The sequence below is a fragment of the Aquarana catesbeiana genome, linkage group LG05, assembly GCF_042186555.1.
Source record: "Aquarana catesbeiana isolate 2022-GZ linkage group LG05, ASM4218655v1, whole genome shotgun sequence".
Lineage (NCBI taxonomy): Eukaryota > Metazoa > Chordata > Amphibia > Anura > Ranidae > Aquarana > Aquarana catesbeiana.
In genome coordinates, this window is record NC_133328.1 from 431,651,276 (window position 1) to 431,723,364 (window position 72,089).

The following is a 72,089-nucleotide window of genomic DNA, read 5'->3' on the forward strand; positions in this document are numbered from 1 at the left end:
TGATGAGGACAAGGGCCTCATCCCCACAACCCTGGCCGGTAGTTGTGGGGGTCTGCGGGCGGGGGGCTTATCGGAATCTGGAAGCCCCCTTTAACAAGGTGACCCCCAGATCCCGGCCCCCCCCTGTGTGAAATGGTAAGGGGGTACATAAGTACCCCTACCATTTCACGAAAAAAGTGTCAAAAATGTTAAAAATGACAAGAGACAGTTTTTGACAATTCCTTTATTTAAATGCTTCTTCTTTCTTCTATCTTCCTTCATCTTCTGGTTCTTCTGGTTCTTCTGGCTCTTCTGGTTCTTCCTCCAGCGTTCTCGTCCAGCATCTCCTCCGCGGCGTCTTCTATCTTCTTCTCCTCGGGCCGCTCCGCACCCATGGCATGGGGGGGAGGCTCCCGCTCTTCTCTTCTTCTTTTCTTCTCTTCTTCTCTTCTTCATTTTCTTCTCTGGGCCGCTCCGCAATCCATGCTGGCATGGAGGGAGGCTCCCGCTGTGTGACGGCGCTCCTCGTCTGACAGTTCTTAAATAACGGGGGGGCGGGGCCACCCGGTGACCCCGCCCCCCTCTGACGCACGGTGACTTGACGGGACTTCCCTGTGACGTCACGGGGAATGCCACAGGGAAGTCCCGTCAAGTCACCGTGCGTCAGAGGGGGGCGGGGTCACCGGTGGCCCCGCCCCCCGTTATTTAAGAACTGTCAGACGAGGAGCGCCGTCACACAGCGGGAGCCTCCCTCCATGCCAGCATGGATTGCGGAGCGGCCCGGAGAAGAAAATGAAGAAGAGAAGAAGAGAAGAAGAGAAGAAAAGAAGAAGAGAAGAGCGGGAGCCTCCCCCCCATGCCATGGGTGCGGAGCGGCCCGAGGAGAAGAAGACAGAAGACGCCGCGGAGGAGATGCTGGACGAGAACGCCGGAGGAAGAACCAGAAGAGCCAGAAGAACCAGAAGAACCAGAAGATGAAGGAAGATAGAAGAAAGAAGAAGCATTTAAATAAAGGAATTGTCAAAAACTGTCTCTTGTCATTTTTAACATTTTTGACACTTTTTTCGTGAAATGGTAGGGGTACTTATGTACCCCCTTACCATTTCACACAGGGGGGGGCCGGGATCTGGGGGTCACCTTGTTAAAGGGGGCTTCCAGATTCCGATAAGCCCCCCGCCCGCAGACCCCCACAACCACCGGCCAGGGTTGTGGGGATGAGGCCCTTGTTCTCATCAACATGGGGACAAGGTGTTTTGGGGGGCTACCCCAAAGCACCCTCCCAATGTTGAGGGCATGTGGCCTGGTACGGTTCAGGAGGGAGGGGGGCCGCACTCTCGTCCCCCCCTCTTTTCCTGCGGCCTGCCAGGTTGCATGCTCGGATAAGGGTCTGGTATGGACTTTTGGGGGGACCCCACGCCGTTTTTTTTTTTTTTTTTTTGGCGCGGGGTTCCCCTTAAAATCCATACCAGACCTGAAGGGTCTGGTATGGAATTTAGGGGGAACCCCACGTCATTTTTTTTTTTAAATTTTGGCCGGGGTTCCCCTTAATATCCATACCAGACCTGAAGGGCCTGGTATGGAATTTAGGAGGACTCCCACGTCATTTTTTTTTTTAAATTTTGGTTCGGGGTTCCCCTTTGGGGAATTCCCATGCCATTTTTATCAATGAACTTCTATGTGTATTGTCGGCAATGCAATAGCCGCGGGTAGTTTTAAATGAGTTTTTTCCTTCAAAATGTCATTTTGCTGTCAGACTGTTCTAAACACAGGAAACATGCGCCCCTTTACAGGCATACTATAGACACCCCCCAGGTACGAAATTTAAAGGGATATTACACTTTTATTGTTTGACTTTAAGCATTATTAAAATCACTGCTCCTGAAAAAACGGCCGTTTTTAAAACTTTTTTTTTGCATTGATCCATGTCCCCTGGGGCAGGACCCAGGTCCCCAAACACTTTTTATGACAATAACTTGCATATAAGCCTTTAAAATTAGCACTTTTGATTATTCATGTTCGTGTCCCATAGACTTTAACGGTGTTCGCATGTTCGAACGAACTTTTTTCCTGTTCGCATGTTCTGGTGCGAACCGAACAGGGGGGTGTTCGGCTCATCCCTAGTCAAGATAGCACAAACCCCCCCAAATGACCCAATTTTGGAAAGAAGACACTTCAAGCTATTTGCTGAGAGGCATGTTGAGTCCATAGAATATTTTATATTTTGCCACAAGTTTAGGGAATATTTATAATTTTTTGTTTTTACACAAAGTTGTCACTAAATGATATATTGTTCAAACATGGCATGGTTATAAGTGGAATTAGACCCAAAATACATTCTGCTGCTTCTCCTGAGTATGGGGATACCACATTTGTGGGACTTTTTGGCAGTCTAACCGCGTACAGGACCCAAAAACCAATCACCGCCTTCAGGCTTTCAAAGGGTGTACATTTTTGATTTCACTCCTCACTGCCTATACAATTTCGGAGGCCATGAAATGCCCAGATAGCACAACCCCCCCAAATGACTCAATTTTGGAAAGTAGACACCCCAAGCTATTTGTTGAGTATTTTGCAGATCTTGCTTTTTGTCACAAAGTTTTGAAAATTGAAAAAAGTAAAAAAATACATTTTGCTTTTCTTTCTTCATTTTCAAACAAGAGCTGCAAAAAACTCACCATGCCTCTTAGAAAATACCTTGGGGTGTCTACTTTCCAAAATGGGGTCATTTTGGGGGGGGGGGGTTGTGCTATCTGGACATTTCAGGGCCTCCGTAACTGTGATAAGTAGTGAGGAGTAAAATCACAATTTTATGCCTTTAGAAAGCCTGAAGGCGGTGCTTGGTTTTTGGGGTCCTGTACGCGGCTAGGCTCCCAAAAAGTCTCACACATGTGGTATTCCCATACTCAGGAGAAAAAGCAGAATGCATTTTGGGGTGTAATTCCACATATAACCATGCCATGTTTAAACAATATATCATTTAGTGCCAACTTTGTGTAAAAAAAAAATGTAAAAAATTAAAATTTTCCTGAAACTTGTGGCAAAATATAAAATATTCCATGGACACAACATGCTTAGCAAATAGCTTGAAGTGTCTACTTTCCAAAATGGGGTCATTTGTGGGGTTTTGTGCTATCTTGACATTTCATGGCCTCCGAAACTATGATAAGTAGTGAGGAAGTGAAATCACCATTTTACGCCCTTAGAAAGCCTGAAGGCGGTTTTCGGGGTCCTGTACACGGCTAAGCTCCCAAAAAGTCTCACACATGTCGTATCACCGTACTTAGGAGAAGCAGCAGAATGTATTTTGGGGTGTGATTTCACATATGCCCATGGCATGTTTGAGCAATATATCATTTAGTGACAACTTTGTGCAAAAAAAAAGTTTGTAATTTCCAGCAAGATCTGTGTGATAAAATGCTTTCACAGTTTCCCAATTGCGCTGTTTATATCCAGCAAAATCTAAGTCATGAAATGTTCATAGGTTCCGGTTTCTAAGACAATAGAGATAATTGGAGCTATTCTGGTCTCCGATCAGCTCTATGGTCAGCTGGCGGAACCACCGGCTGCATTCTCGGGTTCCCTGTTGGGACAGGAGAGCCTAAGAAAACCATGGAAGATGGTGGGGGGACGTTCCCTCCCACTGGAGGGACATTCCCTCCCACTAAACTATTGGGGATGCTAAAATTGTTCTAATCAGATCAAAGATATTGATCCATTCAGACACTATACTACTAAGGGAGGTGTATGGTGTGTGCATGGGCGCTACTGGCACTGACGCTGCCTGGGGCGACACAGATCCTAACTGACACTAAAACCTAACTGATATCACCTGCTGGCCGATCAGGGGATTAAACCTTTTATGAGGTAATGTACGGCGGGTGCCCTGGCGCTATAAAAAATAACTAACTAACCAGTGTCATCCGTGACACTAATACGGTAATCAGGGGGTGATCAAGGGGTTAAACCTTTATTAGGGGGGTTTAGGGGGGTCCCTAGACCTATCTGGGCCTCCTACTAAGTACCCTAATGCTGATTAGTGTCACAAATGACACCAGTACAGTGATCAAAGAAAAATATGAACACTGCACTGGGTGACACAGTGACAGGGAGTGAAGGGGTTAACTGGGGGGGATCGGGGGTGATTAGGGGGTGAAATGTATACTGTGTCAGTGTAGTGTTGGTGCAACTCACATTTGGATGTCCTCTCTCCTCTCTCTGGAACGGAAAAGAATTCCATAGAGGGAGATGACATCACTCCCCCTGCCTGTGTGTATACTTACAGGCAGGGGAAGCATTTCATTTGTCAGAACCAATCAGTAGGTCCAGCCCAGAAATCATTGGCCTGGGCCTGGAAACTGATCGGTTCTGAAATTAATTTGATCATCGCGGCCGCCATAAGGTAACATAGTTTCGTCCACCCGTACCATTCTGCCACAGTAAAACTGCGGCGGCTGGTTGGGAACCGGATGTGGTTGTTTCTGTTCATGAGAAGTCGATCTATCAATCGACTTCTCACAAATGGGACTAATGGAAAATTTCAGCTTAATCAATAGGCTGCAGCGCTGATCAGTGACAATGGGGAGATGGGGGAATTTCCCTGCTGTCAGAATACAGTGACACAGTGGGGAGGATTCCCACATCCTCTCTGAACAAGTGGATGAGGGAATCAGTTAATTTTTAATGTATGGGCCGCTTTTTAGTGATTTTATACTATCCAATAGATGTTTATCAGTTCTGCCAGTCTTGCACCCTCCAAACATATACCCTCTTACCCTCCCTCTTGGGTTGAGGGTTGCCCTTGCTTGCCTTTGTCTTGCCTGCATACATGGAAAATGTAATTTTACTGCGCTATCCTAATAACACTCCAAGAGTGACATCAATTGAAAAAGAAACAGCTGCAACTATAATGTGAGACACACACAATAAACGAAACAAAAAAAAAGAAAAAGCTGCGCTGTGTGATTATTGTGATCTAAAATTATAGTGACTTATAAATGACTATTCTGGTGTAATGGAGATATAAAATCTCTGTGTAACCCAATATTGAAAATATAATAAACATAACACAAGTGAAGCATACACAAAAATTAAATATCACACAATGAAGGCTACAAGAGTTCTCCAAATGTCCAATCTACTCTGATGGATTGATAAAAAGACGTTCCACAAGGTATATAGTTCAAAGTGACAATCAAGTGATGGTTCCTCAACCCTTTACTCTGTAGTGACATGTAGGGATGAGCCGAACACTCCCCTGTTCGGTTCGCACCAGAACTTGCGAACAGGCAAAAAATTCATTCGAACACACGAACACCGTTAAAGTCTATGGGACACGAACATGAATAATCAAAAGTGCTAATTTTAAAGGCTTATATGCAAGTTATTGTCAAAAAAAGTGTTTGGGGACCTGGGTCCTACCCCAGAGGACAAGGATCAATGCAAAAAAAAGTTTTAAAAACGGCCGTTTTTTTGGGAGCAGTGATTTTAATAATCCTTAAAGTGAAACAATAAAAGTGTAATATCCCTTTAAATTTTGTACTTGGGGGGTGTCTATAGTATGCCTGTAAAGGGGCGCATGTTTCCTGTGTTTAGAACAGTCTGACAGCAAAATGACATTTCAAAGTAAAAAAAAGTCACTTAAAACTACTCGCGGCTATTAATGAATTGCCGGTCCGACAATACACATAAAAGTTCATTGATAAAAACGGCATGGGAATTCCCCACAGGGGAACCCCGAACCAAAATTAAAAAAAAAATGACGTGGGGGTCCTCCTAAATTCCATACCAGGCCCTTCAGGTCTGGTATGGATATTAAGGGGAACCCCAGCCAAAATTTAAAAAAAAAAAATGGTGTGGGGTCCCCCTAAAAATCCATACCAGACCCTTATCCGAGCACGCAACCTGGCAGGCTGCCGGAAAAGAGGGGGGACGAGAGAGCGGCTCTTGTCATTTTTAACATTTTTAAAAATTTTTTTAGTGAAATGGTAGGGGTACTTTTGTACCCCCTTACCATTTCACACAGGGGGGAGGGCCGGGATCTGGGGGTCCCCTTGTTAAAGGGGGCTTACAGATTCCGATAAGCCCCCCACCCGCAGACCCCCACAACCACCGGCCAAGGGTTGTTGGGATGAGGCCCTTGTCCCCATGGGGGACTACTCCCAATGTTGAGGGCATGTGGCCTGGTACGGTTCAGGAGGGGGGGCGCTCTCTCGCCCCCCCCTCTTTTCCTGCGGCCTGCCAGTTTGTGTGCTCGGATAAGGGTCTGGTATGGATTTTTGGGGGGACCCCATGCGTTTTTTTTTTTTAATTTTGGCGCGGGGTTCCCCTTAAAATCCATACCAGATCTGAAGGGCCTGGTATGGAATTTAGGGGGACCCCCATGTCATTTTTTTTTTAAATTTTGGTTCAGGGTTCCCCTGTGGGGAATTCCCATGCCGTTTTTATCAATGAACTTTTATGTGTATTGCCGGACGGCAATTCATTAATAGCCACGAGTAGTTTAAATTACTTTTTTTCCTTTGAAATGTTATTTTGCTGTCAGACTGTTCTAAACACGGGAAACATGCACCCTTTTACAGGCATACTATAGACACCCCCCAGGTACGAAATTTAAAGGGATATTACACTTTTATTATTTGACTTTAAGCATTATTAAAATCACTGCTCCCGAAAAAAACAGCCGTTTTTAAAACTTTTTTTTGCTTTGATCCATGTCCCCTGGGGCAGGACCCAGGTCCCCAAACACTTTTTATGACAATACCATGAATATAAGCCTTTAAAATTAGCACTTTTGATTTCTCCCATAGACTTTTAAAGGGTGTTCCATGGCATTCGAATTTGCCGCGAACACCCCAAATTGTTCGCTGTTCGGCGAACTTCCAAACAGCCAATGTTCGAGTCGAACATGAGTTTGACTCGAACTCAAAGCTCATCCCTAGTGACATGTAATCATGACACCCAAGAAGATGTGATAGGGTACGACAGGAAAGACTACGCCGTTTCATCACAGATGACGTCTTCCAGCGTCTTCTAGTGCCCCTGGAAGATGTCATCTGTGAAGAAACGGCGTAGGGAGGAGCGGCGTGCTGACATCACCACATACCGCGCTTGTCCCAGAAGCAACGAGCAGCAATTGAGAGCCGGCCGGCTCGATTTTTATCTGAAACGCTTTATATCCACAGTTATATTGTAAGTGTAATACTGCTTATTTTATTAATAAATGTTTTTAAAAGAATCACACTGTGGAAGCTTTTATATCCTTACATGGGGAGTGCGTGAATGCCAGTTGCACTGAGAATATCCTGAGCAGCATGTCTGGGAACATCTAGCTATCCAAGCACAGAGACCCAGGGCTGGGGATAAAGCCACAGGCACTTGTGATCTCCTTAAACAAGAGATCTAACAAGCTGGTTAGTGGCAGTATTATTACTGGTGGAGGATCTTTCCTGTCATACCCTATCCCATCTTCTTGGGTGTTGTGATTACATGTCACTACAGAGTAGAGGGTTGAGGAACCATCACTTAAATTGTCACTTTGAACTATATACCTTGTGGAATGTCTTTTTATCAATCCATCGGAGTAGATTGGACATTTGGAGAACTCTTGTAGCCTTCATTGTGTAATATTTAATTTTTGTGTATACTTCACTTGTGTTATGTTTATTATATATTCAATATTGGGTTACACAGAGATTTTATATCTCCATTACACCAGAATAGTCATTTATAAGTCACTATAATTTTAGATCACAATAAGCACACAGCGCAGGTTTTTCTTTTTTTTGCCTGCATACAGTCCATAAAATTAGCTTTTCTGCAAAGAAAAGGGTATCACTTTGCCTAAGCAAAATCTTCAGAAGAACTTATAAATAAAATCAGCAACTGTTTGAGACAATAAACACTTTATCCAGGACTATACAATGTACAACATAGTGTACAGAATGCAGATGCCAGGAGTAAATAACACACAGAGCATATAGAGTACAGTAGTCAGCATGACAAGGGGACGGGTGATCAGTATTGGAGATTGTTCTGAATGATGCACTATGTTCCATGATAGGAATTCATAGCACAGCTGTTCTTGTTTTTATAGTACAGTGCCTTGCAAAAGTATTCACCCCCTTAGCATTTTTCATGTTTTGTTGCCTCACAACCTGGAATTAACATGGATTGTTTGAGGATTTGCATCATTTAATTTACAGAACATGCCCACAACTTGCAAGATGTTTTTTTTTTTTTCTTATTGTGAAGCAAACAACAAATAGGACAAAATAACAGAAAAAGTCAATGTGCATAACTATTCACCCCTAAAGTTAATACTTTGTAGAGCCACCTTTTGCGGCTATCACAGCTCCAAGTCGCTTTGGATAAGTCTCTATGAGCTTGCCACATCTTACCACTGGGATTTTTGCCCATTCCTCCTTGCAAAACTGCTCCAGCTCCTTCAAGTTGGATGGTTTGCGCTTGTGAACAGCAATCTTTAAGTCTGACCACAGATTTTCTATTTGATTGAGGTCTGGGCTTTGACTAGACCATTCCAACGCCTTTACATGTTTCCCCTTAAACCACTCAAGTGTTGCTTTAGCAGTGTGTTTGGGGTCATTGTCCTGCTGGAAGGTAAACCTCCGTCCTAGCCTTAAATCACACACAGAGTGGTACAGGTTTTGCTCAAGAATATCCCTGTATTTAGCACCATCCATCTTTCCCTCAACCCTAACCAGTTTCCCAGTCCCGACTGCTGAAAAACATCCCCACAGCATGATGCTGCCACCACCATGTTTCACTGTGGGCATGGTGTTCTTTGGGTGATGTGATGTGTTGGGTTTGCACCAGACATAGCATTTTCCTTGATGGCCAAAAAGTTCAATTTTAGTCTCATCAGACCAGAGCATTTTCCTCCATACATTTTGGGAGTCTCCCACATGCCTTTTCGCAAACTCAAAACTTGCAATTTTGTTTTTTGCTGAAAGTAATGGCTTTCTTCTGGCCACTCTGCCATAAAGCCAAACTCTATGGAGTGTACGGCTTATTGTTGTCCTATGTACAGATACTCCAGTCTCTGCTGTGGAACTCTGCAGCTCCTCCAGGGTTACCTTAGGTCTCTGTGCCTCCTCTCTGATTAATGCCCTCCTTGCCCGGTCATTGAGTTTTGGTGTGCGGTCGTCTCTTGGCAGGTTTGCTGTTCTGCCATGTTCTTTCCATTTGGTTATGATAGATTTGATGGTGCTCCTAGGGATCGTCAAAGATTTGGATATTTTTTTATAACCTAACCCTGAGTTGTACTTCTCAACAACATTATCCCTTACATGTTTGGAGAGTTCCTTGGTCTTCATGGCAGTGTTTGGTTAGTGGTGCCTCTTGCTTAGGTGTTGTAGCCTCTGGGGCCTTTCAAAAAGGTTTGTATATGTAATGGCAGATCATGTGACACTTAGATTGCACACAGATGGACATCATTTAACTAATTATGTGACTTCTGATGGTAATTGGTTGCTCCAGAGCTTTTTATGGGCTTCATAACAAATACATATGCACATGCCAATTATAATTTTTTTATTTCTGAAAAATAGTTTTATGTATTAATTTTTCTACTTTTACTTCACCAACTTAGACTATTGTGTTCTGATCCATCACATATAATTCAGATTAAAAAAACATTGAACTAAAGGCTGTAATGTAACAAAAAAGGTAAAAAGCCAAGGGGGGGTGAATATTTTTACAAGGCACTGTATGTAAATATTAGATAAGGCTTCTGTCTAGCTGTGTTGAATGGCAGTTGTACAAGGAGCAGACACTGAAGGAACAGGTTGACAATGGTTTTTGCACTAAAGCCCCAGCACAGGAGATTGGCAAAATATTTATAGACCGTACAGTGTACACATACTTCAGTACTAGCACAGCTCTGAGGAAATGCCTCAGTTTGTCAGCATAACAGTCAGGTTACACAATTCCTGGATTGGATGTGTCTTGTGATGTTGTCAGGGCCGTCCTTGAGGCAGGGAAAAAGGGGCATCTGCCCTGGGCCCCATCATTGTTGTGGGACCCAAAGCAGCTGCCTCATACTTGCCAACTAACCCAGTTTAAATTCCCTTGTCCCTTGAAGTTTTAGTCCCGTGATGTGTCCCGATATCTCAGTGTGAAATTCTGTACTAATGCTGCCCCGCTCTGCCCTATTGCCGTGTACAGATGACTCACCTGCAGATCCTGTGTTTATATATAAATAACCTGCATTGATATGTAAATAGCGGCAGCATTAATATGTAAATATCGGTTGCATTGATATGTTAATAGAGGCGGCATTCATGTGTATATCATACCCCCCGAGATCATATCCACCATTACTTCTGCTGAATGCTGCCCACTGGGGAGGTAAAGGGGCATGCTTGAAAGTCCTGTCTACAACTGTGGTCATTAAGCCTAACATCAGCCTGTTCTACAAAGGTAAGCAAATTGAAGGTGGAACCCTTTTTCAAAATACCATGGTGCCACAGCACTGTAAATTTTGGTGCATGTGGATACACACAAGTCAGAAGATGCGTCAGGGTTTCAATTGGCACTGCTGTGTATCTGCTAAAGAGCAGCACGTTTATGTGGTTTCAGGAGAGGGATTTTGCATGTTCCCAACACACACACAAATGTGACTGTAGGCTAAATGTCTCAGTTACATTGATGGTCAGTGTAAATCGTCTGATTACATTGTGACTGGGTGTACAATCATTCTTTCATTCACACTAGTGGCCAGTGTGAAGGTCCCCCTTACGTTGATGGTCAGTGTAAATCTCTCCTTACATTGGTGGTTACTGTGAATATTCCAATTACATTAGTGGTCACTGTAAATCCCCATTACATTGGTGAGCAGTAAAGAAACTCCTCTTTATATTGGTAATCAGTAAAAAAAAAATCAAAACTTGCATTTGTGGTCAGTTTCGAATCCTCCCTTACATTGGTGGTCCATATAGAAGCCCCCTTTAAATTAGTGGTGAGTGTAAATCACCCCTTACATTGGAAGCCAGTGTAGAAATCCCCCTTTATTGGTTGTTGATGTAACATCCCCATTACATGGTGATCAGTGTACATTTCCATTTTGGTGGTAAGTGCAGAATTGCCCTTACAGTGGTGGTCAGTGGAAATCCCCACTAATATTGGTGGTCATTTTAGAAGTGTCACCTTACATGGAGGTCATTGTATATTCCCCCTTACACAGGTGGTTGGTGTAAATGCTCCTATTACATTGGTGTCAGTGTCCCTCTTTATATTGGTGGGTTATGTAAAATCTCCCAAAACCCCCCCTCTTATTGGTGGTCAGTCTAAATGCCCCATTACATTGGTGGTCTGTGTAGAATCCCCCACTATATACCTGCTAAAGATTTTCAGCTTTGCTCTACATGATTCAGAATTTGCCACAGTGTACTGCATCTTAACTAATCCCACCCCCCACCACTGCCACTGATCCCATTAACTGCCCAGCATTGCCACTGATCACACACCCCTCCCCCAGCAGTTCCACTGATCCCAGGTGTCCTAAGATCCCTAGGAGTTCTCTGTCTATTAACCACTTGAGCCCCGGACCATTATGCTGCCTAAGGACCAGAGGTCTTTTTCCAATTTGGCACTGCATCACTTTAACTTTTAATTGCGCGGTCATGCAATTCTGTACCCAAACGAAATTTGCGTCCTTTTCTTCCCACAAATAGAGCTTTCTTTTGATGGCATTTGATCACCTCTGCCGTTTTTATTTTTTGCGCTATAAACGGAAAAAGACCGAAAATTTTGAAAAAAAATGATATTTTCTACTTTTTGTTATAAAAAAAATCCAATAAACTCAATTTTAGTCATACATTTAGGCCAAAATTTATTCGGCCACATGTCTTTGGTAAAAAAAAAGTTAATAAGCGTATATTCATTGGTTTGCGCAAAAGTTATAGCGTCTACAAACTAGGGTACATTTTCTGGAATTTACACAGCTTTTAGTTTATGACTGCCTATGTCATTTCATGAGGTGCTAAAATGGCAGGGCAGTACAAAACCCCCCCAAATGACCCCATTTTGGAAAGTAGACACCCCAAGGAAATTGCTGAGAGGCATGTTGAACCCATTGAATATTTATTTTTTTTGTCCCAAGTGATTGAATAATGACAAAAAAAAAAAATATTTACAAAAAGTTGTCACTAAATGATATATTGCTCACACAGGCCATGGGCCTATGTGGAATTGCACCCCAAAATACATTCAGCTGCTTCTCCTGAGTATGGGGATACCACATGTGTGGGACTTTTTGGGAGCCTAGCCGCGTACGGGGCCCCGAAAACCAATCACCGCCTTCAGGATTTCTAAGGGCATAAATTTTTGATTTCATTCCTCACTACCTATCACAGTTTTGAAGGCCATAAAATGCCCAGATGGCACAAAACCCCCCCAAATGACCCCATTTTGGAAAGTAGACACCCCAAGCTATTTGCTGAGAGGCATGTTGAGTCCATGGAATACTTTCTTTTTTGACACAAGTTGCGGGAAAGTGACAATTTTTTTTTTTTTTGCACAAAGTTGTCACTAAATGATATATTTCTCACACAGGACATGGGCATATGTGGAATTGCACCCCAAAATACATTTAGCTGCTTCTCCTGAGTATGGGGATACCACATGTGTGGGACTTTTTGGGAGCCTAGCCGCATACGGGGCCCCGAAAACCAAGCACCGCCTTCAGGATTTCTAAGGGCGTAATGTTGTGATTTGACTCCTCACTACCTATCACAGTTTTGAAGGCCATAAAATGCCAAGATGGCACAAAACCCCCCCAAATGACCCCATTTTGGAAAGTAGACACCCCAAACTATTTGCTGAGAGGCATGTTGAGTCCATGGAATATTTTATATTTTGACACAAGTTGTGGGAAAGTAACACTTTTTTTTTTTTTTTTTTTTTTTTTGCACAAAGTTGTCACTAAATGATATATTGCTCAAACATGCCATGGGCATATGTGGAATTACACCCCAAAATACATTCTGCTGCTTCTCCTGAGTATGGGGATACCACATGTTTAGGACTTTTTGGGAGCCTATCCGCGTACGGGGCCCTGAAAACCAAGCACCGCCTTCAGGATTTCTAAGGGCATAAATTTTTGATTTCACTCCTCACTTCCTATCACAGTTTTGAAGGCCATAAAATGCCAAGATGGCACAAAACCCCCCCAAATGACCCCATTTTGGAAAGTAGACACCCCAAGGTAATTGCTGAGAGGCATGTTGAGTCCATGGAATATTTTATTTTTTGACACAAGTTGCGGGAAAGTGACAATTTTTTTTTTTTTTGCACAAAGTTGTCACTAAATGATATATTTCTCACACAGGCCATGGGCATATGTGGAATTGCACCCCAAAATACATTTAGCTGCTTCTCCTGAGTATGGGGATACCACATGTGTGGGACTTTTTGGGAGCCTAGCCGCATACGGGGCCCCGAAAACCAAGCACCGCCTTCAGGATTTCTAAGGGCGTAATGTTGTGATTTGACTCCTCACTACCTATCACAGTTTTGAAGGCCATAAAATGCCAAGATGGCACAAACCCCCCCCAAATGACCCCATTTTGGAAAGTAGACACCCCAAACTATTTGCTGAGAGGCATGTTGAGTCCATGGAATATTTTATATTTTGACACAAGTTGCGGGAAAGTAACACTTTTTTTTTTTTTTTTTTTTTTTTTTGCACAAAGTTGTCACTAAATGATATATTGCTCAAACATGCCATGGGCATATGTGGAATTACACCCCAAAATACATTCTGCTGCTTCTCCTGAGTATGGGGATACCACATGTTTAGGACTTTTTGGGAGCCTAGCCGCGTACGGGGCCCCGAAAACCAAGCACCGCCTTCAGGATTTCTAAGGGCATAAATTTTTGATTTCACTCCTCACTTCCTATAACAGTTTTGAAGGCCATAAAATGCCAAGATGGCACAAACCCCCCCAAATGACCCCATTTTGGAAAGTAGACACCCCAAGCTATTTGCTGAGAGGCATGGTGAGTATTTTGCAGCTCTCATTTGTTTTTGAAAATGAAGAAAGACAAAAAAAATGTATTTTTTTTTTCTTTTTTCAATTTTCGAAAGTTTGTGACAAAAAGTGAGGTCTGCAAAATACTCACTATACCTCTCAGCAAATAGCTTGGGGTGTCTATTTTCCAAAATGGGGTCATTTGGGGGGGGGTTGTGCTATCTGGGCATTCCATGGCCTCCGAAACTGTGCTAGGCAGTGAAGAGTGAAATCAAAAATTTACGCCCTTAGAAAGCCTGAAGGCGGGGCTTGTTTTTCGGGGTCCCGTGCGCGGCTAGGCTCCCAAAAAGTCCCACACATGTGGTATCCCCATACTCAGGAGAAGCAACAGAATGTATTTTGGGGTGTAATTTCACATATTCCCATGGCATGTTTGAGCAATATATCATTTAGTGACATCTTTGTGCAAAAAAAAAAAAAAAAAAAAAATATTTGTCTCTTTCCCGCAGCTTGTGTCACAATATAAAATATTCCATGGACTCGACATGCCTCTCAGCAAATAGCTTGGGGTGTCTACTTTCCAAAATGGGGTCATTTGGGGGGGGTTTGAACTGTCCTGGCATTTTATGCACAACATTTAGAAGCTTATGTCACACATCACCCACTCTTCTAACCACTTGAAGACAAAGCCCTTTCTGACACTTTTTGATTACATGAAACAATAATTTTTTTTTGCAAGAAAATTACTTTGAACCCCCAAACATTATATATTTTTTTTAAAGCAAATGCCCTACAGATTAAAATGGTGGGTGTTTCATATTTTTTTTTCACACAGTATTTGCGCAGCGATTTTTCAAACGCATTTTTTGGGGAAAAAACACACTTTTTTAAATTTTAATGCACTAAAACACACTATATTGCCCAAATGTTTGATGAAATAAAAAAGATGATCTTAGGCCGAGTACATGGATACCAAACATGACATGCTTTAAAATTGCGCACAAACGCGCAGCGGCGACAAAATAAATACATTTTTAAAAGCCTTTAAAAGCCTTTACAGGTTACCACTTTAGATTTACAGAGGAGGTCTACTGCTAAAATTACTGCCCTTGTTCTGTCCTTCGCGGTGATACCTCACATGCATGGTGCAATTGCTGTTTACATTTGACGCCAGACCGACGCTTGCGTTCGCCTTTGCGCGAGAGCAGGGGGGGACAGGGGTGCTTTTTTTTTTTTTTTTTTTTTTTTCTTTATTATTTTTTTGCTTTTTTATCTTATTTTTAAACTGTTCCTTTCATTTTTATTTTTTTTAAATTAATTTTATTGTTATCTCAGGGAATGTAAATATCCCCTATGATAGCAATAGGTAGTGACAGGTACTCTTTTTTTAAAAAATTGGGCTCTATTAGACCCTAGATCTCTCCTCTGCCCTCAAAGCATCTGATCACACCAAGATCGGTGTGATAAAATGCTTTCCCAATTTCCCAATGGCGCTGTTTACATTCGGCGAAATCTAAGTCATAAAATGCTCGTAGCTTCCGGTTTCTTAGGCCATAGAGATGTTTGGAGCCATTCTGGTCTCTGATCAGCTCTATGGTCAGCTGGCTGAATGACCGGCTGCATTTTCAGGTTCCCTGTTGGGACAGGAAAGCCAGAGAAAAACATGGAAGACGGTGGGGGAGGGGGGGCATTCCCTCCCACTGCTTGCAAAAGCAGTCTAGAGGCTAATTAGCCGCTAGGATTGCTTTTACATGAAAGCCGACCGCTGGCTGAAAAGAATGATACCAAGATGATACCTAAACCTGCAGGCATCATTCTGGTATAACCACTCAAAGTCCAGCAACATACCAGTACGTTGCTGGTCCTTGTTAGGCATATATTGTAAACTTTTTTTTCATGCAGCCTGTGGGCTGAACGAAAAAAAGATATTGATCGGTGGGTATGCCCACCATTAGAATACCTCCCTTCATCCACCCACTTCTAATGATGGGCATACATGCACCATTTATATATGCCGAAGCATGGGGGCATCCTCCCGCAAAAGGCAGGAGCAAATTGCTCCTCCACCCACTGCTGCCCCCACGCTTCGGCATATATGCTGAAGTATGTAACTGTGGTGGTGAAATCACCTCCGACAGCGCTGGAGTCACGGCTTTATATATCGTGGGAGCAAACGCTGTTGCTGTCAAGATAAATAAATCCGCGCTGCAACTGAATGGCGTACCTGCTAAGCAAATGATGGTTAACAATAAAACAAAGTAACATTACAGTATAACAGTAAGACTTACCATACCTGCAAAGCAAATACAAAAAAAAACCATAGTAAAAAATAAAACATTTAACGCAACCTGTGCCTAAAATATATATATATATGCCGAAGCATGGGGGCATCCTCCCGCAAAAGGCAGGAGCAAATTGCTCCTCCACCCACTGCTGCCCCCACGCTTCGGCATATATGCTGAAGTATGTAACTGTGGTGGTGAAATCACCTCCGACAGCGCTGGAGTCACGGCTTTAGATATCGTGGGAGCAAACGCTGTTGCTGTCAAGATAAATAAATCCGCGCTGCAACTGAATGGTGTACCTGAAAACAATAAAATGGTTACCAACAAAACAAAGTAAACGGTAAAGTATGAAAAATCTGAAAAGGAAACATGGTAAAACATAATAACAATAAAACATTGCAGAATAGAATAGAGTAAAAAAGAGAAGAACAATAGAGAGAGAATAGAGAGAGAGAGAACAATAAAACAACAACTATTTTTGGTTTTTTTATTTTATATTTTTTTTTGTTTTTATTTTTTTTAATTTTTTTTTAATTTTTTTTTTACACTTTTTTTTAGTAACTTTTAACTTTTGTAACTTGTTCCAGGTTTGGGTCTCTCAAAATGCAATGGCATCTTGGGAGACCCTGTGTTAGTGTGCCTAGTCTGTGCAGTGCTGAACCCTACGCTAATACTCAACTAATGTATGGTAGCGTTCAAAGCATTCACCCATGCAAAGACCAGGATTGCCAGGACAGGAGGGACAATAAGACCGGGTGTCACGCCTAAATCCGCGCTTGCTACAGACACGACATCTTTTTTGGGGGGCTCGTTGGGTAGGGGTACTCGGGATGGCATAAAGAAAATGCCGCTCATGCAGCCGGCTTACTGCATTTGGTTGGGGAAGGTGAGGTAGAGCACCGTCTGGAAACAGAAGGGCTCTGACGATCTCTTCCTGGAATTTAAGGAAGGATCCAGTCTGTCCTGAAGCTCTGTATAGCACATGAGCATTCAGCAAAGCCAATTGAAATAAGTATACAGACACTTTTTTGTACCAGCGTCTGGCCTTACGGGCAACTAAGTACGGCGCCAACAACTGGTCGTTGAGGTCCACCCCTCCCATATTAAGGTTGTATTCGTGGACACAGAGGGGTTTCTCCACAACACCAGTCGCCGTAGAAATTTGGGTCGTCGTGTCTGCATGAAGGGAGGTGAGAACGAAAACATTCTTCTTATCCCTCCACTTCATAGCGAGCAAATTATTATACTTCAAGCAGGCTCTCTCCCCCAGCCTAAGACGGGAATCTACAAGCCGCTGGGGAAAGCCCCGGCGATTAGGTCGCACGGTGCCACATGCTCCAATCTGCTGATCAAACAAGTGACTAAAAAGTGGCACGCTCGTATAATAATTGTCCACGTACAAGTGGTACCCCTTTCCGAATAAGGGTGACACCAAGTCCCACACTATCTTGCCAGCGCTTCCTATGTAGTCAGGGCAGTTGATCGGCTCTACGTGACTATCTTTGCCCTCGTAAACCATAAATCTACATGTATAGCCTGTGGCCCTGTCACAGAGCTTATACATCTTGACCCCGTATCTGGCACGCTTGCTGGGAAGGTACTGTTTGAATGACAAGCGGCCAGAAAACTTAATCAGGGACTCATCAACGCAGACAACTTGATGGGGGGTAAACAAGTCTGCAAAACGTTGGTTGAAGTGGTTTACGAGGGGCCGAATTTTGTAGAGCCGATCGTATGCAGGGTCTCCACGAGGACGACAGAGTTCATTGTCGTTGAAGTGCATGAACCGCAAAATCTGCTCGTATCGTGCCCTGGCCATGGAAGCAGAGAACAAGGGTGAATGGTAAATTGGGTCAGTGGACCAATATGACCGCAACTTACTCTTTTTATTCAACCCCATGAGGAGGGAAAGGCCCAGAAAGGTCTTAAATTCGGAGACCGTAATTGGTCTCCAATCTCTGGCAAGGGAGGACTGGGGATTAGCGGCGATGTGTTGACCAGCGTATAAATTGCTTTGGTCCACAATAGATCTATAGAGATCTTCGGTGAAAAACAGTGAATAAAAATCCAGTGGCGTAAAGTCAACTGTTTCCACCTGAATTCCGGGTTGGCCAGTGAAAGGGGGAAGTACGGGTGCTGCAGAAGTGGAAGGTTCCCAATTCGGATTGGCCAATGCAGCAGGAAGGGCACTATGGGCACGACGGGCCTGTCTTTGTCTTCTTGGTGGCAGCGGGACACTACTAGTGCTTGCCACCTCGCCAGCTTGAACTGCACTTATGGGACTCGCCACGTCACCACGTGATACTGCAGTGCTGGATGTACGACCAGGGTGTACTAGGCCGCTGGTGCTTGCCAGTTCACCAGAAGGAATAGCGGCGCTAGTACTTCTCTGCTCCATACGAGAGCCCTGCGGTTCTTGCACTTCAAGGACAGAAGAAGAAGAATGGGGTCTGGTACGCCTGACTCTAGCAGGGACCACAACTCTGTCGTCAGAGCTATCTGTCATGGAGCCGCTGTCCTCTACAGGTTCGTATTCTGAGCCTGAACTTGACAGATGAGTGACTTCCTCTTCACTATCTGTCATACTCAGAAACGTGTAGGCCTCTTCACTAGTGTACCTTCGATTTGCCATTTTGGCCTCTAAATTTAGGGGTACACTAGTGAGACTCACAGGCAAAAAAGCTCCTGACTGTTGGCGACTGTATAAAAACGCTACCAAAAAACTGTTAGCGATCGCAGGGATCAGGCCTGACTCTGCGAACGCTGCAGTTATGTGTGCTTAGTGTTTTGTAAGTGTCAGTTATCGATCGATACTGCACTTGGGTGGGCTGGGCAGGGCTGGGCCGAGGAGCAAAACGCAGGTGCTAGCAGGTATCTGGGCTGATCCCGCTAACACTGCGTTTCAGGGAACCCTAAACTGCTGGGGAGTATAGATCTGATCGGATCAGATATCGATCCGTTCAGATACTATAGCACTAAGGGAGGTGTATGCTGCGTGCGTGGGTTTTAGCGGTACTGGCGCTAACCTGACGCTGCCTGGGGCGACGCAGACCTTATCTGATCCTAAAAACTTAACTTCTATCACCGCCGGGCAATTAGGGGGTTAAACCTTTATAGGGTAATAAACGGCGGGTGCCCTAAAACTATAATAAACTGTAATAAACTGTAATAAACTACAAAAAACAAACTAGCTAACCAGCGTCACCCGTAACAGTTATACGGTGATCGCTGGTGAAAGGGTTAACTAGGGGGCAATCAGGGGGTTAAAACCTTTAGCAGGTAGTATATGGGGGTCCCTGTCGCTATAAAACACTGACAGCGAACCTATATACTTACCTCCCTAGCTAGCGTCACCTGTGTCACTAATACAGCGATCAGAAAAACGATCGCTTAGCGACACTGGTGACGGGGGGTAATCAAGGGGTTAACTTTTATTAGGGGGGGTTAGGGGGGTACCCTGGACCTAAGGGGGGGTACCCTAGACCTAAAGGGGGCTAACCTAACTGCCCTAACACTTCTAACTGACACAAACTGACACCAATGCAAAAAAAAAAAAAACTGCTATTGGTGACAGAGTGACAGGGGGTACAGGGGGGTGATCGGGGGGTGATCGGGGGGTGACAGGGGGGTGAAATGTGTGCCTGCGTGTTCTACTGTAAGTGTAGTGTTGGTGCACTTACTTGGATGTCTTCTCTCCTCTGCGTCGGATCAAAAAGACCGACTCGAGGAGAGATGACATCACTTCCTTTCCCTCTGTTTACATTACAGAGGGAAAGGAAGCATTTTCATTCGCCGGGAGCGATCGGGAGGGGGTGGCCAACAATGGATGGCCGCCCCCTCACCTCTCATCGCCCGGGAACAAATGGCGACCGCCTCGGGCACCGGGGGGGGGACCGATCGGACCCCCCACCCGCGGAAGGCAAATCACGTACATGTACGTGATTTTGCCTGTCCGTGCCACCTTGCCGACGTACATCGGCGTGAGGCGGTCGTCAAGTGGTTAATGGGTCCCCTCACCTCCCCGGTCCATGGTGTGCAGGCAGTGAGGAAATGATGTGCTATAACCTTTAGCAACCAATCAGTGAGCAGTAATGATGCACACTAACCTCTTGCAACCAATCATTGAGTGGTAAGGAAATGCAGTAGCCTCTAGCAACCAATCAGTGAGCAGTAATAATGTGCAGTAACCTCTAGCAATCAATTAGTGAGTGGTAAGGATGTCCAGTAACCTCTAGCAACCAATCAGTGAGAAGTATTGATGTACAGTAATCTCTAGCAACCAATTAACAAGCATAAGTCATGTGCTGTAACCTGTAGCAGGAGGAGAACGAAACTGCATTGGGGGGGGGCAAGAAAATATTTGCCCAGGGTCAAATCAATATTAAAGATGGCCCTGGATGTTGTATGTTTTTTATATCTTTTACATTTGTGAGCACCCATTTTGTCTACACTTCTGTTTTTTAATAAATCTCTGGTAATGCACAAGGCATTTGAGCCCTCCTGTGTGTTCTTTTGTAGCTTTTATTGCATTCCCTGATCTGAGGAGGGCTGCATTGGCTGAGCATTCTTGGCAGATACCATCTTTGCCACCTATGGTCTGCTGTACGCCTTGCCTGTGGTGTAGCTCTGAGTGCTGTAAGTGATTGTGAGGGTGATTTACTAAAACTGGTGCACGCATAATCTGGTGCAGCTGAGCATAGTACCCAATCAGCTTTTAACTTCAGTTTGTTCAATTAAGATTTGACAATAAAACCTAGAAGCTGATTGGTTACTATGCACAGCTGCACCAGATTCTGTATGCACCAGTGTGTTCTATATTTTTTCATCTACATGTCAGCTGATCTTAACAGATTGTTGCTGCCTCCCATCTCCTGAAATGTTTAGATTTGCAGTATTCAGCAGCTTACAGACACATGAGGTGGTCATGCAGAAGAGGAGGACACTGTGTATTGGTGAGCGGTGTATGTGCAGAGTGTAGCAGAGATTGGGGGAGATCCCAGGGCATGTCCTTCCTCCAGAGGAAGCAGGCAGGGCATCTCCCCTTAAACAAACCAATTGATCTAGCAGCCCCAGAGACAGGGGTCCTGATGCCTCTAGCTCCCTGCTTTGTGTATCAAGGGCACCAGGCATCCCCACCAAGGTAAGCCACTGACAGAGCCACCACTACAGATGATGAGGTCCTGTACAGCCAAACCCCCACCAATCCCCCCCCCAAAAAAAATCTTAGAGGTCATAATAATGACTGCTTATATACATTGTTCCACCAGAGTGTAGGAAGCCAAGCAAGTACTCATGAGGACATATGCCGCGTACACATGACCAGTTTTGCCGTCAGAATAAACTCCGAAGGTTTCTCCGACGGAACTCCGACGGAATTCCATTCAAGTCGTCTTGCCTAAACATGGTCAAACCAAAGTCCGACCAAAGTCCGACTGTCAAGAACGCGGTGATGTACAACACTTATGACAGGACTAGAAAAATGAAGTTCAATAGCCAGTAGCCAATAGCTTCCGTCTCGTACTTGCTTCAGAGCATGCGTCATTTTTCGTCCGTCGGAACAGCATACAGACAAGCGGTTTTCCTGATAGGAATTAGTTCCGTCGGAAATATTTAGAACATGTTCCATTTCTAGGTCCATCAGAATTTTCGAAAAAAGAAGTCCGATGAGCCATACACACAATCGAATTAGACAATGAAAAGCTTCCGTCTGACTTTTTCTGTGTATGCGGCTTTAGATTGCTGAACATGACTTGTAATAATGGAGGCGCAGACCTACATTGATATCTGATTGGAGTGAAGCACCTATCTGCTGACACACGGGATGTAGAATGCTGTCTTCTTCACAATAAATCTTTTCTACTTGTGACTATACCTGCAATTAGTGTTCCTGGGATTTCAATAAAGGGACTAGATTTGTTAAACATTATCCCTTCATACATAGCCATGTAGGCACCTATTAATAAATAATAAATGACATGGATTATGTGAATTTCACCAAACATTCTCTGGTAGAGAATCTATTACTGCCATTTAAAACACGTGGGATTGGAACATTCACCTGCAGAGAATGTTTGATACATTTCACATTCATTGATTTAGAAATATACCCCTTAGTGTAGTAGTATGACAATGCTGGCTTTAAAATATGCATTTGACTAATAATAATAATAATAAAATAAAAATAAAAACATAAATACATTAAATGAATAGTAAGATGGGCCATACAGTCCTTTAGGATTTCTACTATTAAATTATTGATCCAAGTTGTGCCTGGGACAACAAGTTCTAGGATCTGTTTACACAAATCTTCCCACATTGTTTCCCTTACAGTTTTCACCTCTAAATATATCTGTGCTGTCTGACCTGTAGGATGAACACACACAGCTTAGCAGACACTAGATTATAAATGTGTTATTTTTTTCTAAGTGAAGAATTTGTGTTATAATAATATACTAGCTAATAGCCCACTTTTTTTCTGGTGATGCACTGTGATAAAACCAGAAGTAATCACACTGAATAGGCAGCACGAGTCACCAACCAGTATATCAGTGCTAGCACTGAACATCACAGAGAGGAACAATTATACATTTCTGTACGTTTACAAATTACAGTTTAGTGTCCAGATGGAATAATTTTGCTGTATTGCAGCTGCTCAGTGGAATGCTGTGCTTTCCTGCTGGCTGACAGACCCTACTGCCTCGTACACATGTTGAGAATATCCGATGAATGATCAACCTTTTTTTTTTTTTGCATGCTAGTCCCATAATAGATTGCTAGATTTACTTTCATTTCTGAGCGTGCACTGTCTTGTTCACTAGATTTTTTACGGATGACTGCTGCACTGATTAAACAAATAACAATTGTTCTGTTATTGTATGTGAAAATTTTTTGTGCTTGTCCCTTCAGATAATTTTGCATAAACTGTCATTATTAGCTCTCGAAAACTGTGTACTAATTATCACATTACCAGATGATTGCTGAAAACGGGTCACAGGAGTGCAAAACGAGTTGCACTCCTGTGATCCATAGGAGAAGCCCAGCCAAACGAGCTTAGGCTGGACTTCTCCTTTAAAACCAATATACTATGCACTTACATTGTAAAAATCAATACAAAGCCTGGAAATCGATATGAACAGGACGCCATGCATTCCATGGACAGGAACTGGAAGTGATGTAGTGACACCAAGAAGTAAGTATGTGCATAGTATAGAGGTTTTAATTAAAAAAAAAAAAATATATATATATATATATATATATATATATATATATATATACGGATTCACACTATTGGATTTGCCTATGTCCTTCTGCCCCTTGCATATACTTTGTGTGTATGTATATATTTTATATATATATATATATATATATATATATATATATACAGTATCTCACAAAAGTGCATACACCCCTCACATTTTTGTAAATATTTTATCTTTTCATGTGCCAACACTGAAGAAATTACAATTTGCTACAATGTAAAGTAGCGAGTGTACAGCTTGTATAACAGTGTACATTTTCTGTCCCCTCAAATTAACTCAACACACAGCCATTAATGTCTAAACCACTGGCAACAAGAGTGAGTACACCCCTAAGTGAAAATTTCCAAATTGGGCCCAAAGTGTCAATATTTAGTGTGGCCACCATTATTTTCCAGCACTGCCTTAACCCTCCTGGGCATGGAGTTCACCAGAGGTTCGCAGGTTGACACTGGAGTCCTCTTCCACTCCTCCATGACGACATCACAGAGCTGGTGAATGTTAGAGAACTTGTGCTCCTCCACCTTCCAATTGAGGATGCCCCACAGATGCTCAATTGGGTTTAGGTCTGGAGACATGCTTGGCCAGTCCATCACCTTTACCCTCAGCTTCTTTAGTAAGGCAGTGGTCATCTTGGAGGTGTGATTGTTATCATGTTGGAATACTGCCCTGAAGGAAGCGGATCATGCTCTGCTTCAGTATGTCACAGTTCTTGTTGACATTCATGGTTCCCTCAATGAACAGTAGCTCCCCAGTGCCGGCAGCACTCATGCAGCCCCAGACCATGACATTACTACCACCATGCTTGACTGTAGGCAAGACACACTTGTCTTTGTACTCCTCACCTGGTTGCCGCCACACATGCTTAACACTATCTGAACCAAATACGTTTATCTTGGTCTCATCAGACCACAGCACATGGTTCCAGTAATCCATGTCCTTAGTCTGCTTGTCTTCAGCAAACTGTTTGCAGGCTTTCTTGTGCATCATCTCTCGAAGAGGCTTCCTTCTGGGACGACAGCCATGCAGACCAACTTGATGCAGTGTGCGGTGAATGGTCTGAGCACTGACAGGCTGACTTCCCACCCCTTCAACCTCTGCAGCAATGCTGGCAGCACTTATACATCTATTTCCCAAAGACAACCTCTGGATATGATGCTAAGCACATGCACTCAACTTCTTTGGTCGACCATGGCAAGGCCTGTTCTGAGTGGAACCTGTCCTGTCAAACCACTGTATGGTCTTGGCCACTGTGCTGCAGCTCAGTTTCAGGGTCTTGGCAATCTTTTTATAGCCTAGGCCATCTTTATGTAGAGCAGCAATTTTTTTTTCAGATTCTCAGAGAGTTCTTTGCCATGAGGTGCCATGTTGAACTTCCAGTGACCAGTATGAGAGAGTGAGAGTGATAACACCAAATTAAATAAACACAGGGGGGGGGGGAAATGGCTAATTGGGCCCAATTTGGACATTTCCACTTAGGGGTGTACTCACTTTTGTTGCCAATGATTTAGACATTTATTGGCTGTGTGTTGAGTTATTTTGAGGGGGCAGCAAATTTACACTGTTATACAAGCTTACACTCACTACTTTACATTGTAGCAAAATGTCATTTCTTCAGTGTTGTCACATGAAAAGATATAATAACATATTTACAAAAATGTGAGGGGTGTACTCACTTTTGTGAGATACTTTATATATTTATAGTTTGGATGATTTCACTAGCACTGTAGAATTTTGATATTTGATTTTTTTTGCACTTTATGGTACACCACATTATTGATGGGGATTTTATTCTCAATATGAATTAATTTGCACGTTTAGTTCATGAAATACTTACATACACACTTTTAAGTAAATAGTTTATATTTATTGACCCAGGAGGTGTGGAGTCATTTTATTTTTTTCTCAGACATTTTTCCACCTATTTGACCATTAATTCAACAACCCATCTGTGAATAGGACTTTAAGTGGAGGCAGCAGCATTTGTTGTAGCTATCTTCCATAGTGCAGACTAATTTCACATCAAACTTCCACTTCCACCACAAACAATTGTACTTCTTGCCAATTTATTAAACCCCTTATCATATGGAGGTCTACTGTGCTTTTTCCTACATGCATGGTTATCAAGGTAGCTGGCTTCCAATTAGTCTCCTTAAAAACCCTCTCCTTAAACTTAACCAGGAAACCCTGGTGAAATGCATTGGGCCGGGCACATTGTCTGACATCATCATGCAGACAATATGTGCATTTATCATTCCTGCTTTGTAAGTATATCTGCTGCTGAAAAAATGTTACTTTACAGTATCACACTGTGCAGCTTGCCTTTCTTTTAATCATTTGGTATATGGAGCCGTAGCCTCCCTGATGGTTTTCCCGAGTGTGGCTCGGGTTAAATTTCAGTCCCATTAGCGGTAACCCCGAGCCACACTCGGGATTACATTGCAGGATCCTGGTGCGGCGTCACTTACCTTGTCCCCAGGATCCTGCGATATCCCCCGCTGTGTCTGCGGGCTCTGTTTCCTCCGAAGCCTCTCCCTGCCAGGCTCCGTTCCCCGCGAGCGTCGTGACGTATGGGGGTGGAACCTGGTGGCAAATTCAAAAAATGTACAAACCATAACACACACAGTACTGTAATCTTACAGATTTTTTTTTAAATTATTTATATTTATTTATTATATTATAATTTATGTTTTTGTGTTTCAAACTTCATCATACCCTGGATATCTACTAGACTCTTGTTTGGACAGATTTAAGTGTGTTATTGTAAAGAATTACAGGCCTACAATATAAAACGCCAAATTTCCATGCAAAATAATTGTACCGCTTTCAGCACCTAAAATCCGAAATAATCATACCGCCAGGGAGGTTAAGAAAGGCCTGAAGAGACTGTTTTTAAGGAGTTAATTTGGAGTTTAGTATGAGCCTCACAGTAACACTGCTAAGCAGGAACCAGAGTTTGTATATGGTTGGACAATTAGTGAGCAGGCTGGATGCTGGACACAGTGAAAGAGCAAGCTAATGCTGGACACAACGAGAGAGCAAGCAGTTGCTGGACAAAGTGAGAGAGTGAGATGGACACAGTGAGAGAGTGGGCTGGATGCTGTGAACAGCGGCACAGTAAGGGCAGAGCAGAGAGGTGGGGAAGAGAGGCTGAGGCTGTTTGAGAGGGTCGCCAGAGTGGGGTGAAGAATCCTTGGAGCAGTACTGTATGTTTACTGAGACACTATGAGTAGAGGGGCATTGTGACCTGGGGGGGCACTGTGAGCACTGAGGTATTGTGACTTGGGAAACTGTAAGTTCTGAGGTATTGTGACTTGGGGCACTGTGAGTAATGAAGTATTGTGAATTGCAGCACTATGAGTACTGTCAGATTGCTAATTAGGGCACTGAGAGTACTGAGGTATTTTTACTTGAAGCACTGAGGTATTCTAGCTTGGGACACTGTGAGTACTGAGGTATTTTGACTGGGGCACTGTGAGTACTGAGGATATAGAGGGCTGTGTAATCAGTGAGCAGAAGCAAGAGGAGGGGAGGCTGCAGGCCGTTTGATTAGTGAGCAGGAGGTGAGGATGCCTGGGGTCATGTGATCAGGGAGCAAGATCAAGTTTTTCCCTGATCCTGCTCACTGATCGCATGGCCCCTAGCATTCTCTCCTCCTGGGGCCATGTGATCAGTGAGTGGGAGAAGGAGGAGAGGATGCCAGGACCGCGTGATCAGTGAGCAGGATCTGGAAGACAGGACGCTGGGGGCCTGTAATCAGTGAGCAGGAGATCCCACACAGCAGGGAAACAAATGCTCAGAACAGAAAAAAGTTAAAAAGGAAGATTAACAATAAATTATATAAAATATAATTCCTCATTTTACCTTGATTATCCCCGTTAAGTTAATGAGTAACATGTCCAATGGGATAAGTGATGTAAATTGGTGCACAACCATTCTTGGGTAAATACTACTATGCAAAATGTGAGCTGGCAACAATGCGAAGCTGTGTTAAAAGGGTATTTGCTCAAGAGATAAAACAATAATTCTTTCACTTTTCAAAACTCTGCTTTGACCACATCTTGAGTATGCTGTCTAATTCTGGCCACCGATCCTCAGGAAGGATGTGCTGGAACTGGAACGAGTTCAGAGAAGGGCAAAATAGCTAATAAGTGGACTGGAGGACCTCAGTTGTGAGGAACACCTGCAAATAATTATTCTAGCTTGAGAAGAAATGCTTAAAGTGGTAGTAAATGCTTTTTTTATGTTTTTATTTATACCTACAAGAAGGCCTATAGTAAGGCTTACCTGTAATTACAGTAAATATCTCCTAAACATGCACCGTTTAGGAGATTTTTACTTTAGCAGCACCAGTGATGTCACCGGCACATGCGAGCTGCGCTCTCAATGGGCGGCGTGCCATCCATAGAGAGAGCTGTGCCACAGCAGTGACTCACATGTGCATGTGCAGGAGTGATGTCTTTGTGGCTCAGCCAATGAAACGGTAGCTGCCCGTGAACCCGAAAGGAAGATTGGGTGGAGATGGAAACCCTGTCAGAGGTGATAGCATGCCGCTAGAGGGCTTCGCTTTCAGGTAAGTCTTTCATAATGTGCTAGTATGCGATGCATACTAGCACATTATGACATTAATTTGCAGGGTTTTTTTAGGTTTACTACAGTTTTAAGAGGGGATATGATAGCAGTATACAAATATCTAAATGGTGTTCTAGCATAGGTAGAAAACTATTCAGTCTCAAGTCGCTTAAGAAGACACATAACCACGCAATGAAATTGGATGTGAAGCAGCTTAACCTTATATTGTGTAAGGGGTTCTTTACTGTCAGAGCAATAAGGATGTGGAACTCCCTTCTACAATTGGTGGTGTCAGAAAGGAGTGTCAGTGGTGGTGTCAGTGTTGCTTTTAGGCCACAAAGTTTAATTTTGGTCTCATCTGACCAAAGCAACTTCTTTAACATCTTTGCTGTGTCCCCCCACATGGCTTCTCGAAAACTGCAAACGGGACTTCTTATGGCTTTCTTTCAACATTGGCTTTCTTCTTGCTACTCTTCCATAAACACCAGATTTGTGGAGTGCACGACTAATAGTTGTCCTGTGGACAGATTCTCCCACTTGAACTGTGGATCTCTGCAGCTCCTCCAGAGTTACCATGGGCCTCTTGGCTGCTTCTCTGATTAATGCTCTCCTTGCTAGGTTTGCAGTTGTGCCATACTCTTTCCATTTTTGGATGATGGATTGAACAGTGCTCCATGAGATGTTAAAAGCTTGGCATAGTTTTTTATAACCTAACCCTGTTTAAACTTTTCCGCAACTTTATCCCTGACCTGTCTGGTGTGTTCCTTGGCCTTCATGATGCGGTTTGTTCTCTAAGGCATGCTAACAAACCTCTGAGGGCTTCACAGAACAGCTGTATTTCTACTAAGATTAAATTACACAAAGGTGGACTCTATTTACCAATTAGGTGAAGTCTGAAGGCAATTGGTTTGTTCCACTAGATTTTAGTTAAGGTTATCAGAGTAAAGGGGGCTGAATACAAATGCACTCCACACTTTTCGGATATTTATTTGTAAAAAAAATTATTTTCCTTCCACTTCACAATTACTTTGTGTTGGTCTATCACATAAAATTCCGATAAAAATTTCAAGGTGTATGAATACTTTTTCAAGGCACTGTACATATACACACATACACCCACAACTGCATAGGTTGAACTGGATATACTGTTGTCTTTGTTCAACCTTACCAACAATGTAACAAGCAAATACGGTTTCTCCAGTGAATATGAAGTATTTGTGAATTGCACACATACATATATTTAACCCTTTAATGTAAAGGGATCAGTGAAACCTATGTGCCCAGACTACATTTATGCCCCGTACACACGGTCGGACTTTGTTCGGACATTCCGACAACAAAATCCTAGGATTTTTTCAGTCGGATGTTGGCTCAAACTTGTTTTGCCTACACACGGTCGCACAAAGTTGTCGGAATTTCCGATCGCCAAGAACGCGGTGACGTACACCACGTACGACGAGACTAGAAAAGGCCGGTTCAGAACCAAGCGCGGCACCCTTTGGGCTCCTTTTGCTAATCTCGTGTTAGTAAAAGTTTGGTGAGAGACGATTCGCGCTTTTTCAGACTCGTGGCTTTCAGATCGTTTTCTGCCGTTCAGTTTGTGCTTGTGGGTTTGTATCTGCTCTTCAGTGCGTGCAGTCAGTTCGTATCAGAGTTTTCTGTGTGATCTTGCCTGCTCGTTGCTGTTTTTCAGGTCGCTCTTCACAGGCCTTGCTGTTCTTCAGTGCGTTCTGTTACTTCGTTCTGAGCAGCCGACCGTTTTCTAGCCATGTTTCGTATGCGTACTCCTCATAGAGTTCGTGCTGTGTGGGGGCTTGGTGTTGGGGTCCTGACCTTGACACAAGTCCAGTCCATGAACAGGGTGGGGAGGAGTTCATGGACCAAGAATTGGTTGCTTCAGCGTGACCAGTTCTGTCATATGCCTTTGCTCCGTGAGATCCGTGAGAATAATCCTGATGATTTCAGGAACTTTCTCAGGATGACGGACCTCGTGTTTCACCGTTTGTTGGCTTCGCTGACCCCTTATATTAGCAGGCAGAATACCTGCATGAGGCAAGACATCACTCCGGAGCAGAGGTTGGTCGCTACCCTGCGGTATTTGGCCACAGGGAGAAGCCTGCAGGACCTCAAGTTCTCGACAGGCATCTCCCCCCAGGCTCTTCTTTGTGGACATTTACTGCTTGTGTTTGTTTGAGCTGACCCTGACAGAAATGTGTGGAGTCCAGAAAATGTTGTGATTGTGTAACCTTATACAAAGCACTGTTGGCTGTTATTTACTAAATGCAAAGACACTTTTCACTACATGTGCACTTGCAACTGCACTGAAACTGCACTTGTAGTGCAAAGAGGATTTGCCCTTAGGAAATTACCCCCATTTTCTCAGAAAACAACAATTACATCACCCCAAAAGTGTTGTAGCATTGAGACAATAATCCGCACATTCTTGATGAGCAATCTTTTTAATACCTGCACAATCACATGTGCATTTGCCAAAGGTTTTTCTGACAAACCAACATGTTTGTTGTATAACAATTTTTGTGGTGGCATTATCCAAAATCAAAATGTGCATTTTATAGAAAACAGGCCTGTGTAAAACCCACAAGAAAGACACAAATCTTGATCTTACAAAGTTCACATTTGGTAGAACTTGAAGGCAATATCAGACATGAGTATTTAGGAACTGTGTTTGATATTGCGTTCAGATGGGGGGAAATCACCCCTGGAAAAGCCAAATTTGGAAGATGCACACAAATTTCACAATGTCAACATGTGCTAGCTGCCATCACGGGGGATCAAGGGATGTGTTTTGGGGGAGAAAGCCCTTCCTCACCGCTACTTTATTATTGAGGAAGGGGTTGCACCCCCAAAACGCGTCCATTGATCTCCCGTGATGGCAGATAGCACATGTTGACACACTGTGTGCATCCTCCAAATTTGGCTTTGGGAAAAATCACAAAAACATTTCGCACATTGTAGCAGACAAAAGAAGAAAGTGATTTGGAGGGGTTTTAAACTCGCCCCAAAACATCAATGATGTTTTTATATTTTGGAATAACATCATTGATGTTTTGCTTGATGATTTCCAATTGTAAATTACACCCCATGATCTCCCCGATCACGATCTGGGCACTTTCTGATGTGAAAGGATCTTCATCCACAACCTCACGATCACCTAAAAAGAGAGGAACCCAAAATAAATTAGGTCTAAAAAATATGCCGCCATCCATCTCTTATCGGAGCCTGTGGTCGCAGACACTCACCTGTTGTGGTGACTAGTTCCACCATGTCTTCTTCCTCCTGCTCATCTTGTGTTGGGTGGATTTCCCCTTCTTCCAGAGGGGGGGGGGGGCTCTGGTCTCCTCGGATGAGGGGTGTCCTCCGAGTCTTTTCTCCCCTATGTAAAACAAAAATGGTATACTTAGCACACAGATATTTGATGGCAGAACTATAAAGATGAAACATTGCTTGGAAGTGGGGTACAATGATCTATTTTAGCAGAGTTCCAAGATGTAGCATTTTTAGTGTCCTTTGTCAATCTGCGATACTTTACCTGTTTGGTACAAGCTTCACAGATGTAGCCCCCCCTATAGTATACACTGGAGCACCTGTGTGGCCCCCCCTAATAAAAATGGTGTTCTGGGGTCCCACACTAGTGCTCCAGTGTCCAGATGTGAAAACAGCTGCTCAGTGTCCTCTCCTTACACAGAATCTAGTTTGCATTTCATTCTAGTAACAAAGCCATCTACACAACCCAATTCTTTGAAGATAAGTATAGGGCGTCAAAATGGTGGCCAAATGCATATGGCCTAAACAATGGTATTTTATAGTCCGAAATAAAAATGTGTGATCCGAACGAATAATGTGCCCATGAACATGAAAGTTGCCATTTTAAACTGTACAACAGTTCCTAAAAGCACATGGAGCAGCACGAACGCAATAAACACAAGAACAATAGGAACACAGCACAACTACTTACTTTTTTGCAGCACTCTCCGGATCTTTCTGTACTGCTCATGTTCTCGTAATTTCAGGTCCGACCACCGCTTCCTGAGCTGATCTTTCGATCGTCGTACCCTGAATTTCCGGTGCAGACTCCTGACCACTTTCGCCATGATCTTGGCCTTTCGGACATTGGGGTTGGGGTAAGGCCCATACTTTCCATCATAGTCGGCCTTCTTCAGGATGTCCACCATCTCCAGTATCTCCCCAAAGGACATATTTGAGTCCTTTAATCTCCTTCTGGATTGGGACGTTTCAGGCTCCGGCCTTTCCTCCTCCTCCTCCTCGTTGCTGTACTTAGCACGATCCTGCTGTCTATCCGCCATGTGCTCTTCCTCCACTGCGCCGAACGAAAAGGGGCGGGGAATAGAATAGAAAGAACGTCAGGGGCGGGCGGAGTTATACGCATGCGCAGTGTGTATAAATCGTAACGCGCGCGTCTTACGTACGATCTGTGAGCGGAGGAAGGAGCATCGTGCTAACGAAGGTAGGATCTAAACTTGAGCCTATACTGCTTCGAAATTGAAGCCTATATTGTAACAAGATTAGGGGAGTTTGGCCTGACATTAGGGTTTGTCTTGTGTTGTGTCTTGCAGAGAAAATGGATGGGTTCAACGACCACAATTTCCTGCCCCTGTTCATAGACAAGTACAGGGAGCTGCCCTGTCTGTGGCAGGTGAGACACCCCCACTATAATCACAAACAAAAGATGCAGGCAGCGCTGGAGAAACTGCTGGAGTTGGTGAAGCCGGTGGTCCCCACAGCAACCATCCCTTATTTAAAAGCTAAAATTGGTGGCCTGAGGAGTACATATCTTAGGGAGCGCAAGAAGGTCACAGATTCCCAGAGATCCGGAGCTGCAGCAGATGACGTTTATGTCCCCAGGCTGTGGTACTACGAGAGACTGCGATTTCTGTCAGACCACACTGAAGTCAGGGAATCCCTCTCTACTCTTCCTTCCACTCTTCCTTCCATCCCAGCTGAGGCTTCTGATGTCCAACCTGGGCCTTCCAGCCAGGAAGAAGTGGAGGAGCCCAGCTGGAGTCAGGTATAGCATTCTTCTACAGATTTCTGGGCAATAAAGAAATTATGTTTACTATAGATGTTATTATTGATCATTAATTGCTGATTAAAAAAAGTGTTTTACATATCAATAGACAGTAGTGGGCACCCAAAATTGCTACAAGAATGAAAAATGCTGGGCTCAGAAGGATAGTCTGTTATATTTGTTAAAATTCAATTTGCAGCAGTCAGGAGGTGAAAATTGTGTGTGATTGATGTAAAAAAAACTAAAACTATATCCCTTTTTCATACACAGGAAGACCTCAGCCAGGAGGAGGATGTGGAATGTGGCAGTCAGGAGGAGGCGGGGATTAGTGTCAGCCAGGAGGAGGCGGGGATTAGTGGCAGCCAGGAGGAGGCGGGGCTAAGTGTCAGTCAAGAGAAGCCTGGGACAAGTCGCAGCCTGACTGAGTCTCAGGTTCCTCCCCTCCACCTGCCATACAAAAGGGCCAGGAAGGCCACTCCCAGTCCTGTGCAGGATTCAGCATACAGGCTGATCCAGGAGGCTTCTGCGTCCCTCAGAGCCTTCCCCAGTCCTGAAGAGGCCTTTGCCTGCATGGCTGCCACCAAATTGCAGGGCATGCAGGAGGGCCAATGCAAGATCTCTGAGGACCTGATTTATAAAGTCCTACGTAAGGGGGAGAGTGGGGAACTGACACACAAGACGGATGTCATTGAGATCAATGATGCTCCTCCTCCTCCTGCTGCCACAACTCCACCACCACAGCCAAAGGCTGGAAGGAAGCGTGGAAGGAAGACCAAAGAGTGATTGCCCTGGGTTCAGTCTGGTCTGACAAAAGCTGCAGTCTCTCGTATGACCATAGCCTGGGGACACAGATGTCATCTGCTGCTTTCCGGATCTCTGGGACTTCTGGACCAGACTGCCCTCCCTTAGATATGGACTCCTCAGGCCACCAATTTTGCTTTTAAATAATTGATGTCTGCCCTGGGGGTCCAAGGCTTCGCCCACTCCTGCAGTTTCTCCAGCGTTGCCTCCCTCTTTGTTTATAGTTGTGACCCCTTAATGAAATATTTTTAGGTAAATTCTACTCTCCTGTGTGTGTTTTCATCCAAAAAGGACAGTTTGTTGGTGACGATTCAGGTACATTTCTAATATAAAATGTGAAATTAACAAGAGACAACAACAACAAACAATCTCCTACAGATTAAATAGAACAACATATCAATGGTGTTGTGGGAACTTGTCACAAAAAACACACAAACATTTTCGGGAGTACAAATCAAAATCACCAAAAAAAAAAATTAAAAAAGAGAAACATAAAAAAAGATTCTACATTAAAGTAAAAAAAATAAAAAAAATATGTTGTCAGATGTGAGAAATCAAAATATATTGAGGGAATCCCGATAAATAGTAACGAAAGGAGTTTGTGAGAAGTGTGTGTGAATATGAGCAGCAAAACTACTTAATTCTTGTCACATTATAAAGAAGAAGAGAGTGCGCTGTATTAAACCATTTTGAACATTGCAGCGTGACGAAAGTGCTGTATCCATTACGAATGCTAAGTTTACCACAACGAGCTGTCCCGTGTCGGAATTTCTTCTGAGCATGCGTGGCACTTTGTGCGTCGGAACAGGCCACACACGGTTGGAATTGACGCGATCGGATTTTGTTGTCGGAAAATTTTATCTCCTGCTGTCCAACTTTGTATGTCAGAAAATCCGATGGAAAATGTCCGATGGAGCCCACACACGGTCGGAATTTCCGACAACGCGCTCCGATCGGACAATGTCCATCGGAAAATCCGACCGTGTGTACGGGGCATTAGTCAGCAATGGCTATTTATGCCTATTGGAAAACTCTGATATTTTGACTTCTTGCACAACTGCTGTAGCAGGAAATATGAAGAAAGACTGTGAAACTGGACACTAGATAGTTCTGTAACTTTAATTGAGCTTTAAGTTATAGACAATTTTACCAACATGCACTGAATAGTGACTACAAGTCTGGTGAAGAATGGATTGTTCCAGAGTCTCAAGTTCTTCTGTTTGTCTGGAAATTATTTATAGTTCCATAAAGCTACAGTTGCTTCTGTCGCTATAATTTGTCAGTTGCTGCAATGTGTTTTTGTCATCCCAGCAACACAGATGGACAGAATGAGCACCCTTGGATTATGAAATGTTATATCACTAGAAAGAAAAACACACCATTAGATCAAGCTCTAAGAACCATGATAAGCATGAAAAAAACAGCAGTTTTTATTACCTCACCTCAAATCCATGCAAAATGTATTAAGGCTAAACTACTGCCATGAAGGAAAGACTATCATAGGCAAATGAAAAAAGCTTATCTTGTCCAAAAATGCTATTATTTTTAAGTCCAGATGTTTTTAGAGTTTTGTCTCACCGTGTCTCTTCTTAGGCCTATGCAGGGCAGTTTTTATTCTTTGTGACCTGGTGCCACTTATTATCTCTCTATGGAAATTTGGCTTCCAGTTTATGTTTCCTCCTCTCCGTAGTTGAGAGAATGTAGCAGTAAGGTATTTACATCACATTATCTTCTGGAGGTTATTACAATCTGTACAGCACCTGGTGGTGACCTGTTTACACTTTCTGGCGGCTATGCAAAAAGCTGCTCTTGGTCACATAGCACAGTTTACTTGGATGCAAGGAACACCCCTAAGCACTGCCCTCTTACCAACAATGTCAATTAATTCCCATTGATCCCGCTGAATTGTAGTTGTTATTTTCCCCAAGTAAAGTGATGGATGTTACATGCAGTCCATGTATAGATAGCACAGTACAGTTTTTGGAAGAACAAAATGACATAATAAGGCAGAATAGCTCAAAAAAGTTAGATTGTTAAAGCATTTTTAAAGTGCATAGAAGCAGGGAGCTAGGAGTATAAAGTAGGTTGTATCCTAGAGTTCAGTTTTAAGCCTCTAACTTTCTAGACAGATTTCATAAAATTACAACCATGCACATTATGCTTGGTCTAGTGAGCATATTATTCAAACTTGGCAGTATTTATAATTTATATACCTCAATGATAATGCAAGTTACCAGTCCTGGTTATTTCTCTGGCATAAACAGAACATTTGCACATATTGCCAGACAGATGACAAGTTAAGTAAGCAGAAGTATTTATATGTCACTCATTCCACATCTTTTATTGAATGTTCAAATGTAACATTAAAATGCAAATCTGTGCATTCATGGACTTTAGCTTTAGTTTCTAAACATATGACACTATGTTGATGCTTTACTTTATAAATTAAAACACGCCACATATGTTTTAAAATAGGAAAAAAATAAAAGAAAAAATACTGTATGTGTCGCTTTGAAAGTTGTAGCTAATTTGCCCATGAGTAACTTACGACAATGACATTGTGCCAGCTTTAGATGATAACTGATGGTGATACTGCACCTTGTAACATCTAATGTAGATGGTGAAACAGGGCAGACATTGCTAAAAAGAATACATCTGCATAGACATAGAATGACCAGAAAAGAACATAAGGAAGAGAATTACGGCACACCTGTGGAACATCATTTCTCACAACCAGACCGCTTTATCGAAGACATGAATGTTTTGGGTCTTAAAAAGAACTTTGAAAATACCTTTGACTTACAAATGATTAATCTGTTTGATACAAGAGATAACTGACTGAATGCAGACTTTCTAAATCACTCAGATAGTTTGTGACCATTCTCACATCTGTGACTCCACCCCTTATTCCATAGCCCACTCCTCTTCTCCCTATTTCTCACTTTTTTTACCCCGTGTGTATTTCATTTCTCTAGAGATTGTAATTATTGAAGATTTCTTCCTAACATTTTGCTAAACCTTTGTTCATCAGTACTGCTTTGAAGAAGATGGAAATGCCACCAAAATTTTGTCCTGAAAATTTAACTGTTAGTACAGTAATTCCCATACTTACGAACATGTTCCGGGAGCAAGTCTGTAAGTCGATTTGGTCCAACAAAGGGAGGTTTATCGTACTTTTCACACAAATAATGCATACAAAACAAACACAAAAGAACCTTTTTAATCTTACAGTACAGTACCATTAAAAGTACATTAGTACAGTATAACAGCTGGCATACAGGGGCTGGCATGTAGTGAAGAGGGAAGAAGAGTTACCAACTGGAGGAAGAAAGGGATTTGGGAGATGGTGAAGCTGAAGCATCGTCAGCAATAGGAGATGGAGGGCAAGATGCAATTTCACTCATGCCGGATGTTGATGGAACTGAAGGATCTTCAGCAATAGGAGGTGGAGGGCAAGCTGCAGTTTTATTCACATCTGATGTTGATGGCACAGGTTCTGGTTCCTTGCTAGATTCATTTCTATCTACCCTCTTGAAAAAATTATCCATTGATGTCTGGGTAGTAGCTCTTTTTTTTTTTTTTTTGAATGGCATTATGAACAGCTGCTGCAACTTTTGTGTACTGTTCTATGTTTAGGGCTGTGTCCCAAAAACTAACACTGCCTCCTCAAATAAAGAAAGCCCCCTTGCCATTTCCTGTGTTGTGAATCTCCATCCTTTCACCGGGCCTCCGATTCCATCAGGTTTTCATTAGCAAGCTCCTCGTGTTGCACAGCAAAGAGTTCATTGAAGTCGTCCTCTTGCAGATCTATCTCCACCATTTCACTGGGGGTCACTAAGTTGCCGAAGACCTCTTTGGACTCCTCACCTACCTTCTCAAATCCACGAACATCCAAGCAAAGTCAATGTTTTTATGGCCTTTTAGATGTTATAGTCCTTTCAAAATTGTTGCAAGGTTGTTCCTGATTCCTCAATCACCTATACTACCCGGCGAAAAGTGTGACGTAAATAATATTTCTTAAAAACTTGCAATAACTCCCTGGTCCATAGGTTGGATAAGTGACATAGTATTTGGTGGCAAATGCACTACTTTGACATTGGGATGAAAGTCATCCATTAATGGGGGGTGGCCCAGAGCATTGTCAAGCAGCAAAATAATGTAGCTCTGGGATAAAGTGGTGGAAAAATCAGTTCTGGAAAATGGCCTGCATAACCCTGGCTATGGAGTTACTCTTCCACACAACAGAGAGAGCCATTGGCTATGTTTTTAAGGGCTTTTGGGTTCTCTGCATGGTAAACTAATGCCGTGTACACACGACCGGACTTTTCGACCGAACAAATCCGTCGGACAATTCAATCGTGTGTGGGCTTCAGTGGACCTTTTCTGTCGAAAAATCTGTCAGACTTTAGAAATAGAAAGTGTTTCAAATCTTTCCGAGTCAGACTCGAGTCTGATCGAAAAATCAGTTCATCTGTATGCTAGTCCGATGGACAAAAAAGGAGGCAAGGGCAGCTATTGGCTACTGGCTATGAACTTCCTTATTCTAGTCCAGTTGTACGTCATCACGTTCGAAACGATCGGACTTTGGTGTGATCGTGTGTAGGCAAGTCCATTTCATTAGAACTCCGTTGGAACTCTGTCGAAAAGTCCTTCGGGGTTAAGTCCGACGAAAAGTCCGGTCGTGTGTACACGGCATTAGAGGCTTCAGTTTCATATCACTGGCAGCATTGCAACTAGCATATCCTTTGCTGCTTTATAGCATGGCATCAACTTTTCCACCTTACTGATGTAACTTCAGTCTGGCATCCTTTTCCAGTACAGTCCTGTCTCATCTACATTAAAAACCTGCTCAGGTAAATAAGCGCCTTCTTCAATAATTTCTCAAAGCATTGCAGGAAATTCCCGGGCAGCTACAGAATCTGCACTCGCTGCCTCATCACTTACTTTTATGTTGTGAAACTGGCTCTAGCCTTGAACCTACATACAGGCTTTTAGCTTTTTCTTGAATCAGCATTAGGCTGAGAGGGGCTCAACACTGGTGTTGATCCTCCATCCACACACTGAGAAGTTATTCCATTTCCGCTATCACTTTCCCATGCTTTTTTGATATTATTGTCAACATCATTGGCACAGCAGACTTCAAATGTTCCCTGATATTGTCCTTGTTCATTAGAATTGTGCCGATGGTTGAATAATTCATGTTATAGTAACAAGCGACATCTACTATCTTTTCTCCTCAGTCCAATCTCTCAATTATTTTCACTTTTGTTTCCATTGTTACTGCTTGACGCTTCTTCTATGTAGTCCCTGCTACATCACCGGTGCTTTTACACTTGCTTCCGGACATCCTGGGCTTGAAATCCACACTGTATAGTACTACTGTACACTATAGTACTGTATTGTACAGTAAAGTACACAGCAGCATGACCATTTGCGACAGAGGGTGCACGCATGTAAGAATGTCTGGCAGACATGTAAGCTACTTCCGTGAGTTGACATGCGAACAAATGTTCGCATCTTTGAACGTTCGCAACTTGATGATTCATAAATAGTGGACTTACTGTACAAAAAAGATAGCGGGCAGTACTCAACTTTATTTTAAGACTAAAGGACATAGTTATTATGTCCTGGCATATAAACTATATTGTCACATAAAGGAACACATTTTTCTTAATGATACATGCAACATGAAAACAGAATGTACATTTTTCTCTACACATATTTTAATGTCCTGTTTATAATTTTCCCATGCAGTATTATTGGTTAAAGTTGTAATCTTTAATTTCTTTCATTTGAGAATTTCTTAGAGAATCATCAAATACAATATGGTCAATTATACAGAACTGGCTTTTGGGCATACTCTTTTCAAATGAAAACATAATAATATAAAATTAAACTGCTGTCTGTGGGCAAGATGCATAAATCTGTGCATAAAAGCTATTATATATTATTAGCCAGTATCAGGAGAATGGATTCTATCACTGCTCACATGTAAAGTTGACAGAAAGATTGGGTAATCCTAATCCCTAATATATAATGTAGGAAGTTATGGGCAAGTATGGTAAAATACAAATGACAAAATTGCAATAAATAAATCAACATTTTTAGTGATTTACGGAATCAGTAGGTTAATGTAAATATGTGATCATGTACATAAAAATATTTACATATTCTGTTGATGTGGAATAACCATCACATTAAAGTGGGCCCCATGCCACAGCACCAATCCTCTGGGCAAATAGAGGAAAAAGACCAAATTATAATTCCAAAAATGAATAAGCAGCTTCAGATCTTCTGGCTGGAACCACAGGGACCTGCTCTGGCAGCTGTCAAAAAAGACCGCCAATAAACAGCGTTCTGTGCCATTGCCTAATGCCTCGTGGTGACCTCTGTGTGCAGATGAAAAGAGGGGGGTGGTAACATGTTTCAAAGGACAATTCCTTCTTTCTCAAACTTGCCCCTAAAGGCTACAATTGGGCTTATAAATGATCTGCCGAGAGTTTGACAGGCATTGTGTGTAGTCTGCAGCATTGCTTGTCAGCACAGAGAGCAGAAATCTCCAGCACAATACAGCTCCCACAAACAATTAGAACAAAATTTAAACTAACTGTCACGTACCTTTCCGAGGCCAAGAGGCTGAGAGAGACTCCCCTTGCAGCTGAGCACAATATTCCCTTGAAGGTGGTACAGAGGGTATAATGCCCAAAGAATCACGGGTTGCCAGCAGGGTGTCTAGGACTTGAGCAGATGACCACTTCCAGGCTACTTGAGGAGATGCTGGAGTGTGTCCTTAAGGAGCAGGGACAGGACACAGTGTGTAGGGTATCCGGAGAAGTCAGTGAAGGCCTGGCTGAGGATCCAACACTGATGATCATACACAGACAGACTTGTGTTGGGAGAAGCAAAGTTTCTGAGGCAAGCCGGGGTCATAGATGGGTAAGCAGGTCGGTTCAGGCAGAAACAAGTCCGTAGGGTAAGCCAGGGTCAGAGCCAGGAGAAGATCAGAGTAGGTCAAGGAACAATCATGGTCACAGCAGGATAACAGGAAACAGATGCAAGTTCAGGAACTCAGGGAGAGCTGAAGACAATCCAGCAATGAGAGAGAGTCCTGGGCAGCCTTTTATAGGCCATCAGAGAATTGCGTCTGTCACACTATGCGCAGGCCACCTCGCACGCGCCTGCGCCATCCCGTTGTGCGCCCGCATGTGCTGAACCACAATTCTACCAAGCACACGCACAGGAACCCGTCAATAACATCTGTTAACAGTCCTGTCATAGACCTTATTGTTATTTCCCTGCCAGCACCCCTCCGGATGCCCAGTCTGGCCAATCTTGCAGAATGTCTGCTGTGAAAGGCCTGTATTAGTTGTGGGGTGTGTATATTATTTGAGGGCCCCCAGGAATTGTCCTCAGGAGGGTACCCCTTCCCTTGATGAGGTACTGCACTTGTCTCCCTGTTTTCCTTCAATCCAAGATGGTCTCTACCTCAAACTCGGTTTCACCCCCTATTAAGACTGGAGGTGGTGGTGGCAATTCTTCTCTTCCAGAAAAAGGACTGGAGACTATTGATTTCAACAGTGAAGCATGAAATACCATGTAAATCTTGTAGGAGTTAGGCAATGCCAATTCAAAGGCTACTGGATTTACCACTTTCTTGAGCTTCAAAGGACCCACCTTGAAAGCGCGGTTTTCTTTTCTTCCTCTGTCATGATACTTCTTGTAACCAACCTGCGCCTCTTGCATATGGCTTCCCGAAGTTGTTGATAATTGGACTGGATGAAGTTTATCTTGTCCTAGACCACAGGCACAGATGCTCCTGGTATGGAATTGGGTAGGAATGATGGATGAAAGCCATAATTGGCCCAGAAGGGAGTTTGATTAGTGGTGGTATGTAAAGAGTTATTGTAGGCGAATTCTGCACAAGGGAGAAGAGAGGACCAGTCATCTTGAGAACAGGTACAGAAACAACAAAGGTATTGCTCCAGGGTCTGATTTGTCGTTTCAATCTGGCCATTGCTTTGTCGATGATAGGCTGATGAAAGGCATACTTCAATTGCCAAAGATTTGCAGAGGTCCTTCCAGAATCTAGAAGTAAATTGTACTCCCCTATCAGATACAATGTTATCCGGTAATCCATGCAGCCTGACAATTTCTTTAATGAAAATATTTTCTGTGTCAACAGCAGAGGGGGTGCCAACCATGGGTAAGAAATGTGCCATTTTTGAAAGATAGTCCACCACTATCAAGATGGAGGTGAATCCTTCAGAAGGGGCAAGTCCATGATGAAGTCCATCAAAATTTTTCTTCAGGGCTGTTCTGGGATGGGCATTGGTCTCAACAGACCCCAGGACTTGATGAATATATTATTCTCCCACGCTACCTAACCTAAAATGATTGGGTGCTTAGTTGCAGCAAACACCGGATTGGTCAAACACTAGCCAAAAATTAACACGTAATAAAACCAATAAATGGTGATGCACTCTAAGTGATGTAAACATTTTGTATAAGTGTTCAGTCACTAATATACTGTACAATGCAAATGACTGTATAATAAACTTAAGAAAATGTTTTAAGGGGGGTTGGGCCGGGCTTCAATGTGAGCAGACGTGTACTGGCTCTGCTCCTGATCCTGCTGATTGAAAGCATGATATCAATTGTGGAGAGGCTTATCTGAGCTGGTTATTGCGGCGTGAGAGCGTGCTTGTTGAGGGGAGCAGAGCGGAGACAGAGCAGAGAAAGGGCTCAATAGGAAAGAAGGAAAGAAGCCGTTTATGTTAGAGGAGCCGCTTGTGTACTTCAGCGCAGGTCCCTGGTCCCCAGTGGATTCTCAGCTCCCGGCCTATGCCCTTCATGCTATGAGCTTTGTGTTTCCTTGTTCTCCCTGCTCTAGTACTCTAGTACTCTGAGATCTGTACCCTACAATCCATGTTCCCTATTCCTCTGCTCCGGCTGGATAGATCTGGATAGACCCCGCTGATCCCACTAACCCTGCTATCCCTGCTACTGTTACTGCTTCAGATCCTGTTACAGATAGAGGGGGCTCTGGCATCCTTTGCCCTCTGCTATCCTCGATCTGCTGTTTACCATGATCTTGCGGCAACCCCCGGAACGTTTCTGGACTTTGCAGGTATCGAGGGGGGGAGAGCACATCAATTCCAGCTTCCAGATCCTGAAGCACCAAGGAGTCGGACCAGAGCTAGAGTAACGCTTAATTCACCCCAGTCCAGGTGGGATCAAAGCACAGTGACACTGGTGAACTGTACAGCCTGGAGCAAAGTAAGAGGCTGTGTGGTGAATGTTCCAGGCTTCTGTCTGTGCTCTGTTTGAAAGGAACTGTGAGGAACTGTGCTATGGAACTGTGTTGATCTAATTGCAGGTGCAGTGTCAGGGTATTTCTTGTAATGAAATACCTGAAATACTTGAAATACCTTAGATACCCAAATTACTTGAAATATCCGGAATATCTGAAATACCCGAAATGTTTGAAAATATTTGAAATATCTGAAACACCTGAAATATTTGAAATATCTGAAATACTTGAAATATTTGAAATATCTGGAACACTTGAAATATTTGAAATATCTGAAATACATGAAATATCTGAAATACCTGAAATACCTGAAATAGCTGAAATAGCTGAAACATATTAAAGGAAAGAAAGTGCACGACTGCCCTAGTGTAATACTATTTTAATGATTAAAATGAAGATATAAAAGTAGAGGTATTGCACTCACAGACATAGGATATAAATCGCATGTACAGCTGGATGGATGCCTCCTTTCCTGGTTTGTATCACTGAGTGGACTGCCAAAAACGAGTGGTGATGGTGAGGGGTGTAGATCTAATCTTCCTTCCTCGTCTCATCAGGCTGTTACACACGTACGGTCCAGCAGGAGCTGCATGACATCACTCGCGGCCGGAAAGGGGAATCGAAGTGAGTGCAACCTCTTCCTTTATCTCACAAAACAAACGGTTGCCAGAACTACATGTTTCAGAGGTGCGGCATCCTTCTTCAGGTCACACCCTCACTACCTCTAACCTGCCTATATACGTGAATACCCCCGCCCCTACCCTGGGTCAGCCAATGCTGTTCAACAGACCAGGAGCACGGAGTTCACAATAGGAAGTATATACAGAGTGGGAGGGGGCTGGATTATTGGCAACAGATACCTAAACTAAGTTTTACACAAATATATATGCATTGACACAATAAATTTTAATAAAAACTAAAAATAGATATTTTAAATAGTGTAGGATATTACTATATGTATATATGTAATATTTATGGATAAAGAAGCAATTAATATCTTGGAAGAATTATTCTTGGAGGGGGACCCGGAGGTTGAATTTCCCATATCTACATCTTTCTCCAATGGGATGATACATTCTACATTTCGTCCGAGGTCAACCTTCTATCCACATCATGCAAAAAATTAGTTTATTAAAACTTTCTATGCTATGGTGTATGCAGATTTCCATAAACTGTGTGAAGCACCGAAGGGGAAGGTCAATATGCATAATGTTTCAACGCAGGAAAAAGATGCTTTGCTTGCGTTGAAGGATAATCATGATGTAGTTATCCCCACAGCGGATAAAGGAGGAGGTATAGTTGTCCAGGACAGGGTGGAGTATCTAAGGGAAGCATACCGACTCCTATCTGATAAAACAACGTATGAAATACTGCAAAATGATCCTCTCCCTGAGTACAAACTAGAGCTAACAGAATTGATGAATCAAGGCTTTACTCAAGGTATTATACAAAAAACAGAAAAACAATTCTTCTTGGCTAAATATTTTAAAACTCCTTATTTTTACCACACCCCTAAGATCCATGACCCAATATGTCCACCAGGTAGACCCATAGTGGCAAGTATAGAGGGCATTACTAGTTGGGTGTCTCAGTATGTGGACGCATTCCTTCAACCTTTGGTTATTTCCCTCCCAGCCTATATTTGGGATTCTGCATATGTCCTGGATACTCTGCAACATTATAAATGGGAGTCAGGTTATCTGTGGCTATCCTTGGACGTGAGTTCGCTTTATAGGTCAATCTCCCATGACTGTGGACTACGGACAGTTGAATACTTCCTATCAGAAGAAAACCGTATCAATCCTATCCAATCCGAGTTCATCTGCCAATGCACCCGATTTGCCCTGGAGAGGAATTATTTCTCTTTCCAAGGTCAATTCTATAGACAGGTGTCTGGCACGGCTATGGGTGCACATTTTGCACCCTGCTATGCCAACCTGTTTATGGGATACTGGGAAAAATTTCACATCTGGTCTCAAAATCCCATCGCTAAACACCTGGATGGGCCTCCTGACATCGTTGATCAATTTGTATCCTACTGTAATGCCAATGAGTTTGGTATCCACTTTACTCATGTGGTGGATGCAAATTCATTGTTTTTTTTGGATCTTGAACTGGGTAATGATGAAGATGATCACATTACATCAAAAACCTATTTCAAGCATACAGCTGGAAACTCTTATTTAAATCATGGGAGTTGCCATCATGCAAAATGGAAAGAAAACATACCCTACTTCCGGTTCTGCCGGTTATGTAGAAATTGTAGTAATGTTAAGGATTATGATGATCAGGCCATCATACTTACTACTAAATTCCACGAAAAAAGGTTATGAACCCCAGCACATCCAGAAGGCATTTGACCGCTATAGAGAATGCACTCAGAATAGAGATAAGCCTAGACCTGATAAAGATCATTATGGTACCCTTTTTATTACAAGGTTTAATGATCAACATTGGGCCATTAAAAAGGCGATTCAAAAACAGTGGCCAATTTTGGGGCAGGGCAAAGCACTCGGTAGAGTTCTCCCAAGTAAACCCCAGGTGGTCTTCAGATGTGCAACAAATGTCAAAAGCATTATTTCCCCTAGTCGCCTCAAAGAAAAACATAACCCTATGGTCAAAAATAGTTTCAAAGTGAAGATGGACGCACCTTTTACATTAAACAGTTCATATGTTGCAGCACTCAGTTTGTTATATATGGGCTAAGGTGCCCATGTGGGTTCCTTTATGTGGGTAGGACGGTGCGAGCCATGCGGACACGGTTTGGCGAGCACCGTAGGTTTACAGAAAAGAAGATTGAGAAACATAGTGTCCCATGCCATTTCAAATACAAACATGGAGGTAGTACGGAAGGGTTGGAACTATTTGGCATAGAGTCCATATCTATGTCCATCTCAAAAGGCGAGAGATTTGCATGTCTATGTAAATGGGAATCTTTTTGGATTTTTACCCTTAATAGTATTCCATCAGAAGGGTTAAACGAGGAACTCGACATAGGTACCCTCATATGAAATAGTGTACATTTAATTATACATTTTATAATTTTTTTTTTTTCTTATGTGTAACGAATCTCATAGTATTCAATATAACTTAAATATATATATATTTTCTTAAAAATACTTTATTACAAATATACAAATATATAAATATATAAAAATAATTTACATCTACTAAATACTAGAAATTATGCTATAGTAACTATATATTTTAATAAAATTAAGAAACGCCAAACACCCATATCCAATGATGACTATATGAGATTATGGATAAACTTAACTGATTATATGACAATTATCAAAGTTCTCACAGCAAATTCTACTGTTAAATGACAATAATGAAAGTGTAAATATATAAAATATTTTATATCTGTATTTTAATTGTTTTACATATTTTAAATAGTATAGGAGATTACTATATCTATTTTTATTTTTTATTAAAATTTATTGTGTCAATGCATATATATTTGTGTAAAACTTAGTTTAGGTATCTGTTGCCAATAATCCAGCCCCCTCCCACTCTGTATATACTTCCTATTGTGAACTCCGTGCTCCTGGTCTGTTGAACAGCATTGGCTGACCCAGGGTAGGGGCGGGGGTATTCACGTATATAGGCAGGTTAGAGGTAGTGAGGGCGTGACCTGAAGAAGGATGCCGCGCCTCTGAAACATGTAGTTCTGGCAACCGTTTGTTTTGTGAGATAAAGGAAGAGGTTGCACTCACTTCGATTCCCCTTTCCGGCCGCGAGTGATGTCATGCAGCTCCTGCTGGACCGTGCGTGTGTAACAGCCTGATGAGACGAGATTAGATCTACACCCTTCACCATCACCACTCATTTTTGGCAGTCCACTCAGTGATACAGACCAGGAAAGAAGGCATCCCCCCAGCTGTGCATGCGATTTATATCCTATGTCTGTGAGGGCAATACCTCTACTTTTATATCTTAATTTTAATCATTAAAACGGTATTACACTAGGGCAGTCGTGCTTTCTCTTTGCTTTAATATGTTTCAGATTTTGTCCGCCACTCAGTGGATCTTTGAGAGAGCTGCAGCACCTATAGCAAGAGAACTTTGATATAGACTGTTTTTTTGAAGGACTGTTTTTATTTGAAGTAGTGTTTGTGGGGTCAGCGCTGCTTCTTGGTTATTGTGTTTGTTTGGATTTGTCTACCTGCAATACCTGAAATATTTGAAATATCTGAAATATCTGAAATACCTGAAATATCTGAAATTATCTGAAATATTTGAAGTACCTGAAATATTTGAAATATCTGGAGCACTTGAAACATTTGAAATATCTGAAATATCTGGACTATATTAAATATTTGAATCACCTGAAATATTTGAAGTATTTGAATCATCTTAACTATTTGGAATATTTTATATACCTGAAATTTTTGAAATATATGCAATATTGGAAACACCTGAGCTGTAAGTGAACACGCTGAATATCTTGAGGCTAGGTATAACTATTTTAAGTACTTCAGGGTGGTCTACCCGCCTCTCCCTGGCAGTATCAGTTATCAGTAGATTTACCATATGTTTTATCATGTTTTCTAGAAATCCCCGATCATCTGGCCCCTGATGAGTGTATGTCACACGAAACGCATCAGGCTTTTGGGATACAGACATATGTTTACAGTACAACATTCCTAGAATACCGTTCATTTTTTCCATCATGGTTTTAATATCACATGAATTGTATTTTATTATTTCCTCTGTGCTGTGGTGTTTTATATGTACATTTATGAAATCTTTGTAATGCATAAATTATCCAACGAGTCTACTAGTTGGTACCAAGTTTGACTTCTTGATTCTTGAATTCTTGATGCCTATCGCATATACACATACATATGTGGTTGTGATTATTATGGAAATGAGATTTATTATAATGTCTTTCTTCTTATGGCTCTGTTTTGATTTGTGTTATGCATTTTATTTGATAAATAAATCTGTACTTCCACTTTTAGTTACCTCATGTTGTCTATGACCTCAATTAAAGTCCCAAACTCCCTTCATTTCTATTTTTCGCAACTAGGGATGGAGACACCTTTTTAGGTGCCTCATTTAAAGTCCCAAATCCCCTCTCATTTTCCCAGGTATAACTACTAAAGCTTTGCAAAGAAGGAATAGAGGGGAGGGAGTAATGCTGACTCAAAACACAAATGACAGCAAAGAGTTAACTCCCCAACGGATACAGATAAAAGATAAAAGTTCACGGGAGAAGATGAAATGCTTCGCAGGAAATAACACTATGGAAGCCTTGGCAATACAGTATACACAGCAGCCTGTGTATCCTGTGCAGATATTGGATAAACAAGATCTTCAGGAGTGGATCCCGGCACCCACATCTGAAGAGACTCAGGGGATTGATGTCTATACAGAGGGGGAGAGAGGGAGCGAGGAAGAGGAGAAGGGGAACGGAAATAAATCTGTTATTAAAGAGAGTATACAAAATGCACAGGGGGGGGAATCAACTTTAAAAGTTGTATTCCAAGCAGTACAGATATGTAATACTACACTGATCAACTTATCAAATCAGTTTCAGTATTTACATGAGGAAGTCACTATTATACGTCATGATATGGAAAAAGTGTGAGAATGCACAACTGCTGTGGGGGATAGAATTAGCAACATTGAAGACACCCTGGCTTTTATGCAGCGAGATCTAAAAATGGGATTACAGTCAAAACATCATGCTACCTACAAAGATACCTTAGAAAACAGGTTACATAGAAATAACATTAGGATAGTGGGCCTCCCGGAACAGATAGAAGGAAGAAATGCTATAGAATTTATGGAACAATGGCTGCTGGAAATTTTTGAGAGAATGCATTTCTCCCCTTTTTTTTCTGTTGAGCGTGCTCAGAGGATACCATCCAGAACCCTATCCTCCTCGAAAGTACCCACGCCCATTCATTGCTAAAATGCTGCATTTTAGAGACAGAGACAAAATCCTGGCCCTGGAACGAACAAAGGGCAACGTAGATGTTAAAGGTTAAAAAATCTCCTTTTATACAGATTACTCCATCAAAATGCAAAAAATGAAGGCTGTATATATAGAAGTTAAAAAGCGTCTTCGCAAGCTTCAAATAATATATGGAATGTTATACCTGGCCAAGTTGAGGATCACTGTTAACCACTTGCCGACCGCTGCACGCAGATGTACGTCCCTACTTTGGGGACGGATATCGTTGCTATGGAAGCAGCTAGCTGCCATAACCCCGGTAACCCCCATGTTCGGACGGCGGTCGGCTACAAGATAAAAGTGGTCTCTGCGGCGGATTCGCCGCGAGATCACTTTTATCGGTGGCAGGAAAGGGCACCTTTCCGCCGCGATCTGGTGCCCTCCGCCGTTTACCCGAGCCATCGGCAGCGGCGGAGGCGATCGCGTCTGTCTCCTTGCTAGGTATGGAGACGAGTAAGGGGAAGATGGCCCCCACCCTTCTCCATACCATAGCAGGGCAGAAGCGACGTCAAAACGTCACTTCTGCCCATATGTCTTAAAGGCACATTTTTTTTCAAAATGACAGATTTTTTTTTTTTTGCATTTAATTCCAAATATGAGATCTGAGGTCTTTTTGACCCCAGATCTCATATTTAAGAGGTTCTGTCATGCTTTTTTCTATTACAAGAGATGTGTACTAGACATGTGCGGTTCGTTTTGTATGAATCGAAAATTCGTACAAATTTCCGAAAATTCGTTCATTCGGAAGCATCCGAAATACAAATTTCTATGCTTCCGAATTGTATACAAATACAAAATTTTGTTGACAAATTTCGAATCCAAATTCCGTTACAACAGAAACGTGACTGGTGTTTTGTTGACCAATCAGAGGTTTTCTTCTACTGCTGAGTGAGGGTTGGGAAAATTACCTTTTTTAATATGGGAGTGGGAGACTGGTACTGGTAGTCGATGGGAGATTCAGAATCGGACAAAATAAGAATGTTCGTTAATATAGTTTTATCATTGTCATAATAATTACGATTATTCGTTATGATGAAGTTAAAAACCCAGGAAGTCAGCACAGCACAGGGATGGTGGGAGCCCCTCATAATGAGCACAGCAGGGGTACAGCCCCAGGAGGAAGTCAACACAGCACAGGGATGGTGGGAGCTCCTCATAATGAGCACAGCACAGGGATGGTGGGAGCCCCTCATAATAACCACAGTAGGGGTACAGCCCCAGGAGGAAGTCAGCACAGCACAGGGATAGTGGGAGCCCCTCATAATGAGCACAGCAGGGGTACAGCCCCAGGAGGAAGTCAGCACAGCACAGAGATGGTGGGAGCCCCTCATAATGAGCACAGCACAGGGATGGTGGGAGCCCCTCATAATGAGCACAGCAGGGGTACAGCCCCAGGAGGAAGTCAGCACAGCACAGGGATGTTGGGAGCCCCTCATAATGAGCACAGCACAGGAATGGTGAGAGCCCCTCATAATGAGCACAGGAGGGGTACAGCCCCAGGAGGAAGTCAGCACAGCACAGGGATGGTGGGAGTCCCTCATAATGAGCACAGCAGGGGTACAAACCCAGGAAGTCAGCACAGCACAGGTATGGTGGGAGCCCCTCATAATGAGCACAGCAGGGGTACAGCCCCAGGAGGAAGTCAGCACAGCACAGGGATGGTGGGAGCCCCTCATAATGAGCACAGCACAGGGATGGTGGGAGCCCCTCACAATGAGCATAATGAGTCGACGACTGCCATATTGAGAGGTATTTTTTGCTTTTTAAATTCATCATAACGAACGTTCGTAATTGTTACGAAAAGTTAACGAAAACTCGTATTTTGTACGAATCCAAATTGAATTTCGGACACGAATTATGAAAATACAAATTAACAGCTAATACGAAACGGAACGAAACAAAACAAATTTATTGATGGCGCACAAGTCTAATGTTTACATTCCTTGTAATAGGAATAAAAGTGACATTTTTTTTTTAAAACAATGTAACATTAAAAAATAAAAGGTAAAATAAATAAGAAAAAAAAAAATATTTTTTACACGCCCCCCATCTCACCGAGCTCACGTGCAGAAGCGTAAGTAGCGCCCGCATATGAAAACGGTGTTCAAACCACACATGTGAGATATCACCGCGATTGGTAGAGTGAGAGCAATAATTCTAGCCCTAGACCTCCTCTGTAATGCAAAACATGCAACCGAAGCGTGACATGTTGGGTATCAATTTACTCGGCGTAACATTATCTTTCACAATATAAAAAAATTAGGCTAACTTTACTGTTGTCTTATTTTTTAATTCAAAAAAGTGTATTTTTTCAAAAAAAGTGCGCTTGTAAGACCGCTGCACAAATTTAGTGTGCCAGAAAGTATTGCAGCGACCGCCATTTTATTCTCTAGGGTGTTAGAAAAAAAAATGTATAATGTTTGGGGGTTCTAAGTAATTTTCTAGCAAAAAAATCAGTTTTTAACTTGTAAACACCTCATCAAAAAAAAGAGGCTTGGTCTTAAAGTGGTTAAGGATGAGACAATTTTTTTTGATAACCCCAAAATGGCCACAATATGGTTGGATAAAAACGAGCAACATCTGTCTTCTAATTGCAGGGACATATCAAGCTGATTATATGTATTTCATTTTTCTGTCCTAAATATCAAAAGCTAAAGGCAGGGGGAGTGTGATGCAGCTGGATGGATGTTCACATTCAGGTTCAGGGTGGGTGTGTTTTGGGGAGATGTTGGTTGTTGTGGTGTGGTTTGGGTTTTTTTTTCTCCCTCTTCTTTTTTTACCCCCTCTACTCTCCGTTTGCAGGGCTCTTATATACCAGTGTCACTGTGGCCCTATCATGTGGTTAGGATGAGCTATTATTCATACCTGAAGAATCCGGTTATGTTTATGGTTGTATACTTTTCTAGAGAAAGCAAAATGGAAAAGTTATATGTACTATATATCTCTTTACCATTGGCTATAGGTATAATAGATAGGGATAACAGCAGAGAAGAAGATTGAAGGACCCAGTTAAAAAAAGGGCCATTTTTTCTATTATGGAACAATATAATGCATCGATAGTCTGTCTGCAAGAAACCCATCTTACAAAATATACTATCTCTCTACTACAAAATGCAAAGTTTTCTACTCAATATCATTCGGTATTCTCTGCATTTTCAAGAGGGGTTAGTGTACTAATATCAACGAGGATACAATTTTCCTGCAGACAGACATTGATAGATTCCCAGGGTAGATATGTCCTATTGGTATGCTCTTTATTTTATACTACATGTATAATAGGATCAGTGTATGTACCACCACCTTATAACTCAGAGATACTGCAGAAGATTAGTATATTTCTGGCTGAATACCCCGGTATTCCAATAATGATAATGGGGGACTTTAATAATGTCTGTGACGCGAGTATGGATTGCTATCCGGTGGGTCCAAAGTCAGAGACCCCCTTTGCTAGACACTTACAGGAAATAGGTCTGTGTGATATGTAGCACCTCCTCTATCCTGGAACATATGCTTGTACTTGATGTTCTTCTACTTATGGTACTTCACCCAGGATTGACTAGGCTCTGGGCTCTGGGCACTGAACTAACCCTCCCATTGGCTTCAGATATACAGTGTCTGGCAAGGGGGATCTTGAATCATTCTCCAATTTTGTTGACAATAAGAAAAATGAAACCATATAATAAAAGTTACTAGCATATGGGTGCTTCATGGTTCCCGGTGTTGGGCCAGTATGAATGCAAACGACAATCACTTACCAAATTTTTTCTTAATAATGTAGAATCAACGACTCCACAATTGGTATGGGATATTATAAAGGCTTTCTTAAGAGGGTTATTGATACAAGCTATAAGTATATTTAAAAAGACAAGTAAGGAATGTGAAAGTCTTTTGGCAGCAGAAGTGCGACAAAAAGAATTTCAATATGTTCAGAACCCTACACTTGGGAATCAAGCTATATGGAAGGATATACAACTTTTATACAAAAGAACAGCTATGGAAAAAGCTGAAAGGGATCAATCTCTTGTAAGGAGTAAGTACTTTGAGGAGGGAGAGAAAAATGGGAAAATGTTTGCAGTTATTGTTAAATCCCAGACTAAGTCTAACTTTATTTCCCGTATTTGTATACCAAATGGGAATATTTCTCATAGTCAATAGGGATGAGTTGAACAGCCCCCCCCAGGTTCGGTTTGCACCAGAACATACGAACATGCAAAAAAGTTTGTTTGAACACGCGAACACCGTTAAAGTCTATGCGACGCAAACATAAAAAATCAAAAGTGCTAATTTTAAAGGCTTATATACAAGTTTTGCCCTAAAAAGTGTTTGGGGACCCGGGTCCTGCTCCAGGGGACATGTATCAATGCAAAAAAAAGTTTTTAAAACGTCAATTTTTTCAGGAGCAGTGATTTTAAGAATGCTTAAAGTGAAACAATAAAAATCAAATATTCCTTTAAATATCGTACCTGGGGGGTGTCTATGGTATGCCTGTAAAGTGTCGCCGTTTTCTCGTGTTTAGAACAATACCACAGAAAATGACATTTCTACAGGAAGGAAAAAGTAAAACTGCTTGCGGCTGTAATGTATTGTCTGGTCCTAGCAATATAAATGAAAATCATTGAGAAAAGCCCATTACAAGGCTCTTTGGGTCTGGTATGGATATTAAGGGGAACCCCGCGCCCAAATTAAAAACAAAAAGGCGTGGGGGGGCCCCCAGGTACTATATACTCTGAACAGAAGTATATATACTATACGGCCTGCCCTATATACTCTGCAGAAAATTGGGCCTTAGGTGTTGGTGGTGCCAGAACACTGTAACCCCTCACAGTTACTCTTGTTGAGCCCAGGAACAGGCCTTGCTGTTAAATATTATTTCTAAAATTGTAATTACATGCCCCTGTTAAACAGGGGCAGAAAAATTGGGCCTTAGGCAGTGGTGGTGCCACAACACTGTAACCCCTCACAGATACTCTTGTTGGGCACAGGAACGGGCCCTGCTGTTAAATATTATATCAAAAATTGTAATTACATGCCCCTGTTAAACAGTGGCAGAAAAATTGGGCCTTTGGTAGAGGTGGTGGTGGTGGTACCACAACACTGTAAGCCCTCACATTTACTCTTGGTGGGCGCAGGAACGGGCCCTGCTGTGAAATATTAGATCAAGAATTGTAATTACATGCCCCTGTTAAACAGAAGCAGAAAAAGTGGGCCTTTGGTGGTGCCAGAACACTGTAAGCCCTCACAGTTACACTTGTTGGGCGCAGAAACGGGCCCTGCTATGAAATATTATATCAAGAATTGTAATTACATGCCCCTGTTAAACAGGAGCAGAAAATTGGGCTTTGGTGGTGGTGGTAGTGGTGCCACAACACTGTAAGCCCTCACAGTTACTCTTGTTGGGTGCAGGAACGAGCCCTTCTGTAAAATATTTGATCAAAAATTGTAATTACATGCCCCTGTTAAACAGGGGCAGAAAAATTGGGCCTTAGGCAGTGGTGGTGGTGCCCTAAACGAAAAATATTGTTGAAAGTTAGCATCATCAAGATTGAGGAGGACTAGGATAGTCACTCAGCATAGGCAGTCTTCAAGGGATCCCACATCCATAGAAAAATCAATCAGTTACATCTGCATCAGGTGCTTGATAGTTGCTGCTGATCCAAGACTGATTCATTTTTATGAATGTGAGCCTATCAACGGAGTCTGTGGACAGGCGCACTCTATGATCCGTTACAAATCCTCCAGCAGCACTGAATGTGTGTTCAGAAATAACGCTGGATGCAGGACAGGCCAGTAGCTCAATTGCTTATTGAGCAAGTTCTGGCCAGTGGTCCATCCTCAAGACCCAGTAACCCAGTGGATGGTCTGTTGGAAATGTCTCCAAGTCTGCTCTTGCCCCAAGATATTCATGCACCATGTAATGCAGACGGTGGCGATGGTTGCTTGAACCGATCAGACCTTGGCGCTGAGGACTGAAAAATTGTCTAAAGGAATCAGCCACCTTCTCAACCGTTCATCCTCAGACTGAACGAAGCCTCAGCAACACGTTGTCCAGCACCAAGAAATTGTAACCTCGCAGGGTCTGGAAATGCAATGCACAGACCTTTCTTCATGGCCTCCTGAAGATATTTCATCCTCTGCTCCCTCTGCGAAGGCAGGATGAGTTCTGCAACCTTACCCTTGTAATGTGGATCAAGAATTGTTGCCAGCCAGTAACGATCCTTCTCCTTAATACCATGAATCCCAGGGTCCTTTGCAGAATCAGGGAGGCCATGCAGTGTAAGTTTGCAGACGCATTCAATTGTGAGTCCTCTGGGTCACTGAGGATGATGTTGTCAGAAACTATCTCCTCCCAACCACGTACAACTCCTTGGGTTTCTGGATACTGAAAACCATCCCTTGAAGATTGCTGCTGATTGTTATCCTCTACATCCATGCTAACACAATCCTCCTCCTCCTCTTCTTTCTGTGTGTTTCACATTAATGCTATCTGGATAAAGGGGGCCTTGAGAGGTAAGGAAGTCCTCCTCTTCCTCCCACTGTTTTGCCTAAGGTGCCCTGTCCATTATTCCACGAAGCGTGTGTTCCAACAGGAAGACAAAAGGGACAGTATCACTGATGCATGCATTGTCACTGCTCACCATCCTTGTGGCCTCCTCAAATGGTGATAGGACAGTGCATGCATCCTTGATCAGTCGCCACTGGCATAGCGAAAAAAGCCAAGCTCCCCTGACCCTGTCCTGGTGCCATACTCACACAGGTACTCATTGATGGCCCTCTGCTGTGAGTGCAGCCACTGCAGCATTGTCAACGGTGGACAGGTTGCATTCCCTTTGAATGTCAGCCAGCTGAGCACTGGCATTGTATGACCGGTGGAAATGACCACAGACTTTTCTGGCCTACCTCAGGAGATCCTGTAAACCTGTGTACCTGCTCAAGAACTGCTGCACCACCAAATTCAGGATGTGTGCCAAACATGGGACATGGGTCAAGTGTCCCTGGCGGAGGGCAGAGAGAAGGTTGGTGCCGTTGTCACATAAAACCATTCCTGGCTGAAGCTGGCATGGTGTCAACCACCTCTGAGCCTGCCCCTGCAGAGCTGACGGAATCTTTGCCCCAGTGTGGCTCCTGTCCCCTAAGCAGACCAACTCAAGCACCGCATGGCATCTTTTTGCCTGAGTGCTTGCGTAGGCCCTTGAATGCTTACGGAGCACCACTGGTTCAGAGGAGAAATCTGCAGAAGAGGCCAAAGAGGAAGAAGAAGAGGAGGGGTGGAGGATAGAGCTGTGGCAGAATCACCACTAGAATTTTGGAGGTGTGGTGGCGGAACAAGCTCCAACAATACTGAACCCTGTCTACATCCTTCTCAGCTGCCAGCATGGTTACCCAGTGCGCCATGAAGGAAAGGTAACGTCCCTGCCCATGCCTGCTAGACCATGAGTCAGCGGTAATATGCACCTTACTGCTGACCACCCTGTCCAACGAGGCCAAAACATTTGCGAGGCCTTGCACATGCCGGTAGAGAGCCGGAATAGCCTTCCATGAAAAGAAATGGTGTTTTGGAACCTGCCACTGAGGTACAGCACATTCCACAAATTCGCAAAAGGGGGCAGAGTCTACCAGCTGAAAAGGCAGCAGTTGCAGCGCTAGCAATTTGGCCAAGCTAGCATTCAGACACTGAGCATGTGGATGGCTGGGACCAAAGTCAGATAAAAATCATCTATTGCCAGAATCTTATCGTTCAATCACATTGTTAAATTCCGATGCTAATATTCTAGCAAGAGTATTGGCATGCAGTTTAACCACTTGACATCCCACCCATAGTAATATGACATTCGCAGGAGGGATCTCCCATCCTGGGCGGGCGTCATATGATGTCCTGGTCTTCCTGGCCATCTAGGGGGTGCATGCGCGTGCCCGCCACGTCACTCGGGAGCTGGTGCGGCCGCTATTGCCCGATAATAGAGCAAGACCGTGTTTACGCACACAGATCCACGTCCTGTCAGGTGAGAGGAGATCGATCGTGTGTTCCCAGTACAGAGGAACACTGATCAGTCTCCTCCCCTTGTGAGTCCCCTCCCCCTACAGTTAGAATCACTCCCTAGGTAACACATTTAACCCCTTAATCGCCCCCTAGTGTTAACCCCTTCCCTGCCAGCGACATTTTTACAGTAAACGGTGCATTTTTATAGCACTGATCGATATATATTAATGTGAATGGTCCCAAAATAGTGTAAAAAGTGTCCGATGTGTCTGCTGCAATGTCGCAATCATGATAAAAATCGCAGATCACTGCCATTGCTAGTTAAAAAAAAATAAATAAAAATGCCATAAAACTATCCCCTATTTTGTAGATGCTATAACTTTTGCGCAAACCAATCAATTTACGCTTATTGCTATTTTTTTACCAAAAATATGTAGAAGAATACATATTGGCCTAAACTGAGGAAAAAAAAGTTTTTTTTTTTTTTAAATTGGGATATTTATTATAGCAAAAAGTAAAAAATATATTTTTTTCAAACTTGTCACTCTTCGATTGTTTATAGCGCAAAAAATAAAAACTGCAGAGGTGATCAAATACCACCAAAAGAAAGCTCTATTTGTGGGGAAAAAAAAGATATAAATTTCACTTGGATGCAATGTTGAATGACTGAGCAATTGTCATTCAAAATGCGACAGCGCTGAAAATTGGCCTGGGCAGGAAGGGGGTGAAAATGCCCTGTGGTAAATAAAGTTATACATAAACTGGGGCATGCGGACCAATCAGGTTTTATACCTGGAAGGTCCACAACAACAAATTTGAGAAGACTATTTCTAAATTACAGATACCATCAGATAATGTAGGGAAGAGAGCTATATTATCACTAGACGCAGCCAAAGCATTTGACTGCGTCGAGTGGATATATTTATGGGAGGTCCTTAAGAAATTTGGGCTGGGTGAAGGATTCGTAAAGTGGATTAAATTATTATACACAGTTCCACGAGCATGTATACAGATAAATGGTGCACTATTAGAGCAGTTTTCTCTGTCTAGAGGTACTAGGCAGGGGTGCCCATTGTCACCATTATTATTTGCACTGGCTATAGAATCACTGGCAATAGCAATTAGACAAACAACTATTATTAGGGGATTTGAGAGAGGAGGAAGAGTGGACAAAATCTCCTTATACGCAGACAATGCTTTATTATTCTTAGGAGATACAGATCAATCCCTAAAATCTGCGATGAAGCTATTGAGACCTTTAGCAGATTTTCAGGTTTTGCTATAAATTGGGAAAAATCAGTACTACTTCCGGTTTACGATTTAACACTAGCGGTAGCACAAACAGACCATAAAATACAAGTTGTCACAACTTTTAAATATCTAGGTATATGGGTTTCTTCTAATATAAAGGAATATATTAATTATAACTTAGTCCCCATATTTTATAAATTTAAGATGAAGAGTAAAGTATGGACTAAATTAACTTTATCAGTGGTAGGACGTGCAAATTTAATAAAAATGATATGGGCCCCACAGCTACTTTACGTTTTACACAATTTACCGATTTGGATACCACTTAAATTGTTTAAAAAAATGTACTCCCTGTTTCAAACATTGTTATGGAAAGGACAAAATGCTAGAATTAAACTTAATACATTACAACTCCTCAAAAATAAGGGGGGACTAGCTATTCCAAATGTTAAAATGTATTTCCTAGCAGCACAACTCCAACAGGTTGCAGGATGGGGAGAGATAGATTGGACTGATCCTATTCATTCGATAATCTTGAGTAGATCCTCACAATATCACTTATAGTGATAGCTCAATTAGAATCAGGTAATTTTGGTGATGCGTCACAGGGTTTGACGCTTGGACTCATACATAAAGTCTGTCAGGAAATGAAATGCATTATGCAATATAATTATCACTCAGTTTACTCCCCCTTATGGGGAAATAAAAACTATGAGGAAATAGGTAAATTAAAAGGGTTTGGAGAATGGAGAGAAAAGGAGATACAATATATTGCACAGCTTTATACAGACAATATATTAGAAACATTTCAAGATCTACAAAAAAAATATCTTTTGCCCCCTCATACATTTTTCCAATATTTACAATTGCGCCATGTGCTACAGAGTCAGTTTAAAGACAAAAAATGAAGATACAAAATATGCCACTTATGGATGTCCTGGCAAATAAGAAGGGTTTAATCTCCACTCTCTATGGTCGCCTGATTGAGCAGTCACAAGAAACAAATAGTTGTTTAGCTAGAAAGGGATGGTAAAAAGATCTTGGAAAAATGACAGATGAAACATGGCAGTGTATATTGGAACATGTGCAGTCCATATCAGTATCTCCACAGCAATGCCTAACCCAATTATACATAATATATAGAGCGTATAGGACACCAGTTAAACTATACCAATGGGGGAGGCGGGATATGTTAGAATGCCTGAGATGTTCAAGAATATCTGCTGATTTAATGCATATGCTTTGGAAATGCCCCAAATTGTTCAGATATTGGCAGAATGTGGTAGAAACCATTAATCAGGCGTATCAAACCCAGATAAAGGTAGACTTAGGAATATGTTTGCTAGGACAATTAGAAACGGTAATAAGGATACCCATTAGTAGGATGCTATTTATTGCACGAAAACTGATAGCAATGAAATGGATATCCTCGAGAAGTCCAACATATGAGGAATGGTGGACACAGTAAAATGATGCACTGCTGAAGGAATGGCAGGTGTATAAAAATAGGGGTTTAGTAAATACATTTAGTGAAATGTGGGAACCATGGCTGTTACCAGGCTTGACACCATTTATTTTGGGATTAGACGGAAGTATAGGGGTTAACAGACTATTTACAAGTTACAGAATAGTTAAGGTATGATGATTCAAGTAGGTAGGATTGGTGAGGGTGGCTTTTTGACGGGAAGGGGGTGAGGGAGAGAGAACTTATATATATTAGGGAGGGGTGGGTGCTTCCTTCCTTTTTTTTTGTTGCTGTATAGAATGTAATATGTTATTGTTGTATGTATTCTTGTATTGTATTGTGGAATCTTTTTTTTTTATGTTTGTTTTATGATGTGTTTGTGATGGTAAAAAAAAAATGTTTCAGCAAAGCACAGTGTGAACAATGTACATTCTAAAGTGCTAAGTACTAAAATATAAGTGTGGATTTCCAAAGTGCAATACAAATGCAAATAATGAAAAATAAAAGGAGTGACAACTGGAATGGTGCTGTCCTAAATAAATAAAGTGCTGGTGCCAAGGGAGTGGGGGAGGGGGTTGAGTCCAAAGTGAGTAAAAAGTCTTCAGATAGATACTGGTGAATGTAAAGTAGAAGAAAGTAGAATATTGGGTTCCAAATGGATACAGTGTAAAAAAAAACAACAATGTGCTGGATTCCTGCTAACACATTGTGTTAGTGTGATGGTGTGGGTGGTGATTTATCTTCAGTGCATTCACACCATAGGGTGAAATGGCTCCTTACCTTAACGCTGTAAGGTTACAGCATAAACTAGCCAATAGTAATCCAGGATTCCAGGATCCTGTACTAGGTCACCCTAGGGATATCCTGTTGATGACGATATGGTGTCCTGGTGGGTGTTTCTCATTGGGATATGTCTCCTTTGTGTGAATCAATAGTGGTAGAGATCCTCCCAAAAAGGATACATCAAAAAGTATAGAAAAAGAAAATAGGTGAAGTATGTAAAACTAGATATTTATTTAAATAACAGCCAAGATATGGTACTCACATAAAAGCAGGTAAAAACAAATAAAACACAAACGAACAGCGAGCTCACAGCCTGACATCACTTCTGGTGACTGTGTATTCTGATGCGTATCGTCACGGCCACGTGACATCATCAGGGAATAGATACTAGCACTGGAAGTGTCTTTAAATAGGTTAAAAGCTGTATAATAACGAGCGGCCATTTTCTGGTAGATATTTCTGAAAGAACTACAGCCACAGCCATGTTCTTGTAATTTTCTTGTAACTAAGTAAACAAAACGGCAGCCATTTTCTGAATGATCATACACTAAGGTGACTATCAAAGAGTGTATGGGGGTGCAAAATCTGAATCAGAGATCGTGAATGGTGGATTGTATAATAGAATTGATGTTGCACACTACTACAATGGAAAGCATTTAAAGTGATAGATAATGTATAAAAATTGTTTAAAATATGAATTATGGTGAACATAGAACGTGGGGGACACCGGAAATTATGTCAGTGAATCACTAAATATCACATGTACAGGAAAAAGCAAAAAGCTTAACTAGGTTAATGTGATAACTAGTCATAGTCAATATAATTGGGAGAACAAATGTAAGGGAAGTGAGGAGATAGCCTATCTAGAAGAGGCATGTAGAATTATAAATATAGATCATGTTGGCAAAAAAAGTTTGCCAACATATAAATATAAAATGACAAGAATATATAATATTAAAACTGTTTCTAGTTGGTTAAAAATCACTGATTAAACAACTCAGATCAAATTCAATGTTTAATCTCTGGGGTGCAAAAGTGTCCAATATAAAGATCCATTTGGACTCTAACTGGCTGAGGGTCCTTACTTTGTGGCTACCCGGCCAGTGTTTTTTATATGGTTCTATCCCCCAAAATTTCAAGTGGGTGGGATCTTTATTATGATGTGTGCCAAAACGTTTGGAAACGCTATGTTTGTCGAATCCTTTAAAGATATTTTGTACATGTTCTTTGATGCGTACTTTCAGGGATCTTTTCTTTCGTCCCATGTATTGTAACCCACAGCTACATCCCAGAGCATAGACAGCTCCTTCTGTATTGCGGCCTATGAAGTCTTTGACCTCGTAGGTATTGCCTGTGCTGGTGGATGTGAACATACATTTATTTTCCACCGGATGTTTTGTTCTAGTGCATGCAAAACACTGTTTGCACGGAAGAAGCCTTTTCCTGTGGAAAAATGTAAATCCCCTCGAGGATGGATCCGGAATACTTTTAACAATCTTATCCTGTATCGTGGTAGCTCATTTGTATATAAATTTGGGATTGTGAGGTAAAAAATCTTGAAGATGTTTATCTGTTAGCAATATGTGCCGATGCCGTTTTATGATTTTTTTTATTTTTTTATATTGGACATTATAGTCCAAAATGATCAGTACTGTATCTACCCTGGATCCTTGTTTTGTCTTGTCTTTAATAAGTTCATTATGGTCCATTTCTGCTACTTCTGATATCTTCTCCTTTATATGTTTGCTGTCCTAGCTTGTTGTCTCTTCCCTGATCAGCATCCTCTCTTCTTTCTGGGCTTCTTCTCGTATAACAACAACGATAGAAAAACTAACTTGGGACATCTCAACTAACTTGGGACATCAGCAAAAAGACCATATCCTTCCAAGATTTGGAAATCACACAAGAAGGGTGTATACAGAGTTCAAAAACACACTTCAAAAATGTAGATAAAAATAGCTATCTCCCATTAGAGAGCTGCATCACCATAATTGTCTGTATAAAACGAAAGGATATCCCTAAGGTGACATGGTACAAGATCTCGAAATCCGGGATTACTATTGCCTAGTTTACGCTGTAAACTTACAGCGGTAAGGTAAGGAGCCATTTCACTGAAGATAAATCACCACTAGGGATGGCCGAACGGTTCAGCCCAAGCATAAGTACGGGCCGAACTTTGGTTGTTCGTATGTTCAGCCAGCAATGAACATTATGCGGTGTTCACGGCAAATTTGAAAGCCGCGGAACACGTCTATTGGACATTAACATGATAAACCAAAAGTGCTCATTCTAAAGGCTTATATGCAAGTTATTGTCATAAAAAGTGTTTGGGGACCCGGGTCCTGCCCCAGGGGACATGTATCAATGCAAAAAAAAGTTTTAAAAACGGCCGTTTTTCGGGAGCAGTGATTTGTAATGCTTAAAGTGAAACAATAACAATGAAATATTCCTTTAAATATCGTGCCTGGGGGGTGTCTATAGTATGCCTGTAAAGAGGCACAGTTTTCCAGTGTTTAGAAAAGTACCACAGCAAAATGACATTTCTAAAGGAAAAAGGGTAATTTAAAACTGAACGCAGCTGTAATAAATGTCAGGTCTCGGCAATATAGATAAAATGGCATGGGTTCCCCCCAGTCCATTACTAGGCCCTTTGGGTCTGGTATGAATATTAAAGGGAACCCCGAATGAAAAATTAAAAAAAATTGCGTGGGGATCCCCCCAAAATCCATATCAGGCCCTTCAGATATGGATATTAAGGGGAACCCTGCGCCAAATAAAAAAAAAATGGCTTAGGTGTCCCCCCTTTAGGTCGGGTTTGGATTTTGAGGAGAACCCTGCGCCAAATAAAAAAAAATGGCGTAAGGGTCCCCCTTCAGGTCTGGTATGGATTTTGAGGGGAACTCTGCACCAAAATTTAAACAAAAATGGCAAAGGGGTCCCCCAAAATCTATACCAGACCCTTATCCGAGCATGCAACCTGGCAGGCCACAGGAAAAGAGGGGGACAAAAGAGCACCCCCCCTCCTGAACGTACCAGGCAACATGCCCTCTACATAGGGAGGGTGCTTTGATGGAGACAAGGGCCTCATCCTCACAACCCTTGCCCAGTGGTTGTGCGGGTCTGCAGGCAGGGAGCTTTTAAGAATCTGGAAACCCCCTTTAACAAGGGGACCCCCAGATCCCGCCCCCTCTATGTGAATTGGTAACAGGTACATTGTACCCCTACCATTTCTCAAAAAAGTGTCAAAAATAGTAAAAAAGACAGGAGACACTTAGGACAAGTGTATTAAAAGATAAAAAAATTAAAATGTGCCATGATGGAGATCCATCTCACGCCGCCAACGAGCCAAAAAAAGAAAAAAAAAGCCGCAACAGCACCACCTCCATGGGAGGCTCGCACCGAGTGACGCTTCTTCTCAATGACAGCTGTTATATAGCTGAGGCTGGGCCACTTGGTGATGTAAACGGGCGACCCCGCATTCCTCTGACGTCATGTAATGTCAGAAAGGGCGGGGTCACATGTTTATGTCACTGGGTGGCCCCGCCCTCAGCTATATAACAGAGAAGAGAAGAAGCGTTACTCGGCGGGAGCCTCCCATGGAGGCGGAGTTATTGCAGCTTTTTTTTTTTGGGATCAGCGGCGGCGTGAGATGGATCTACATTGTGGGACATTTTTTCAAATCTTTTAAAAAAGAACTTGTGCCAAAGTGTCTCCTGTCCTTTTTACTTTTTTTGACACTTTTTTGTGAAATGGTAGGGGTACAATGTACCCGTTACCAATTCACATGGGGGGGGGCGGGATCTGGGGGTCCCCTTGTTAACCACTTCCATACAGGCCATTTCACCCCCTTCCTGCCCAAGCCAATTTTCAGCTTTCAGCACTGTTGCACTTTGAATAACAATTGCGTGGTCATGCAACACTCTACCCAAATTAAATTTTTATCTTTTTTTCCCCACTAATAGAGCTTTCTTTTGGTGGTATTTGATCACCCCTGCGTTTTTTACTCCTTGCGCTATAAACAAAACAAGAGCGACAAGTTTGAAAAAAACAATATTTTTTACTTTTTGCTATAATAAATATCCAATTTTTTTTTTTAAACAAATTTTTTCCTCAGTTTAGGCCGATACGTATTCTTCTTCTACATATTGTTGGTAAAAAATATTGCAATAAGCGTATATTTATTGATTTGCGCAAAAGTTATAGCATCTACAAAAAAAGGGGATAGATTTATAGCATTTTTATTTTTATTTATTTTTTTACTAGTATTGGCGGTGATCTGCAATTTTTATCATGACTGCGATATTGTGGCGGACACATCAGACACTTTTGACACATTTTTGGGACCATTCACATTTATACAGCGATCAATGCTATAAAAATGCATTGATTACTGTATAAATGTGACTGGCAATGAAGGGGTTAACCAGGAGGGGGCGCTGTAGGGGTTAATTATGTTCCTAAGGAGTGATTCTAACTATGGGGGGAGGGGACTCACAAGGGGAGGTGACTGATCGGTGTTCCTCTGTACAAGGAACACACCATCAGTCTCCTCTCCTCTGACAGGACGTGGATCTGTGTGTTTACACACACAGATCCACGGTCCTGCAATCGCAGGTGCCCGGCGGACATTGCAGCCACCGGGCACACACACCGGGACCCGAGTGATGTGGCACGTGCCCCCTGAGGGGCCTGGAAGGCCATCACGTCATATGACGGCGGCTCAGGATAACAGCTGCACCATCCCGCCGTCATATGACGGTGGGTGGGCAGCAAGTGGTTAAAGGGGGCTTCCAGATTCCGATAAGCCCCCTGCCCACAGACCCCCACAAGCATTGGGCAAGGTTTGTGGGGATGAGGCCCTTGTCTCCATCAACATGGGGACAAGGTGCTTTCGGGGGTTACTCCAAAGCACCCTCCCCATGTTGAGGGCATGTGGACTGGTATGGTTCAGGAGGGGGGCTGCTCTCTTGTCCCCCCCTCTTTTCCTACAGTCTGCCAGGTTGCGTGCTCGGATAAGGGTCTTGTACAATTTTGGGGGGAACCCTACGACATTTTTTTTAAATTTTGGTGCAGGATTCCCCTTAAAACCATACCAGACATGAAGGGTCTGGTATGGATTTTGGGGGGACCCCTACGCCATTTTTTTAAATTTGGCACAGGGTTCCCCTTAATTTCCATACCAGAACTGAAGGGCCTGTTATGGATTTTGGGGGGACCCCCACACAATTTTTTTTACATTTTTGGTTCGAGGTTCCCCTTAATATACATACCAGACCCAAAGGGCCTGGTAATGGACTGGGGGGGAACCCATGCCATTTTTTTCAATGTGTTTTATCTATATTACCGAGACCCGACAACTCAATACAGCCGTGATCAGTTTTAAATGACTTTTTTTCCTTTTTTTTGCTGTGGTAGTGTTCTAAACATGGGAAAACTGCAGCACTTTACAGGCATACTATAGACACCCCTAGGCACAATATTTAACCACTTCAATACAGGGCACTTATACACCTTCCTGCCCAGACCAATTTTCAGCTTTCAGTGCTGTTGCAGTTTGAATGACAATTGCGCGGTCATCCATCACTGTACCCAAACTAAATTTTTATCATTTTGTTCCCACAAATAGGGCTTTCTTTTGGTGGTATTTGATCACCTCTGCGGTTTTTATTTTTTGCTAAACAAATAAAAAAAGACCGAAAATTTCGAAAAAAATAAAAGTTTTGCTTTTGTTTCTGTTAAAAAAATTTTGTAAATAAGTACCATATTTATCATCGTAAAACACGCGCCGGCGTATAACACGCACCCCCAAGGAGGGAATTTTAAGGAAAAAAACTTTTAGGAGGGAAGTTTAAGAAAAAAAACTTACATTTAAATGCCCATCAATGCAGCCTTGTCAGTGTCCATCTGTAGCCTTGTCAGTGTCAGTGTAGCCTTGTCAGTGTCCATCTGTAGCCTGTCCATCATTGCAGCCTTGTCAGTGTCAGTGTCAATCTGTAGCCTTGTCCATCATTGCAGCCTTGTCAGTGTCAGTGTCAATCTGTAGCCTTGTCCATCATTGCAGTCTTGTCAGTGTCAGTGTCCATCTGTAGCCTTGTCCATCATTGCAGCCTTGTCAGTGTCCATCTGTAGCCTTGTCCATCATTGCAGCCTTGTCAGTGTCCATTTGTAGCCTTGTCCATCATTGCAGCCTTGCCCCTGTGTAATTTGCAGACTGCTGCCATTTAAAAATGGCGCCGCCGCTGTCGGCGGCTCTTGGCGGCTTTTGGCCACTCTCGACCATTCTCGGCGTGTCTCGGCGGCTTTCGCCTGTTCTCGGCGGCTTTCGGCACCTCACGTGGGACTGCGAGAGCCGCCAAAAGCTGGCGAAAATGGCCGAAAGTGGCCGAGAGCCGCCGAGAGCAGCCGAAAGCAGCCGAGAGCGGCCGAGTGCCACCGAAAGCCGCCAAAAGGCTCACAATCAGCGGGGATTGGCGATTTTCCCCTGATTTTAAGGGGAAAAAAGTGCGTGTTATACACCGATAAATACGGTAAGTTTTCTTTTTCACTGATGGGCACTGATAAGGCGACACTGACAGGCTCTGATAAGGCGGCACTGATGAGGTGGCACCAATGAGCAGGCACTGACGATGGGCACTGATATGCGGCACTGATGGGCACTGGTAGGCGGCACTGATGGGTGGCACTGATATGCAGCAGTGATGGGCATTGATAGGCGGCACTGATGTGCACTCATGGGTGGCACTGGGTGGCACTGGTGGGCACTGATGGACACTGATAGGTGACACTGATGGGCACTGAAAGGCTGCAAAGATGGGTTCCTATGGGTGGCACTGATAGGCGGCACTGCTGGGCACTGATAGGCGGCACTGATGGGCACTGATAGGTGGCACTGTTGGGCACTGATGGGCATTGATACATGGCACTGATGGGCACTGATATGTGGCACTGATATGAGGCACTGATAGGCATCCCTGGTGGCACTGGCAGTGGAAGGCATTGTGAGTTGGCACTGATTGGCAGCTGCCTGGGCATTGATTGGCAGCTGCCTGGGCACAAATTAGTATTTCCCTGGGGGCCTGGAGGGGCATACCTGGTGGTCCAGTGTGGATGGCCATCCTGGTGGTCCTGGGCAGCATGATGGTGGTCTTGGGCGGGATCCGAGGGGGGCTGTGCTGATAAACAATCAGCACAGACCCCCCTGTCAGGAGAGCAGCCGATCGGCTCTCCTCTACTCGTGTCTGTCAGACACCAGTGAGGAAAAGCCGATTACCGGCTCTTCCTATTTACATCGTGATCAGCCATGATTGGACACGGCTGATCATGTGGTAAAGAGTCTCCGTCAGAGACTCTTTACCTAGATCGGAGTTGCGGTGTGTGAGACTGACACACTGCAACAACGATCGCCACGATGTGCGCCCCCGGCGCAGTGGCTTAATATCCTGATCATGTCATATGACGTCCGGTCAGGATATTGAAACCACTTTGCCGCTGTCATTCTGCTATATGGCGGGCGGCAAGTAGTTAAAGGAATATTTCATATTTACTGTTTACATTATTAAAATCACTGCTCCCGAAAAAATGGCCGTTTTAAAAACTTTTTTTGCATTGATACATGTCCCCTGGGGCAGGACCCAGGTCCCCAAACACTTTTTATGACAATAACTTGCATATAAGGGTTTAAAATTAGCACTTTTGATTTTTCATGTTCCTGTCCCATAGACTTTAACGGTGTTCGCGTGTTTGTCTGAATTTTTTGCCTGTTCGCATGTTCTTGTGTGAACCAAACTGGGAGGTGTTCGGCTCATCTTTAACCACTTCGGTCCCAGAAGGATTTACCCCCTTCCTGACCAGAGTACTTTTTGCGATTCGGCACTGCATCACTTTAACTGACAATTATGCGGTCGTGCGACGTGGTATGCAAACAAAATTGACGTCCTTTTTTCCTCATAAATAGAGCTTTCTTTTGGTGGTATTTGATCGTCTCTGCGTTTTTTTTTTTGCTATAAACAAAAAAAGAGCGACAATTTTGAAAAAAATTCAATATATTTACGTTTTGCTATAATAAATATCTTCCAAAAATATATAAAAAAAACATTTTTTTCCCATAGTTTAGACCAATATGTATTCTACATATTTTTGGTAAAAAAAAAATCGCAATAAGCATATATTGATTGGTTTGTGCAAAATTTATAGCGTCTACAAAATAGGAGAATTTTTATGGCATTTTTATTTTTAATTTTTTTTTATTAGTAATTGCAGTGATCTGCGATTTTTATCAGGACTGAGAGATTATGGCGGACAGATCAGACACTTTTGACACTATTTTAGGACCATTGTCATTTATACAGTGATCAGTGCTATAAAAATGCATTGATTACTGTATAATGGCACTGGCTGTGAAGGGATTAACAACTAGGGGGAGGTAAAAGGGTTAAGTGTGTCCTAGGAAGTGATTCTAACTGTGGGGGGGAGGGGCTACACCTCACATGACAGCGATCACTGGATGACAGAGAGCAGTGATCTCTGTCCTGTCACTAGGCAGAACGGGGAAATGCTTTGTTTACAGAAGCATCTCCCCATTCTGCCTCTCTGTGACACGATCGTGGGCACCCGGCGGACATCAAGTCTGCGGGACTGGCGGTCACAGTCACGGAGACCGCGGTGGGCGCATGCGCGCCTCTGGCTGCACGCTTGTGCCCGCAGCACCGCTTCTTAAAGGAGACGTACCTGTACGCTCTTTTGCCCACCAGTGCCATTCTGCCGATGTAAATTGCGCTGGTCGGCAAGCGGTTAATCACCACCCACACCATCACACTAACACAATGTAGGAGTGAAGTAGGAATCCAGCACATTGTTTTTTTTTTTTGCACTGTATCCATTTGGAACCCAATATTTACTTTCTGCACTGGATTCACCAGTATCTATATGAAGACTTTTTGCTCACTTTGGACTCAACCCTCCCCCCCACCCCCTTGGCACCAGTACTTTATTTAGGACAGCACCGTTCCAGCTGTCACCTTTATTTTTCATTATTTGCATTTGTATTGCACTTTGGAAGTCTACACTTATATTTTAGTACTTAGCACTTTAGAATGTACATTGTTCACACTGTGCTTTGCTGAAACATTTTCTTAAGACCCCAGGACTTGGTATTGGCCCCTTTATTATGTTGGCAAATGGTACAGGAACTGACAAAGTCTTTACAATCTTGCCTCCATGCGGGCCACCAGAAGGTCCATTGTATAAGCTCAATGGTTTTCTGAACCCCAAAATGTCCAGCAAGTTTATGGTCATGAAAGGTCTTTAAGACCTGAAGTCTCACTTGTTGAGGGATGAAGATCTTGCCTTGAAACCAAATTAATCCTTCCTGATTTGTCAGAGAAGGCACCTCAGGTTCAGTACACTGCCTGGAAGCTTGCCTAATTGCTGTCTTTAGATGAAAAAGCAACAAATTTTGCGCAGACAGGATGGTACCTGGTTCAGCTGTTTCAGGAACATCTGGGAACATTTGAGACAAAGCCTCTGCTTTCCCGTTTTTAGAGCCAGGTTGATAAAAAAAGTGGAAGTTGAACCTGGAAAAGAACAATGCCCACCGAGCTTGACGAGGTCTTAAACGTTTTGCTGTTCTGAGATACTCCAGGTTCTTGTGAAAATCATAATGGGATGAGCAGCCCCTCTAGCAGGTACCTCCATTCTTCTAAAGCAAATTTGATGGCCAATAGTTCTCGATCGCCCAAGTCATAGTTTTTCTCTGGTGAACTGATCTTTTGTGAGGCAAAGGCTACAGGGTGAAGAAGTGCCTTAGGCCCTTGACGTTGGGACAAGACTGCCCCTGTGGCTATTTCTGAGGCATCTACCTCCAGCACATAGGGTAGAGCCAGATCAGGATGTTGTAGTACTGGAGCGGAAATGAACAACTTCTTCAATTTATCAAAGGCGACTTGGGCTTCTTGGGGCCACTGGAACAGAACCTGCTGGTGAGTCAACTGGGTAATGAGTGCAATGATAGCAGAGAACCCCTTCACAAACCTTCGATAGAAATTGGAAAAGCCTAAAAATCGTTGGACACCCTTCTTGTCTACAGGGGCTGGCCACTCCAGAATTGCCTTGACCCTTTGTGAGTCCATTGCGATTCCCTTGGTGGACATGACAAATCCTAGGAACTGAACAACTGATCTTTTTAAAATTGCACTTTTCTACTTTTACATAAAGTCAATGTTCTCTGAGAGTTGTAAGTACCTTCTTTACATGGTTTTGATGCAGGTACAGTGTGGCAGAGAAGATAAGGATGTCATCAAGATAGACAATCATAAAGTTGTCAAGATATTCCCTAAAGATGTAATTTACCAAATGTTGAAAAGTAGCTGGAGCACTGCAAAGTCCAAATGGCATGACAAGATATGCAACATGACCAAACCGTGATCTGAAAGCCATCTTCCACTCGTCCCCCTCTCGGATTCCTACAAGATTATAGGCTCCTCATAGGTCCAGCTTAGTAAAGATACGAGCAGTTCGGAACCTCTGGAATAATTCAGGAATGAGGGGAAGCAGGTAGCAAATTTTTTTGGTAATCTTTTTGAGAGCTCTATAATCTACACAAGGTCTCAAGTTGCCTTCCTTCTTTACAGGGTTTTCATTGATATAAGTCTGCAAAGCTTCCAACTCAATCTCTGATAAGGGGAATATTCGGCCAAACGGAATTTCAGCTCCGGGTAGTAATTCAATTGGACAATCATAAGGCCAATGTGGTGGAAGTTTGTCTGCTTTTTTCTTATCAAAGATGTCCATGAACTCTTGGTATACTGGTGAGACATCCTGGTGTAAATTGGAAGTGTGTTGAATAGTCAGGCAGTTGGCTGAATTAAGAATACTTGGAACAAGACAATGCTGGGAACAATAAGCAGACGGAAATTAAATCTCGGAAGTCCTAGAATAATAGGAAACATAGGGGAGTAGATGATGTCAAAGAAGATAAATTCTTGGTGGCTGGAGTCAGTAATGGTGAGAATGGGCCTGGTTTCCTGGGTAACAGGTCCAGAGCAGGGTAGAGAGCCATCAGCCAGATGTATTTTAAGGCTCTGTCTTTTATCGTGGAGCAGAATACAAAGTCTCTTTGGCAGGGAAGAGTCCAGAAAGTAGCTGCACGCCCCAGAATCAACGATGGCTTGGAACTGAATTTCCTCTTCCGCCACCTGCAGGGAGAAGGGAGGACAAGATGAGATGAGATAGGACTAGCCACCTGACAATTCACCATATGCTGTTGACGTGACTTACTAGGCCTCACAGGGCAGATTATGGAGATAAAGCTGAGGCCCCACTGGCAGATGATGGGTCTGGGTCTGCAGGCACAGGTGATACATTCAGATGCTGCAGACGCCCCTATAATTGAAAATAGCCCTCTTGAAGTCT